At 44.2% G+C, this 65,972-nt stretch overlaps 2 protein-coding genes across 2 annotated transcripts; both read right to left on the minus strand.

Moving 5' to 3' along the window:
* Nucleotides 1–40,030: 40,030 nt before the first annotated feature.
* braf (B-Raf proto-oncogene, serine/threonine kinase) lies at nucleotides 40,031–55,172 on the minus strand (the record flags this gene model as incomplete). Its single annotated transcript, XM_080851372.1, has 20 exons — nucleotides 54,996–55,172; nucleotides 52,453–52,554; nucleotides 51,899–52,168; nucleotides 51,111–51,214; nucleotides 50,383–50,485; nucleotides 49,795–49,943; nucleotides 49,278–49,397; nucleotides 47,707–47,866; nucleotides 47,352–47,391; nucleotides 45,893–46,012; nucleotides 45,009–45,145; nucleotides 44,449–44,566; nucleotides 44,172–44,256; nucleotides 43,339–43,515; nucleotides 42,583–42,629; nucleotides 42,116–42,234; nucleotides 41,836–41,967; nucleotides 41,025–41,159; nucleotides 40,364–40,517; nucleotides 40,031–40,053 (listed from the first exon to the last, which is right to left on the minus strand). Exons 1-20 carry the CDS (start codon nucleotides 55,155–55,157, stop codon nucleotides 40,031–40,033), a joined length of 2,457 nt encoding a protein of 818 aa, XP_080707498.1. The 5' UTR covers nucleotides 55,158–55,172.
* A 3,529-nt stretch (nucleotides 55,173–58,701) lies between these two features.
* mrps33 (mitochondrial ribosomal protein S33) lies at nucleotides 58,702–60,025 on the minus strand. The gene is made up of 3 exons (XM_080851191.1): nucleotides 59,848–60,025; nucleotides 59,250–59,466; nucleotides 58,702–59,142 (listed from the first exon to the last, which is right to left on the minus strand). The coding sequence occupies exons 2-3, from the start codon at nucleotides 59,462–59,464 to the stop codon at nucleotides 59,037–59,039; spliced, it is 321 nt and encodes a 106-aa protein (XP_080707317.1). The 5' UTR covers nucleotides 59,465–59,466; nucleotides 59,848–60,025; the 3' UTR covers nucleotides 58,702–59,036.
* Nucleotides 60,026–65,972: the final 5,947 nt, after the last annotated feature.

Consider the following 65,972-nt stretch of genomic DNA (forward strand, 5'->3'; position numbering starts at 1 on the left):
GAGCCTTCAGTTGGTGTCATCTCTGACAGTGCTTCACCAGCTAAAGGATTTAGAGCAGAGCAGAGAGAAACGGGGGAGAGAGAGAGAAAGAGAGAGAGAGAGGAAGGGGGGCAAGAGTGAGGGCAGACTGTATAAGAGTGTTAGAGGCAGGAGAAAAAGAAAAGACCCAAAAGAGATTTTAAGAAGCCCGCTTATTTCTCTGTTCTTATGCAGTCTGCTGGAGACATCAGATGACTTCAGGCTGAGAGCGGAGAGCTTTCTTTCAGTGCCTCACTGACCTCTCATAAACCACAAACATCTGCAGAGATGCTACGCTAATCACTGAAGCAAGACGAATATCATTTCTTTTTGGCCATTACAGCAGCACTCAGACCCCCCCACCCCCCCTCTCCCTGTTTACAGCCTGGTTGCCTGGGTAGGAAATCACCAAGCAGAGAGCAGATGGCAGCTTGATTGGGGGGATTAACGTCAATTAGTGGGCGTCTTTTACCTGCGAATGCATCAAACGACGCTCGAAATCAGAGGCAAAAGCCTGGCAAAAAAAAACATATACGCGGTGTACACAGCTGCATCGGTGATGGGGGAGAGATGACACAATAAAGGGGCTTTAAAGAGAGCCTCCACCAAAGCCAACTTATCGTGTAACCCCCATCCTCTCTCTCGATGCATATTTAATAACATCTATTACATTTCTTTGCTATTGCCTCTCAGAGAGTGAGAGAGATAGAAAGAGAGAGTGAGAGAGAGAAAGAGAGAGAGACAGAGAGAAAGAGAGAGAGAGAGAGAGACATGCACTGTGGGTGTAAATGGAGGGCCCACGAGATAAAATACGGGGTGCATTATCTCGTGCCTCTCAGCTTGGTGGTGACTGACATGTTATAGATCAAGGGGATGTATGAGTCACCTTTATAAAGGCAGGGCTGGCGTAGGGAGTGTAATGGTGCATGGTCAGACACAGCCTGCCCCCCCCCCCCCCCCCAGCTTCATCATAACGAGTGGGTGCTACGTCACGCCTGCGGAATGCAACTAAGAGAATGCTGCGGAGTTCTATTCAGCGGGACGACATGGATCACGGAGCGAGACCCGGAAAAAAGAGCGAAGACTCTCGCATTTCTCAATGTCCTCCCACAACTCTTTATTTTTTTTTTCTTCTTTTCCTCTTCCTCTTTTCATTTCCACCTCTTCTCCTCATCTGCCTCCGAGTCCGTGGCCTGTAGAAAGACTGATGCAAATCACCGTTGTCTGCTTAAGTGTGTGGATGACAGTGGGTCCAGGAGGGGAGAGGAGAGGAGAGGAGGGCTCGATGTTTCACCCGTTGGTGATGCACCACTGAACACGCATCCTGGAGCTGGTAATGCCCACTGAAGGCGTAACGAGACTCGCAGATAGTGGTACCTGCAGGCCTGTCTCTCCTCCCTGGATCGGCACGCCTGGCACCAAAAGCAGATGGATAATTATTATTCAAATACACATGGGCAGTTTTGCTGGCCTTTTCAAATAGCTTCACTGAGCCATGCCATCAAAAAAGGCACCGCGGTTCAGAGTCTGTCATTCTCTTCACTGCCTTCACCTTCTCCTTCCCTTTCCATCAAACGATACAGCCCCTCAGCTGTCAGAGTGAAGGGGGGGGGTTGGATAAGACAGGGAGGTATGAAGTGTCCATCCCACTTCACGGAGTCTAACTGATTTAGAGGCCTGAACCACTGTCAAGCTCCCAAGCCATTCATATTGGATTTATTCCCCCATGCAAGGGCTCGTCAGTGTGGGGGGGGGGGGGGGGAGTCATAAATACACAGTTATATATGTTCCAAACTCCATTTTTCTTCGTCTTCTTCTCCCCAAGTTGGGGGACGGGTAGAAATTAAAATGGAATCAGTCTGTTTTGAACTGAAGTGGGCCTTGGAGAGCCAGGTGGGAGGGAGGGAGGGGGTGGTGGTGGTAGAGTATTCCTCCCTGATGTTTAGAGGGAAAGGATCGACGCGTCCTTATCACAGACGCAGAAAGAGCCACCTGCCCTGTGTGTGGGTGTGTGTGTGTGTGTGTGTGTGTGTGTGTGTGTGTTAAAATGACAAATATTGAGGCAGACAGGGCTTTCATTTCATTTTTCCGCCGCTGCTTCTGCCTAGGGATGGGGTTGATTAATGGGTTTATGTATGGGTGCACACCTCTCGTGGGGGTTATCAGGATGCATGCAGTTTGGATGGATAGGGTATGCGCTGATGAAAACCTATTTATACACACACTCACACACACATACCCACACTCTCACACACATACACACACACGTTCATACACGCGTGCACACTCACAAATACACATACACATTCCCAGACAGACGCACACAAAACTCACAAGTACCCAACCGTGTGCATCCACTGCCATTCCGTGTGAATTGGGGTCGTAGAAATTCTCTTTGTTTATCAGCCGGGATCTAAAATTGCCTGTCGCAACCTGGAGTGCTTTTATTTGTTCAGGGCGATTCGGGCGAGCAGCCGACACGGCATAAGCGGAAGCAGTGGAATGCATGGGTTTATGAGACAGATCAACAGAGGAGTGAGAGAGAGAGAGAGAGAGAGAGAGAGAGAGAGAGAGAGAGAGAGAAAGAGAGAGAGAGAGAGAGAGAGACAAGGGTGGTACGGCCCACCACAGCAATAGTCTGGGGAGGCGCAGATATCTCAACCACGGTGCGAGTCAATTGCAAATTACTGGGAGCTTAGATGCGATAATGGAATAAGAAACCTCCAGTCCTCCAATCAATATGTTTGTTTTGGAGGTGGGAGAGAGAGAGGAGGGGGGTCGTAATGGTCAAGCAGGGCTTCACTTCTTCCCACAGTGGATGCCCGTGTTCTCATCAGCATAATTGGCTCGGGGTGTAACCTGTGTCTTCACATCGTTAGCATGCTGAGAGGACTGCGAGCTATCTGAGAGTTTCAGGGACGACTCCTGACCTGGCCTCAGATCAATAATAAAAATATGCATAGTCTCTCAGTCTGTTTCTCTCTCACACTGACACACACAAACTTATGCCCTCTTTTTTTCCATCTCTGTCCGTCGACTATATGTCTCTCTCTCTCTCTCTCTCTCTCTCTCTCTGAGAGCTGCTTATTAAATTTTGTCCTCTCCTGGTGAGAGGTTTTGGATGACATCAGCTCTCGGTAAATTCGACCATGCTAAGCTCAGCTGCCATGATCCTGACTAAGAAGCCTAATAACTTGCCTGGTTCTTAAAAATCATTCCCAAAACTTTTACGGTCATGAACTTGAATTCAACCGACGGCCTAGTCAATACTCTCCGTACCACTCCTGCCAAAAGTATTTCAGAAAAAAACGATTTGGTTTTCTGCACTGGATTTAGCTCAGGCCCTGATTATGATATAATGTGCTTTGTTAAAATAAAGATGGCTGTCTAAAGTATGATGCATCGGTTACATTTTCTGCAGTAGAGATGTGATATTTCATACAATTTTCTGTTCCATTCATTTTTGCATAATCATGCTTTATTTTGCCTTGTAATTTATGCACTCTCAGTTCGCAAAGAGACGGTCTCTTCAGTTTGTTTGATTTTAATTATTTTAATCATTCATTTATTGGCACCATCGAGCCAATCCAGCCTCCTGCCAACACTGAAGGATCTCTCTATCTCTCTGGAAAACAGAACTCCTCTAATGTCAGATAAAAGGCCGTTTGTTGACTGGTTGCTCTTAAACTACGTTGACGGCATAATTGCCTCCTTCTGTTTCCACGTTTAAAAGCTTCTCTGCTGAGAATTTCAAAGACCAAAAGTTTATTAAGCCTGATAAGCAACATTACAGCACTTTCTGGTGGTGGTCGGAGAAGGAGCGCTCTCGACACGTTGGTTTATTGACAGATTTCGAAGTGCAGAGGGAGATTATCGATAGAAATGCAATCAAGGAGGCATGGCACAGAGTAGGGTTGAGAGCGGGTTGTTTCAATAAGATATTCTTTTCAAAGGGGCCCGGAGTAAAAAAAAAAAAAAAAAAAAAATCCCTCTGAATTGATTCAGGCTCTTTCTGACATGAGTCAATAAATGCATCTGTGTTGAACCCAAAGAGCCAAACCACAAAACAGGACATATATAATAACCACGTTATGGTTTCGCAGAAAAATGGACGGATGGATGGTTTCCCTCCCAGGTGACATTAACAAGTGTATCGACTTTCTCAAGTGCTCAAGTGTATTTCTTCATATGCACTGTATCACACACACACACACACACACACACACACACACACACACACACACACACACACACACACACACACGTACATACATACAACACGATGCAAGAGAAATGGATGAAGACACAAGCACTGTTTAATATACGTGTCAGGTTATTTCAAATCATTCAGAAGATGTTCCCAGTTTCACAGCTCTCATGTCGAGTTGACATCCCGGTTCTCCATTCTGTGCTCTTCCTTCCGTCTTGCATATGGCTAAGCTCCGACACCACCACCATCACCTCCACCCCTCATCCTACCCTTCCCTTCCCCACCTGCCTCAGCTGCTCTCCTGTATTTGCCGTGGTCTTCCTCCTCACCTCCAACCTAGGTGGTGTTAAAACCCCAGCGCCCAGTCAAGGAGCAGCAGCACTGGGGTGTGCTGGAAGCTGCTTAGTGCCCCCCTGGCTCCAGACGAATCCACAGAAGAGCTTCAAAGGGCGTCTGGCTGATGCGGGGCTCTTTGAGGATTACCGCTGCTCCTGACAGCACACCCGGAGAAAAGGGTAGAAGGCCCTGGTGTGGATGGAAAGGGCAAACTGAGAGTGCTGTGGAGGTGGGGGACAGCTGGAGAGTGTTCCCGGAAAAAGCGGGAAATGAAGGAAAAGTGGAAAACGCTCCAACTAGCGCGTGAAGTAGCACACAACTAGCACGTGAAGTAGCACACAACTAGCGCGTGAAGTAGCACACAACTAGCACGTGAAGTAGCACACAACTAGCGCTTGAAGTAGCACACAACTAGCGCGTGAAGCAGCACACAACTAGCACGTGAAGTAGCACACAACTAGTACGTGAAGTAGCACACAACCACAGGCATCCATAATCTTTTTTTTTTTTTACTTTTTTTTGGGGGGATTTTCCAACAATGATACACAAAAAATAAGAAAACAAACCATTCAAATCAAGTCAAAACACTCACACAAAAAACAAGGACCAAAACAAAACAAAAAAACACACAAAGCTTATAGGTCCTTCCATTCAGTCACAGGGCATCCATAATCTATCCACAGAGACCTGTATGTTCATAGAGTCCGTGATGAGAGATCATCGAGCTTGATGGATAAACGTTATTTAGGCTCTCTCTAGTTATGCTTTGGAGCCTGGCTTTTAGCAGCAATCAAGTGGCCGTCTACACGATGCCTGATGTTTCCCACTAGCCTGAGATGTGCCTTCAGGACATATCCCCTTTTAAACTCCTCAGTGGGATGCTTCAGCCAATGGATCCAAGGACACATGTACAGACCTGTACCATAGCGCTGCTAGGAACTTATTTAACCTTTGTGCTGTCTCTGAAGGCAGCTTCTGATAGTATCTTTAAACTTTGGTGAGGTGTCCAAATATCCTGGATCAACATAAATATGAAGGAGAAAGCAGAAATATGGATGGTACCAAAGAGGGCTGGGAGAAGATAATATGCCTCTCCAGATGTTCAACTTTATAAGAGAGAAAAATGTACATTTATCACATATGGGCCCCTATTCCCACTTGATTGACTGAAGACAGGTGTAAAGAATTAATACTGTTGACTAGTCATTTAAAAGAGGACCTTTCTTGCTTTGGCTGCTGCTAACTCTTCCATTACCTTGGAGTAATCCAATTTGCGGCAGATTTCGTGTAGATCAATAACCTCCGTTCTCGTCAGCCTTCTTTCCAGTCCCCCTACTCTTTATGTTCCAAAGAACTAGCAGCTAGGCTAAGGTTGTTGAGCAGTATCGGGTGCTTTCCGGGAAAAGGCTTGATCATTTTGGACAGCTTTCCAAGCTTTTCCACGTTGCCTGTGCGCGCCTGCTATATTCAGCACTACTAAGCTCTGAATGTCTCGTGGTGATGACCGTTACCATGGCTCAGAGTATGAAAATGTTCATAAAATTCCCTGCTCTCGGCAAAGACCTCAATTTTGTCTGAACCATGACTGAGCTGTTTGTGAGTTTCAGACTCCTGCAATGTGTGTGTGTGTGTGTGTGTGTGTGTGTGTGTGTGTGTGTGTGTGTGTGTGTGTGTGTGTGTGTGTGTGTGTGTGTGTGTGTGAGAGTGTGTGAGTGTGTGTGTGTGTGTGTGTGTGTGTGTGTGTGTATCGTGTATGTATGTGTGTGTGTGTGTGTGTGTGTGTGTGTGTGTGTGTGTGTGTGTGTGTGTGTGTGTGTGTGTGTGTGTTTCCGATTGGTTTATTCAGTGTGGTGTTTCATCTCCTCCGTGTGCGGGAATGGATGGCGGCCTGTTTCATTAAGCCAGTGTATCAAACGCTGTCACATGTCTGCCTCGTCACCCCTCCCTCGCTCTCAGGATGTGTGGAGGAGCGCATCTGAATGTGATCGAATGTAGACATGAAAGCGACATATCAATCTCGAAATTCATTTCAAAGAGCAATTTCCAATCATACCTATGGAAGCCAAGTCCATTATAGCCTCCAACCTCTCCAGACTGAAGAAGAAAGGGGTGGGGGGGGGGGACAATGAAATTTAATTTAGCCTTTTTTTCCCCCAATCCCAGTGAAAATATTAAGCCACTGAAGCGTGAATGGAGGTGTATTAAGAGGATTAAATGACGAGATAGTGTTAATGCGTCTCTGGGAGCTAAGTGAATTGTTGATGCAGTTTGAGTGTGTTCTACGCTGTTAGTATGCTCGTCTATGTACTTAATCCACACACTTATCCCAGCCTGCGGGGTTCATTATTCATTTATTTTCAGTGTGGCCATTTTTATTGTGAATGAAATGGTGTATTTATATGGCAGTGTCCTTTGGTGTATTTATTCTGCATTTTCTGAAGGATCTCTCTATCTCTCTGGAAAACTGAACTCCTCTAATGTCAGATAAAAGGCCGTTTGTTGACTGGTTGCTCTTAAACTACGCTGACGGCATAATTGCCTCCTTCTGTTTCCACGTTTTTCCAATCATACCTATGGAAGCCAGTGTGGCCATTTTTATTGTGAATGAAATGGTGTATAAATATTGCAGTGTCCTTTGGTGTATTTATTCTGCATTATCTTGGCGAATTACAGTAGAATGTGTAACAGCATAGACAAAGTAGTACAGAAGTAGAATAAAGAAAGACACAAAATGTCATTACCTACACAAACAGCCTCGTATTTAACCTCCATGCATGTGGGTATGTAAATTATTGTTTAACCAAGCAAGACTAAACCTGGAGGTGTCTTGCTTAAAAGTCTCTGTTTGTGTTCCATGTACTTAATCCATAAATGTTCGTAAGGGACATGGTGCTGAGGTGAGATCTTTACTGCTATTACCAACTCAAACAGGCCCAATTCCCAAAAGATCTATCTCAGCCAGCGTAGGTGGGACAGTTCATTCTTGGAAGTCCCTATTTGTACACCCATGGTAGAGTTACTTCAAAAATGAAATTCCTGTCTGCATTTTACTTCAACTTTTAAAAGTTTCATCTCAGCAGTACATTGTGTTATTCCTAAAGGAGCATGTTTAATAAAGTAGGCGTATACTATCCTCGAATAGGCTGCCACTTAGTAGGTATTGTAGCATATCCGGCACAGATAAAATGGTCTGTAAATTACAGTGATTGCAAACATCTGTAGCAATCAAATGTTAGCAATATGTCTTGAAAACAAATTGGCATCTGTGTGACTTACCACGCAGATCTTAGCAACGTTTAAAATCCTGCAGAAGGATTTCATACACATAACGAAGAGACATGAAGACAATGGCATCAACAGTCATAGACTGCAACTTCAGGACATTGTACGCATAGAAGACATACAAGACTTTCTGAGTGATATAGTAAATCCTTTTAAAATGGTTTACGTTGAATCCTTTAAGGAGTGATAGCTCACTTCATCATCATGTAAACATATAGCACACCGGCAGCCTAATGCCACTCAGTGCTTAATTCAATGCCAGTGGTGGACGGAGTGATTAGATTACCCACCTTTAATAAGGCCATTACAATATCATGTCTGCTGGCTAATTTGACAGTGACTGCTGATCCAATCCAACACTAATATTGTTGTGAGCGATTGCTTGTCTCAATTAGTCCAGGGCCTATTTCATGTTACCTTCAGTAATGAAAGCTTCATCACACATTTGTTTTCCCTTCCACTTAGGACCTATTTCCACCCTCCCATCCTGATCATTATTTTCTATTCGACGAGCGGTGAGTGGATGTTTCCAAAAGCAATACTATTCTTGTTAGGCGTATAAGACTCGAAGGGGCAATACCATTGGACCGTAAAAAAGACCTGCTTGGGCAGCTCCAGCTCCAGTGGGCAGGAAAAGGCCACGCCCGGTTTTTATTATTTTGTGGTTAAATCTCAACACTTCATCTCACCTCGTCCCCGTTTAAAACGGAATGTTTCCCACTAGTGTCGTATCCACTCGGCTGTGAGAGCCCCTGTCTGGGACTGCCAGGGGTTTTTGCGGCTGCTGGCCGGGGCCACAGATGCGGTGGCACGTTGCACACAAACCCCACCAGACGTTGCAATAACATTGATATAGCACCGCTACCCAGCTCGCCGCGTGCAGCGAACCTTGAAATGTGCAGCACGCCTTGCCTTCCGCTAGCAGAGGCACACAAACAAAATGTCAGCTTGCGTTCCTTTGCTGCTCTCGTTCGAGAATATGTGTCATAACCGTGAAAGCAAAGCCTGAACAGAGTTCACAATATCTTTCACATGCGATGAGATCGTTTCTTATTAACTGTGGACGGTGCCAGTTGCTTGTGCATAGTGAAGCGTCTGATGCCCCCCCCCCTGCCTACATCAAAGCTCTCTCTCTCTCATGTGAAGGCAAAAGTAGGGGCATAACCCTCTTCTCTCATCTAGCCAGTTAGTCATGATAGTCTCCACTGACTAAAACGCGTCATGCCATGCCGGCTGCCAGTTTCGGACATTATGGAGGCCTTCATCATCCTGTCAGTGGGGAGAGTGCACAGAGAGAGTGTGACAGTGTGTGTGTGCGGTGCAACTGGAGGTCAGGTGACGAGGGAGGTTTTTTTTCTAATTTAAACTGGGTTACTACAGATGAGCTGCTGAGCGGAGGTGGTACGCTCCAAAGAATCACACCAAACGCACCCGAAATGTATTTCCACACAATCAAGTGTGAAAACAGCCAGCCTCAGCTGAAGGTGGCTTTCGCACGCTAAGCAAATTGTTTACGGACGTAATGCGACGTAATGTTGCGAATACACACACACACACACACACACACACACACACACACACACACACACAGTCAAATTAATTCCCCTTTTTTTTTTTTTGAACTTATTGTTTATTGATCCAAGACAGTCATCACAAGACAATCAAAAGAGAAGAGTTACTGTTACATTAACATCCATTTCATACACAGCAAATGGAAAACTCCTCAGAAAATATATCCTAACATATAACACAAAAGAAAAACACATATGACACAAAAGAAAAAGAAAGACAAAACATTTGTTTCTTTAAAATAAATACAAATTCAGTGGGAAAACAAGAGGGGGGGGGGGGGGGGGGGACACTTGCTCTCTCTCAAAACATTATGAACATGGCAGGGCTCCATCTCTTCAAAAATGTATCTCTCTGGAGCCTCAAGTTAAATGTTATTTCCTCCATTCTATAGAGTTGCCATACACGCTTTATCCAAGACTGACATGTTGGGACGGTAGGCTTCAGCCAATTGACAGTGATTTCTTTAGTTGCTGCTGCCAGGAGGATTTGCAAAAGGTAGATAATGTCTCTGCGTTCAAAACCCTCAGGGATAACACCCAGTAAAGCAGTTAATGGATCCTGTGGTATACGTACTTTAAAAATATCGTGCAGAGCTAGGTAGATATCATCCCAATATTTCTTCAGTTTCTTACAGGACCAGAAGGTGTGTATGAAATTTGAGTCTGTTTCCCCACAATTCCTCCAACAGCCACTGGTGGCTGATGTTCCACTTCTCCCTGTTATGTGTGGTGTCCTAAAGAATCTAACTACCATTTTCCATTTAAATTCTCTCCAACTGTTGGAGGAAGAAACCCTATGCGCCTCAGAACAAATTTCCTCCCATGTTTCTTGTGGGATATCCTGTTGAAGCTCACTTTCCCATTTCGTTTTGATATATAGTGTGTTATGTGCGTCCATAGTAATCAGATTATTGTAAAGACAAGAAATAGTTTTTTCACACAAAATACCGCGTTGTACTCTAATAAAATACTGTTCTATTGGAGATGGTGATCTAATTTTATTAATTTCCCCATGCTGAACAAAGAAATGCCTAATTTGGAGAAACCTGAAAAAATCAGTATTTGGAAGTCCAAATTCTTCTTTAATCTGGGTGAATGACTTAATGTTATTAGAATGGACTAGCTGGTGAGTATAAATAAGACCATATCTAGCCCAGTTTTTAAAGCCAGCATCTAGATGCAGCGGTGTAAAATTGGGAATGGAATTGATTGTAGTTAGGGTTGATAAGGGGTTAGGTAGTTTGTGCCTTTTCTGTATTTCTTTCCAAATATTAGCTGTACTTTTTGTCCATATGCTTGCCTCACATGATTTCAGAGATATGTTTGAGAATGGTAACTGTTCAAGAATATGTTCACATTGTGTTTTTTCTATATCTAACCATCTAGTTGAGGTATCATTAGTGATCCAGGCAACCATAGGCTTAAGTTGTGAAGCCCAGAAGTATAGTTTGAGGTTCGGTAAAGCAAGCCCACCATCAGATTTAGGGAGCTGTAGAGTTTTGAGTCGTATTCTGGGCCTCCTACCTTGCCAAATAAACCGGGATATCAAGCGATCCAGCATACAAAATATTTCTTTTGGTATGGGAATAGGGAGCATCTGAAATGGGTACAGTAGTCTAGGAAGAACATTCATACGGATAGATTCTATTCGACCTAACAGGGACAAGGGAAGGGAGGACCAACGGGCCAGATCCTGTGTGATTTTATTAATTAATTTGTCATAATTTGCACTAAACAATTTATCCAACACTGGTGTTATAAAAATACCAAGGTATTTAATGCCCTCCGACGGCCAGCGAAATTCACTTTGATCTTTTATTTGTTTTGAAATAAGACTGTTAATATCCAGTGCCTCTGTTTTATTAATATTTATTTTATAGCCTGAGTAGTACCCAAATTGTTTTACGCTTGTTTTTAACGCTGGTATGGAACCTGAAGGATTTGACAAGTACAAGAGTACATCATCTGCATACAATGAAATTTTGTGTTCATTTTCTCCTATTGTCACTCCAGCTATGTTCAAATTATCTCTGATCATTTGGGCGAGTGGCTCAATGCAAATGGCAAAAAGCGCTGGTGATAAGGGGCAGCCCTGGCGCGTACCCCTTTCAAGATTAAAAGGTGCAGATAAGTGACCGTTGACTCTTATTGCAGCCCTGGGCTCTGAGTATAGAATACGGATCCATGAAATGAAATTATCACCCAGTCCAAATCGTGCCAAGGCTTGGAATAAATATTTCCATGACACACGGTCAAAAGCTTTTTCAGCGTCTAATGACAGCAGCATAGCTTCTGAGCCCTGGGAGGCTGCATAGCTCATGACATTCAGAAGTCTGCGGATGTTGTTACCTGAATAGCGGCCTGGGATGAACCCTGTTTGGTCTGGATGTATTATGTCTGGGAGATATTTATTTAATCTGCGAGAGAGAATAGATGTGAGTATACGTAAATCCCCATTAAGGAGGGAGATGGGCCTATATCCACCACAATCAGTGGGGTCTCTGCCCTCTTTGGGTATTACAACGATAGTAGCGTCTCTCCATGATGGGGCAAGCTTCCTTGTTTCTAGCATACAGTTATAAGCTTGTAATAGTAGAGGGGATAATACATCACTAAATGTTTTATAAAACTCATTAATATAGCCATCTGGTCCTGGGCTGGAATTATTTTTAAGGTTTGAAATTACTTCCTGAAGTTCAGTGGGTGCTATAGGCAGATCCAAATTTCCTTTTGCATCATCAGATAGTTGTTTTAAATTGATTTGGTCTAAAGATTTTTTTATCTCATCGTCACATGTGGACACCCCCACGTTGGTGTAAAGCGTCTTGTAAAAATCTGCAAAGGCTTTTGAAATTTGTTCTGGATCTGTCACAAATTTTCTTGGATCATCAGTTTTAACTTTCATGACCACTCGAGAGGACTGCTGTTTCCTTAGCTGAAATGCAAGTAACCGGCTCGCCCTCGCTCCGTGTTCATAATATCTTTGGCTGGTATATCGCAAACATCCCTCTGCTTTTTCTGAAAGTAAGGTGTCTAGTGTCCTACGCTTCTTTATCAGGGAACTCAGTGTGTCTTGACAGTGTGTAATTTTGTGTTGTTGTTCAAGAGCCTTTATTTTGATTTCTAGCTCTTTACGTTCAGCTTCTTTTTCCTTCCTTTTAGCACTAGAGAAAGCTATAATGCGGCCCCTCAAGTAAGCCTTAGCACAGTCCCAGAGTATTAATGGTGATGTTTCTGGATTGGTGTTGAATTCCAGATAGTAATTTAGTTCCGTTCTTACAAACTGAACAAAAGTGGGGTCATTGAGGAGAGATGTATTCAGTCTCCAGCTTTTAAAGGATTTTTTTTGGCCTAAATCCCATTCAACCAACACCGGGGAGTGGTCTGAGAGGGTGATTGGAAGTATTTTACAGTCTATTATCCTGTGTGTTTCTTCTCTCTGTGTAAACAAGAGGTCAATCCGTGAATATGATGAGTGCCTATTGGAGTAAAATGTATAATCCTGTGTGTTTGGGTATTTGTATCGCCAAATATCAACTAATCCCATTTCTTGACAGTTATGGTTTAATGCTCTGCTCATTTTGACACCTGATGCAGATTTAGGTGTTGGGGCTTTATCTTTTAGCTGCGACATTACACAGTTCATGTCACCCCCCGCAATGAGAACCCCAGTACATCTGTCTAAGATAGAGCTAAACACTTTTCTGATAAAAAGTGGGTCATCATCATTGGGAGCATATATGTTACACAGAGAAATATGAATACCATCAATTACACCATTTAGCAATATATATCTTCCCTCTGAATCTTTATAGTGGGAGATATGTGTAAAATTTAAAATCCTATGTATTAATATTGCTACACCTCTTTTTTTCCCAGATGTGTGGGATGAGAAATAAACTTTGTCAGCCCAAGTTCTACCAAGTTTATCATGCTCGGCATCTGAAAGATGGGTTTCCTGCAAAAAAGCAATGCCACAGCCAAGCTGTTTTAATTGGCAGAGAATTTTCTTTTTCTTTACTGGGCTATGAAGGCCATTTACGTTATAACTGATTAACTTAACCCCCATCAAAATGCATGAAAATCTGGGTGAAACTCATTGAGATATTAGATTTAGGCAAACCTCTATAGGCATGGTTGGAGAGCAAGTGAAAACATAAAAGGGAGGGGGATAAAAACAAAATGTCTGACTGTACGATTAGATATTTCGATTGTTTAAATCCAATGACAAAACACACAAATACCTCAAAGAACAATGAGGTAGCAATAATAACAAAAAAAACGAATATCATCTCAAAAGAGATGAAAGGAGTTTCCAGGTAGCCTAAGCACTACCTGGGCCTTCAGCGTTAGGTGTCGTTCGCTGGACGGGTAGATATCCCGCGTTTGCCACTAGCGTGAGGTGCAAATGACCCCTGTCCCATATCCACATCCACCAGAAAACAATATGAATACACATACACGTCCCTGAGCTACGCAAAGTAGGTTATTAAACATACAAGAACGAATTGTGTTAACTCATGAGTAGGCTTATACTTAAATCTACTGTTGATAAGGTCTCACCAAGTTCATTACGAAATTCAAATCGAACACAAATACAAATACGAGTCCCCGAACTACATAAAGTAGGTTATCAAACATACAAAAACAATTGGTGTTAACTCATGACTAGGCTAGCCTTATACTTGACTCTACTGTTGAAACGGTCTCACCAAGTTCATTAAAGAATACAACTACAATACAATTCATATACAAGTCCCCGAACAACGTAAAGTAGGTTATTAAAACATACAAAAACGAATCGCGTTAACTCATGTGTAGGCTCGCCTTATACTTAGTCTGCTGTTGAAACGGTCTCACCAAGTTCATTAAGAAATCCCTTCATGACGCCAAACAAGTTACGATTCACCTCCGCACGTCTGTTGACCTTCCCGTTGGCTGATGTCCACCCCACGCGATGTAGATCTCTCTCAAGGCGCTCCTGCTCGGAAAGCACCGCGTCGATGCCCAGGTCTCGTAGGCCGTCGGCTGCTTCCCATGCGGAGTGGAAGAGACGAGTTTCTCCGCGGACAAAAACTTTCAGCTTCGCAGGATAGGGACTCTGGAATTTGATCTGCTTGGCCATCAGCTGCTTCTTAATGCCGGCATACTCCCTTCTCCTCCTCTGCAGCGTTGGTGAGTAATCGTGGTTCAGTGTGATTCTCTCTCCATTGTAGGTTATGTTCTTGTCCTGCCATGCCTTTTGCAATATAAACTGCTTGGTCTTGAAACTGTGGAACTTTATAACAAACGATCTCGGACTTGCAGATGGGTCAGTGGGTTTCTGTTGAAGGGATCTGTGCGCGCGTTCAAGCCTTAACTCAAAATCGGTGGGCAGGTTTAAAATTCTACGGAGAAACTGTTCCATCCATTTAACTGTATCTCCACTTTCTGTGTGTTCTTTAATCCCGTATATTCTCAGGTTCTCTCTTCTTTGGGCATTTTCCAATGCCTCGCACCTAGACTCCACTTGTCGATCGCGGTGTAGTAGATACGAGAGAAGCTGTGTATTCTGGTTGTGCCCATCCTCTAGTGAGCTCACACGACCCTCTGCTTCTGATATTCTGCCCACTAGTCCACGAACAGTCAAGTCTATGCTGGTCACTTTTTCAGAGAGTTTGTCGAGTGATTCATTTACCTCTTGACGAAACTTCCTTAATTCGGTGATGATGGTAAGGGTCACATCAGGTGTAGGCTCAGCTAAGGCGCTGGCATTAGCATCCGCCGTGGCTAGCCCCCTCATGGCACTGGATTCTTCTTCAAAATACTTGGATTTTTCTCCACCGTCTGTTGTTTTTGTTGTTCTCACTTTGCGTTGAGTATGAGACATGATGGTAATATCGTCGAGTTAAGCGAAAAGAAGGGGACTGAATGTTAATTTTATGTGGATATAGATTTGGGACACGGGAGCTCCTCTTTTAAGCGGCCATTAGGTTTGTGACGTCACCAGTCTCTTAATTCCCCTTTTGATGAAGAAACTGTAACCATTTAAAAAAATGAGTGTATCCTTATATTTAAAACACCCAGCGAGGATGAGACAAGAAGTGCAGCTGTGACCTGAGCATCACACAAAACACTCACACACACACACACACACACACACACACACACACACACACACACACACACACACCTGACACACACACACACACACACACACACTCACACACACACACACACACACACACACACACCTGACACACACACACACACTCACACACACACACACACACACACACACACACACACACACACACACACACACTCACACAAGTGTGAAGACTGAAGTGTATTTAAGTGTATTTATGGCACAGAAACACAAAACAGCCACACTCAGCCAGGCCGAAGTTTCACGGCCGTATTTCAACACTCCCCTGATCTGAGCTGATCATATATTCCACGTTGCCCGTCAAATAAGATAGGTGCAAAAAATATCGAGCCTCTGGAGGGATGAAGCACTTTATGGTCACTATGTCATGTGGCATCAGTATTGCACCTCAGGGTTGAAATAGTACCTTCCAAAAGAGAGTTAAATGAATCAAGGGGGGTCAGCAACATAAAACATACGAGGCCAGAGGCTCCTAGGAGCTTAGAGAGGCACATGCTGTTTTGTGGCATTGTAAATCAGTCTCAAACTGTCATTCTGTTTTTAGCTGGTGTGATGGAAACCCTTGCAAAGAGTCTTTCTCCCTCTCTCTTCCTCACACTGTGTATGTGTTCGGTAGCGTCCTCAAGAAGGGAAACCCTGAAAGAGTATCTCCCTCTCTCTTCCTCACACTGTATATGTGTTCCGTGGTATCCTCAAGAAGTGAAGCCCTGAAAGATGGAGCCCAGAGATGGATAAAGGCCCTGGGGATTACCCAGGTTATTTCGAGAGACTGTCCTTTATCCGAGTAAGCGGATGTTGGTCAACCCAGGATTTCTGTCCTTGCAGCCTGGTGTGTGTGCATAAGAGTGTTTGTGTTAACAGAAATGAATGTGTATCTTTCTACATGTATGTCTGTGTTTATGTGGGTGATGTACTCTTGTGTTACACTAGCTCGTCTCTATGGTTGATTAAGCCCAACATCTCTGTGACCGCATGACAAAGACCCCATCAGCACCATTTGTGGCTTAACAATACCACAATTATCAGCAATTATCGAGAAACGCACTAGGGCTAGACTAGTCAGTCATGGGTCGTTGATTTCAGTTTGTTTTTGCCCAAGGTTGCTGTGGCAACAGCTATGAAAACTGTTCAGAAATATACACACACATATTATATATATATATATATATATATATATATATATATATATATATATTTGTGTCTTTCTTAACATACCTTAACAATCAAATTTAAACTGAATCTAAATCAATTCAGTGATATAGGCTATGTTAGCTAGTGTCTACAGTATCTTTAGTACGATAATTACTACCCTGCTTTGATTTGTATGGGCAAGCTGCTAAGCAGAGCATAAACAAAGGGCGTTTACAGAGTCCCAAGAGGACCCATCTCTACGACACATAGCCAGCACTGGGGAGACGTGACTGGGTCAGGGTCAGTTTCACTCGCTGCTGGTGAGGGAAACGTCCAGCCATATCATCGCTGTATTCCCAACTGCTCTCTTTTTAGGGAGATCGCATTGTCAGTTTGACAGCGTAAAGGTTGGCGCCTGAAGCTCCGCGAGTGTGCGGCGCTGTGCAGAAGCCGCGGTGCGATGTGTCTGTGAGTTCTGCCCACACTCTCCAAACATTGACTTTACTCGCTGGAACATGACGGACGCCCATAGCTATGCAACAGTCATGACCCTCCCCAAGGGACAAGTACAAAAGTACACTGCTGCCAGAGCACAAGAATCCCAACCAAAAATAAACAGCCACTGTCCTTGCATTCCCCTGGAGGAGTATACTCTGGGTAGGGCTCATTTGTGAATTAATACAGAACTTGAACTAAATCCTTTTGAAAACATGAAATGTATGTTGATTGTTTATACCATTCAAGTGCCTTTTAATAGGAAATACATTAACATGTATTAACAACACATATATGAAAGTAGCCCCAGTCTAAACAATGTTCACAAACATATGTTCAAGTTGATATTCCTGCAAACTCATTACATTTTGGTGATGTCACTGCAGGCTTACGGCCTAACATGTTTGTTTGATAAAGGCTACTCTCCCCCCCACCCCGACCCCCAGCCCTTAACCCCTTTAAAAATGTAATTTGAATCATCCTTAAATCTCTATTAAGTGATGTAAATTTATACATGAGACCCTTACATCTACTTCCCTTTGTGTGTTGGTCGTGTTGAAGCTGCTTATGCCCTTCCTCTGTGACAATCTATGCCAAGGGTGTGCCGGGCAACATGACATCTGTGGCTGGAGACAGCTTGGCACTGAACATACCCAGCTGGCTCACGCTAGTGTGCTGAGCAGTACAGGAAACATGGCCATCTCTGATGGCGCTTTAAAACGAGGGCCCAGGTCCCTCTGTGGCGAGGGAATGTGTGTTTGAGTGTGTCAAGGTTGCAAGAACAACAGCCGCGACACTCTTTTGCTTTGCTCCGAGGACGAGGAGGACGTCGACAAAGAGGAAGGTGACGCGGTGCGTCTCTCCGGCTCTCATGTTTGGCTTGGGGACGGGTCAGAAAAAGATGAGTCATCGCTCTCTCTCGGTCTCCCAGGAGAGCTGACTGTTACTTCACTGGGACAATGCAGGGCTGTTTGCAGTACATTTGCTGTGTCCAGTCCTCAGCATAGCGCTCTGTTTGCTGACGTGGTTCTTCGCAAAGTGAAGAAAAACGTCTTCGTTTTACTTTCTCTTCCAAGCGCAGTTGTTACACCGTTGAATTTGGGCAGAGTTCCGAATCCCTCTGGACGCCTGTGATATTTGATTACTCTGCTGTACTTTCGATGACACTCAATTATTTATTTAGAGACACAAAAAGTGGCCTTTGTAGAAAAAGGTAAAAAAGGACGTTCTAAGAATGTTTTTTGAATGGTCCTGACCAAATATCCCCCCCAGGCTTTTTACACTCCCAGTCTTTCACTTTTGATTGTTTTCATGGCCAGTCAAACAGATTCCGACAATCAGTACCAATTTTATGAGACTTGGGGGGCATCCAGTTCCCGCGTTTATCAGGAATGCTTCTAGTCAGTTGGCCACAGTGGTTCTGAGAGGGGGCTACTGACCTACTCATCTTCATTCTACTTTCACTTTCACTTTCCCTTTTCATAAGGGGACGGGGCCACTGTGGGAGCCCACGAAAGGGGCTCCATTAGGACGTTTAAATAAGAGAGTGAGTCGGAGTTTGTGACTGGTGACCAGTGATGCCAGGAGTTAGTCTTCTGCAGAGTGGTTTGCCCTTTACACGCAATTTAACCAATGCTGTGGGTCACGGTTAAATGTTGGGAGATGGAATTGTGACGCATTTATTGGGGGGGGGTTTTCCTGACTGTGGAAGTGAACTGTTGTTTACTGGTACGTGAAATATGAATTCAATTATCGGGCTATTATAAATAAGGCCTTGTGTGTTTTTAAATGTCGCAAATATTCCGAAGGAACTATGCATTAAGCACAGTAGTACATTTTCTGTGTACTTCTCACATTTCCCCGATTTTCTGTTATGTCCTGACAAAATAAAAAGCTGCATTCATTTCATGCAATTTTCTCCTCAAGCATAATGTAGCATGCCAGAGTGTTGTTGTGTTTCCGTAAGTGCACCTGATGTAATGGAGTTCCAATGATTTTGTGTGTTCCATGTCAATTTAGAATGTGCCTGTGTCGTGCGTAACTCTGTTGCCATTTAGTCTGTGTTTTCTGTCATTCCCTGGTATAGTGGTTCTTGTGTATTAGCGTCTTTGTCTACCCTAGCTCTGTTTTCGTATAAAATCCCTGCCATCCTGCCCATTCTTTGTCAATCCTGAAGGCAGCGTGTGGCAAGCGTGGCAAGACAAGCCCTCGAGTTGCTCCGTCATTACAATATGCTAGTGACTTTGGACGCGTGGTGAACACAGTGACTTCCGGAAGCGAGCGGTATGTTTTTATTCATCTGTCGCTATTCATAGTAGGGGGTTACCATGTTTCTCGTTCTGAAACAGGATGTGTCTCACCAGGCCTTCGCAGGGTACACTCGGATAGAGCCTGAAGCACCCCAGCAGGGAAAAGGAGATTGCTCCAGCAGGAACAGGCTGACGGAACACACAGGAAGAAGAAAAGAGGGAGGGAGGGAGGGATGGAGGGAGGAAATTTATGGGCCATCCTATCCCAGGGTGCACCACTGCCTGCTGGGGACCGGATCAATCTTAATTAAGAGTTCATTCCTGTGGGACAGATTTCCACTGTAGCCTGCCCATCTCCCACACAGGCACTGTGAGGTCCCTCATATATCTCCCAGGAGTCTTTCACCACTATGTCCCAGTATCCATGGGAAGGATAAGGAGGAGGAAAAACCTGCAGTGGCTCTTTGATAAAAAAAAAAGGAAGGCCCCTCTAATATCAAAGCGATTACGGTGAGATATTGTTCCATGGCCCCCTGTAGGAAAAGACCCTCCGTCATTGTCGAAGGCCTGTATTTGATTGATCCACTCTGTCCACATGCGGATTGCTAACATGGCAGCTTTTTTTAAAGCAGCAGCACTCCACTCCGTGTCCTAAAAGATGCCCGGCTGCCCGGCGCAGTAAATTCGCGCCAGCCCCCCCCCCCCCCCCCCCCTTTGCTGTTTTTCTCCAGGCGGCCATGGCCTTCCTCTGTTCCATTACCGCTGAATCGTAATGCACCGCGAAGTGACTCACATCATACAGTGCCCACCATCGCTGTTTTTCCCACTCTCTCTCTCTCTCTCTTGCTCTCTCTACTGTAAATCTCACCGGAGAGGCGATAAAGAGCGACGCACACTCCAGTCATCTCCAGACCTGCGCCATAAACCTTGCGATCCCTGCGGCTATCAAGTTCTCCGTCGCATTCATGCTGGCATGACCTCCATCCACATCTCACACACCTTATTCTGTACACCCCTTATGTGTGTATTGTCAGGCGTTTCCACCGAACCCAGGGGCTCATGTCCCCCTGCACAGACCTTTAGTCTTTCATCCGCCTCTGCCCACCAGTGTTGAGTGAGTCTCTCTCCAACAGATCCCCCTTCAACATTTACACAGACACACACACACACACACACACACACACACACACACACACACACACACACACACACACACAAACACACACACACACACACACACACACACACACACACACACACACACTCACACACACACACACACACACACACACACACACACACACACACACACACACACACACACACACACACACACACACACGTGTGTCCCCAGTGCCTCTCCTCTCGCCCCCTGAGACCAGCTGGGATTGAATCACAGTGGGAGGCCCGGGAGAAGCTCATGCACTTTGCTTTAGGGGGATTCATGTGTTCCATGTCACAGCGTTTCATATGTTCCGCTCCATGTGATGTAACCGTATCAGAGCAGACGTGCAGAGCATTGAGGATGTCCCCAGTGGAATAGGTTGACACTGCAGGGTATATGGGGAGCATATGAGGCTCATACACGTCTGATGTGAAGCACTGCAATGTCCCCAATGTTTTACCATCATCTTACCAGCTTATAGTGCATGTGGCGGGGCGACAGTGGTACAGGAGGTAGAGAAGTCGTTTAGTAATCAGAAGGTTGCTAGTTCGATTTAGTCGAAGCGTCCTTGAGTAAGACACTGAACCCCTAATAGCTCCTGATGTGCAATGTGCCATCAGTGTAAATGTAAAATGTGTATATACATCCTTGTAAGTCGCTTTGGATAAAAGCGTCTGCTAAATGTAAATGTATGTGACACTATAGCTGCTCTTTGGGTAGGTAATGAGAAAACCTGACTAAGTACAGGCCGCCAGTGGGAGAAGAGTCAAAAAGATCTTCATGATCTTTAAACCAACAAAGAATAAGCATCGGAAGTAAACATGGCAATCCAGGTTCATCAATGAATCTAATTTCAACTAATTGAAATATCCCAAATCATTAATGCTCTGTGAAAACAATGGCCATGAGTGAGTGGGTTAGGGTTTCTGCAGGAGGGGGGTGAATAATGTGACCGGTGTCTCTCTATGAAGCTCGTTGGGATCAGATGACAACAACATTAACTTACAAAACCTGACTGATGTTTTGATTGAAAGAAAAGTTCCAAGTCTCACCGGAGACTCAACATGCATTGTCAAAAGATGTTCATAACTCCAACTTGGTTTGGTCTCTTGGTTTCTGATTCGCTTTCAGAATAAGAAGAAGATAAATAAACAAAGGGCAGAGAAAGAAAGAAAGGAAACATGGAAAACAGACAGAGATGTATACATACACTGTGTACAGATGAAACCATCTCTGATCCCGTCACGTCTCCCTGGCAGTGGGTATACGCAGTAGAGACAGTCTCGTGGGGCTTTGTGTACACTGAAGCTAGTGCTGATAAGCAGCTCACCCATACAAATGAGAAGCCTACATACATATCTATGAGAATAGATGCCCAAGGTTGTTTTTTTTTCTTGTTGGCAGGGAGCTTTGCATGCCTCTGTCAGAATGGTGTTGCTCTTACTGCACCTTCACCAAATGCTCACAAGATTGAAAATTATGAATGATCTATAAAGTGTTTACAACTTAATTAATAACCTAATTATAAACCATTTATAAACCTTTATCTGTCTGTCCCCTTTCCAGCAGTCTGCTATGCTAAGATGCTTCACATGCACCAAGACCCATTTCTCCTCAGTGTCTCACAATCAATCATGTTAGCCCTTGGATTAGCTGCTTGTCTGAAACCCCCACCCCTTATCCCCAGGTAGAAGATTAGTCTGGGGTCAAACTTGCCCTCATCTGGCCCTCATCTTGCCCTCATCTGGCCCTCATCTGGCCCTCATCTGTCCCACGATCATTTGTTATTAGCGCTGTGCCGCATGCTCAGCATGGCTTTTACATTTGACAATGAAGTATTGAACAAGACAGTTCCTGGAATGGGATTTTTTTCTTCCCTCAAACACACTCCCATGTCTCCAGCTACTCCACAATGGGAGAGCCTCAGTGTGATGTCAGTTCAATGCAGGCTTCTCCGGCTGACGGCCTGCTAAGAGCCTGATCTATGGGTCTGTAATGGAGCATTGAAGCCCAGAGCCTGATGCTATAGATCAGCTTTGAGAGTGATGCCACTTTGACCTGACTGAGAGACTGGACTGTCAATAGGAGGGTGATTTCACTCCAACTGCTCTGTTCTCTATTTCTCTCTCTCTCTCTCTCTCTCTCTTTTTTCTCCTTTCCTCGTTCCCAGTCTTTCACACCCCTCTTTCCTCGCTTCGACTCCGTGCCTGCATATCTTTGAAGAAGCGAGACCTAAAGCACAATCATTCGAGATGGGCTCAGGGTGGATGTGATTAATATGCAGGGGAGGAATTTTCATCTCTGTCTTATCAGGGAAAGGAGATTAATCTAGATGCCGTGAAGGGAGGGGGGATACTTCTGTAGCCTAAACATGTCAAGGTCTTCTCTGACTCCTCGACTTCTTTGAGCTTTTAAAAGAAATTGTTTAATAAAAGTCTCCCCTGACAGATCTTTAATCTTAAAATTTGCTGACTTGACTTGAACATGGGACCGCAGAAAGGTTTTCCTGTTCCCACACATGAATAATTCCTGCCAGTTAAGCGACCTGCCTTGTTTACGCGTTCAATTAGTTTATATGCTGATTCTTTGCTGTTAAGCTCCAGCTGTGGCGAGTCAAAGTCATTAGCGTCACTTTTTCTCCCCGCCTTTTCAAAGAAAGATTGAACGGCACGAGTGGATCATTCTATCATGTTTCTTTGTTTGCTTGATTTAAACCTGCCTTGCCATCTTGATTTGACGTTATCAATGATTGTAAATGACTTTCTTTCCTTCAATGAATACTGAATAACAGCAGACTTCAGGTTGAGGTTCTGACCAATGTGATGTGAACAGTGTGGCCCTGCTAGGGCCAGATTTCACCCACCAGCACCCAGGTAAACCCTGTGTCAAATTTCAAGATCTAATTTTGCCCACTTAATTGCATTTAAACCTGATATCTCCTGCCCTTTCGGCAGCCCTTCCTGGTTGTCTTAAAGAGGCGGAGGATTGATTGCTGGAGTGAGCCTGCAGACCGAAAGTGTCTTTTGTCTGACAAACTGTATTCTGCCTCAGCTCTATTAATAGACCTCATTGACTTGTGCATGGCGAAAATTGTCCTGATCTGAACAGCGACGCACACACGCACACACACAGAGATAGACACACACACACACACACACACACACACAGGACTGAACAAAGCATATTAATGAGCTTTTATCTGAGATAGAGGTTGCATCACTCGCATCCAAAAGTACTTTGTATCAGTGCTGTGTTCATCTGTATTATAAATTACTGGTGTTTAATTAGAGACTCTATTGAAATTAATGGGCATATTTTGGTGCCTGGATAATTTAATGGGTATAAATGACACGCAGCTCTCATTCTCACCTCTGATGCGTAGTCACCCCTGTTTCGGAGCAGCGTAATTAGGGGCCCGGTCAGCTCTGGTTTTGGCCATGTAATTAGAGGCTTTTATCTTGCTTTTCTCTGTCGTGATTACACAAAATCATTTGCTGTGGATAACACCATTCATTTCAATTCAGGAGGCTTCCATGTTTGATTGGGGAATTGGTTGGACACTAGCAGAGGGTAAAGGCACCTTGGTTTCCTCCCCCTTGCTAGAAGAGGCGTATCTCCCCCCCCCCCGTGATCATGGGGGGTTTGGAGGTCATGTTGCCCAGGAGAATGTGACACTGGTTTATTTCAGACTTTCTGAGTCGTAATGTTTTGTCTGTTTGGAGACTTGGAGGAGGCTCCTCGGTACTCAGCTCATCAATCTCCTTCACTACCTTCACCAAAGCTGGCAGCGTACCAGAAAACCCCCATCTTCCATCTCGGAATTTTTTCCCATCCCTTAATCCACCCACTTCCCGTGTCCCCTTACCTACTGCATAGCTGTCCTCTGTCCCTCTCTGTCATAGTCCGCTTAAGGATGAGTTTTTAAGACCTTTTATTAATAGCCCAACGTGTTGGGGTTTATTTAGGCCATACTGTCTACTGCTTGTTCTTTGTCAGATGTGTCCTCTGGTTGTTGTCTCACAGAATTCATTTTTCCACACAGGGGCTACATTCTGCTGTGACAGGGAGTTAATTTGTTAGATATTTGCGCTGCAGCTTGCCATACAAAACAGCACCGGGAGCCATGAAATCAGACTCAATGTCAAAGCGAGCGCAGGACTCTCACCGTGACGCGTCCTAAAGGGAATATTAACCAAATTCCATTATTGCTGTTTACGGTCCCGCCGCTCCAGTTGTTGTGTCGCTCGTCTCATCAGCGGCACAGATTGGTCTCACGATACACCATCCTCCACGCCACGGTTCCTCCGGAGTCACCCGTTATGAAGCTCGCGCGGAGATAATCTTCACATCGACTTCACCCTAACCCGTAAACAGCTGGTCGCCTTTCGGGGTTGAGGATGCCCTTGACATGGAGAGATTTCGCCCGGGAGAGAGACAGAATGCGGATGAGATTGAAACTTGTGATTCGACTGCTGAAATCTTTTGGAGCTCGTTGGGCAAATTGCCTGATGAAGTTCAGAGCTCCATCTGTTTCCCAGCAAATGAGAATACATGCAGAGTTTAACCATGTGGCACGCCGAGGCACCCTTACACAAAGCTCAGAAGAAATTATTTTCACAATCAAACCTGTGCGAATCCATCCATGGCTGCCGAAACCCCTAGCAGGCGAATAATTTACTTCATAATGCACAATCATTTTTTTTATTGTTCTCTAACTAGAGTCTGCTTCCTGGTTACTGTCTCCTTGGCAGCGTAGGAAGGAACGGCCCCCTCTGACTGACGCATTTTTTTCAAGTCTTGGAGATATTGCAGACGAACCAGGAGCCAGGCTGGAGGTGGGTTCTGATACCCTGGTGGGGGCAGCAGATGGTGCACAGTGGGCCGTGAAAGACAACGTGCTGCCTCCAATCCAATAAGGGGGGGGGGGGCGGGGGGGTTGTTTGTGTGGAGTTGGAGAGCGAGGTGATTTTCTCGCCCAGACAACACAACACACACAACACAATGCAAGGCTTTTCTCCTCACCGGAGACAATATCCTGGAAAACTCATTTGATGGGAACGTCTAAGCCCCCTCGCACATGGGGAGTGATACCGCAGAGACAGGCCTGATCTCAAGGTGAGCAGCAGAAAGGAGGAGAGGGAGAGACAGTGAGAGAGAGAGAGAGAGAGAGACAGAGAGAGAGAGAGAGAGAAAAAGAGAGAGAGAGAGAGAGGCGATTGAACAAAGGACACCAGGAAGAAAACAGCAATGGTCTGCCTCACTGACCTGCCCTCCAGCACACCCACTCATTCTGAACAGCTGTTTCCAGATCCTTCCGTGCCCTCCTCATGTGCTTGGTGTGTTTTCCGAGTGACAGCAGAAAAATGGCTACCTGATGGCCCCCTACTCCTCCCCAGCTGTTAGTGCTGTCCTTCTTGGCTGCCATAGCTTGGGCACATTGCCCCCGCGTGTAGCGTTCGCCCAAGCACACAAGCCAAGGGGATGAAACGGAGAGAGACTCGAGAGTCTCCGAGACTCGTTTGTTATGTTAATGACCGCTCCTCCCCTTCCTCGTAATGGCTCCTCATATCTCTCTCTTATCTTTCCCCTGCAGCTGTGGGGCGTCCATGAACATTAACACCTTTTTGATGGAGCTGAAAAGAGACTCACAGTGCCAGACCTCATCTCACCACGAATGGTGCCATTTTGTGCTTACTACATTTCTCCCCGATGGGTTATTTTTCATGCTGTACTCAGTACGAATATTCAAGGCATAAATCTGCTAAATTAATTCCACAATGACGGTTAAGAGATAAGAATGTATGTGACCCACGGGTTCTGAAGTGTATATGATGGTTGTGTTCAGCGCAAGCCAATGTCATACTGCACAAAATAACCATGTCTCCCTTTGTCTGGAAAGTGATGGCAGATGGTGATGGTAGACTCCATAGGTACACCTACAGTGTATAACTAATATCGCACAATTGACATGGGTGTTAACACTCTAAGGTCCAAGGCCTTTTAGACTTTTCTAAGTTGTCTGACATGCATTGATGTTTTTGTACATTTTGCTTAACTAAAAACATTGAGGCACAAATGGAATATATGATTCTATTCTAGAAGACCTCAGCAATAATATTAGAAAAGGGTTCAATGTTTCCGTGGTTGTTCTTTTTATGTCTCTAAGACGAAAAAAAATAAAAAATATCCCGGACGAGGGATATAGACCTTTTAGTGTTAATCAGTCTCCGCCTGTCTCTCACTTCAGCATGTGTGCGTTTGTGTGTGTGGTGTCAGGTCACTTTCCCTTCACACGTCGGTCAAGAGCTGCAGGGAATCTTCATAATGAGGCACATTATTAATCGGGCACGTCAGTAGACAGACTATTTGTGTGGTATTTGACACATGAGGCCTTCTACAGTACTGGCACTCTGCTGTGAGGCACATTTGCTGAGGAAGACACTGACTGGAGATCAGTTGGAACAGTCTACATTTCTTAGCAATAAACCAAAACAGGAGCATGATACCTTTTCCTGGATCAGCAGCAAATATTTTCACAACGTAGTTAGCGAAGAATGTACTTCCGATGGATGTTAACCTATCAATTAACCTGTTAATGTGCTATTGTGGATTAGCTTCATTTATCCTAACTGATGGAGTAACATACGCCTGGTGTCTTTCCTACCACAGTAGATGAAACCTTGAGATTCTCTATGTGAAGAGTGAACTAATTAGGTCTGATGGGAATTTTGCTGGACTTTTACTTCCATCAGGAGGTTCCATGCCACTGTGGTAGACTTAGCCTCGGCGGGCCCCCCACATCAAAGACGCGCTAGCAGCGCCTTTCATGAGAAGTTCCTGCTGATAATAATCTTTGCGAGGGTAGTAATTACTGTTTAGTGTACACTAATGTGAAGTTTTTAATTAAGCTTTGATTGACTTTGGACTTCATAGTCTAGTTTAAACACGAAATGGGAGCACACTTTGTGTAGGCAGGCTCACTGATGTTACTGTGACAACCTTGATATCTGACACCTTCGAGGCCTTAATTGACAGGTCATCACTGTCTGGGCAACTCTACTTGGCATTAGCTTAGCATAAATTTTCTCCTCATTGACGTTTTCAGGGACAGCAACATCTTGCGCCCAATTCATTATGTAGTCATCATCCAGTCGGTAGTGTGAGAGAGCAGGGTGCCGTTCGTATGAGCTGAGTCTCCTGCAGTGTCATATCTGTAATTACCTTCAGCAGCTCTGCCAGGAGAGGTGTGAGGATTGCTTCATTTCAGCAGTTAGCAGTGGCTCTCTCTTGGGCGCATAGGTATATAGGAAGCACTGAGAAGACGAAAAAGCAGGGCACAGAGCAATAGACAATGGCAAAACATTCTGATGGAACATTCATTAGAGGAGCACAACTATGTATGTATGTATGCAATGACGGCTTAAATGAGGAAGTAATAGTGTTAGCGCTTATTGTGCAATTGGTTGGACGAGATGAAGGGCTCTGACTCGAAATGAAATGAAAGAAAAGGGTCTTCATGTTATTGCATCAAATCTCCAATGATTATTCTGACCTTAGAGCAGGCTGTCTGGCTAGGGGAGCCTGTAACCATGCAATATTTTCAGTGATAATTGGACCCAACCTTTTGACCAATTCTCCATTATCTGGTAGCTGTACTTCACTTTCTCCTACTCATGTCATGTAGTGGTTAATACTGTCTCTCTCATTTTCAACATGTGAGTTTAACCAGTACACCTGACTCTATGTGGAACGAGTAGTTGTTTTTTATATCTGAATTTTTTATTTTTTATTTGTATTGTACAACTTCTTCTTAACAATATGTTGTTATGATCATTTTATATTATTAGTTAAACATATTCTTCTAATTTTGTCATAGATCATACTAGTCACACACCCGCTTTCCCTATGGCACTGGTTTCACTAAAACTTGCAGGATGAAATAATTTCGCAACAGCGGGTATGCATTCACACAGCTCTCTGTTGTGCATCAATGCTGGAGGAGATGCAGGCTACATCTTAGCCCTGTGTTGCTATGGGCATCCATCTATTTTTCAAATGTGTGAAAATTAAATGCAATTAGCTACTTAATTGCATTTGAGACGTATAGGCATAGTTTGCTTTGCAAGATAGTTGGCTACTACAAGCTAAAGTTAGTAGCCATCCTTCAGTCCGATTGTTTAGCCTTCTGGCTCGCTAGGTAGTCGTGCCTTGTGATAGCATAGCATCCTATTAAATGTCTCATCCTATATCTCATTTGAAAATATGTAATCTTTATACCAGCCAGGCCTGGTATCATCTATCGATGTTAAATGTCTCCACACTGAAACGACTGACCAAGGTAACACTAAAAATGTCTAAAAGTTTTAAAGCTAAAGATAGATGAAATATTAATTTCCTCAAGAGAATGATTTAACATCCTTCCACTTGCCCATTGAGAGCATGGGTGTACAAAGGTTAAAAGATAAAAGATAAAATATATTGAATGTATAAAAATGAAAAGATTAAATATTTCAAATGATTTGAAAGAGTGGTTTGGTTTAGAGTGACTGCAGTGTAGCTGAACTGAGTTGATATTCTGAGCTTGTCGCGGATTGAAAAGAGGAAGTGTTAGTTAATGCTCTCCTGCTTGCTCTGAAGGACAGCTATCTTATTAACAGACATAAACTTCCAATAGTTGTAAAATAGAGTAATTAGCTGAAGGAATACTCTGTGAGTATTGATACGCGGCTTCGTGGTTTTACAAATGCTCTGAGAAATCAAAACCTGTTCAAGAAGGAATGGTGCCTTTTCATCTGGACTTCAGGCTCCACTGCATATAATAGCTGCAGGTCTAGACTTCAGTCTCCACTGCATGTTATAGCTGCAGGTCTAGACTTCAGGCTCCACTGCATGTTGAAGCTGCAGGTCTGGACTTCAGGCTCCACTGTATGTTATAGCTGCAGGTCTAGACTTCAGGCTCCACTGCATGTTATAGCTGCAGGTCTGGACTTCAGACTGCACTGCATGTTATAGCTGCAGGTCTAGACTTCAGGCTCCACTGTATGTTATAGCTGCAGGTCTGGACTTCAGGCTCCACTGTATGTTATAGCTGCAGGTCTAGACTTCAGGCTCCACTGCATGTTATAGCTGCAGGTCTGGACTTCAGACTGCACTGCATGTTGAAGCTGCAGGTCTGGACTTCAGACTGCACTGCATGTTGAAGCTGCAGGTCTGGATGTTAGGAAGGAGCCTTTTCATCTGGACTTCAGACTCCACTGCATGTCGAAGCTGCAAGTCTAGACTTCAGACTCCACTGCATGTTAAAGCTGCAGGTCTGGAATTCAGGCTCCACTGCATGTTGAAGCTGCAGGTCTGGACTTCAGGCTCAACTGCGTGTTGAAGCTGCAGGTCTGGACTTCAGGCTCAACTGCATGTCGAAGCTGCAGGTCTGGACTTCAGGCTCCACTGCATGTTATAGCTGCAGGTCTGGACTTCAGGCTCCACTGCATGTTAAAGCTGCAGGTCTGGACTTCAGGCTCCACTGCATGTTATAGCTGCAGGTCTGGACTTCAGGCTCCACTGCATGTTAAAGCTGCAGGTCTGGACTTCAGGCTCCACTGCATGTTATAGCTGCAGGTCTGGACTTCAGGCTCCACTGCATGTTATAGCTGCAGGTCTGGACTTCAGACTCCACTGCATGTTGAAGATGCAGGTCTGGACTTCAGACTCAACTGCATGTTGAAGCTGCAAGTCGGGTGACGCAGAAGGAAATACATTAGGATGACGTTTGAAAAAATTTCAACAGAACCATCCATCACACCGCACCCTGACCCCTTACCCCTGCCCCTCAAACTATTTATCATTTATCCCTCATCTTTAATGAAAGAACCTCAGCAAAAAGCATGGTTTTTAATTAATGAAACATCATAGCCAGCGTTAATTGTTCTCTTTCAAGGCTTGTCCTCCCTCTCCTCTTCCTCAACACATTCATGCCTATTTAAGTCTCTGACACCCCTGGTCACCTACAATCGGATTGCCTCCCGGTCTTTTCCAAGTGATCACTCATACGGTAAGATTACCTTCCTTACTCACAGACACAATCAACATATTTGTTGCTGTCTTGTTCGCCTCGAAGCTAATCCTGACAACCTGCAGCACAAAAAAACACGCCCAGCGAACCCACCAATGGAAATTGATTATCCCGTTTATTTTAGGTTCTAATTTCTTATTATCGTCGGCACGTCGGGGGGTCCGAGGTTGCCAGTTGCACCAGAATGCTTAATGCCCCTCACTGGGGTAGTATTGCCCCGCTGAAAGCACAGCAAGGATGCAGGGGGCTCTCTTCATCATCTCTCCCTAAGTTTTTTAATTAAACCAACACTGGTGTGTATTGACACGAGTGTAGAGTTAACGGCCCCACATAAAAGTTTTGTCTTCGCATTGATTACTCCATTAATCTTTGGCTCTCATAACCACACCATATTTTCCCCTTGCATGCTCAGCTCCAGGGGTTCTCCACTCTGATCAAGTGCTTAGGGGTTTAATGATACGTTGTTGCCGTTTTTTTGTCAGACCTCATTTAAATTGCATTGGTCTGAAGGTTTGGAAGAATGAGGTTAAAGACAACATAATGAACCCTGAATATTCTTCTGTTTGCAGGTTAGCCGGCCTTTATGCATGAGAAGCACAGCAGATAATGAGGACGATGGATGGGTCTATAGGGTAAAGTGTTTGTCCAGCGCTGTATAAACCCTTCATTTGTTAGTAATGCAATGGGCCTTAAGAATAAGTGGGGTTAGGCAGTAAATAATACTGATTAAGGTCTGTAGAAAAAAAAAATTGGTAATAAAATAAACAAATAAAATAAAGAATATAATCAAATGAGCCTAATTAAATATTCCAAATACAAGTAGGACATAGGTGGGTAATATTGTACACCTGATAAATAGGGCCTACAGTTTTGTCCAACACAGCAAAGCCCATCTCCCTCTCCCACTCTGCATCAATCCCCCCCCCCCCCTCTCTCTCTCTCTCTCAGTCTCTATGGAGGCGCTCACAGCTTCCTGGACAACTGTGATTCTGGGGGCTGGAGCCTATCTCTCCAGCTGCCAGGTGACGCTTATTGATGATGCAGTGGGCTAGTGTGAGCTCGCCTCTCTCCCCTGCGCTTAAAGAACGCTGTAAAGAACAGAGCCACTCCATTAGAGCCCGCCAGACAGCCACTGCTTACAAAGGGAGACATTCAATTAAGGGCCTTGTGTCTTAGTGTGACAGGCCAGAAAGCGTTGTGCTGAGTAAGGCACACAGAAGAGAGAAGGGAGAGAGAGAGAGAGGGAGAGAGAGAGAGAGAGAGAGGGAGGAGCAGGAAAAGAGCAACGGGCGAGGGAGGGAAGGAGAGACATTGAGAGAGGGAGGGAAGGAGAGAGAGAGGGTGGGGGGGGGGGGGGGGAGACAGGCCACAGATTAAAGTGGAGTCTAAAAGAGTTTGGGCGTGAGGTAAACCTGGGGGCTTCCTTTCCTCCGCATGTCACTTTCAGCACGGGATGGAGCGGTAACACAGTGAAAGCACTGAAGCCAATGCATCACAGGGAAATGGGATGAGATTCCCAAGGGCAACTGACCCCAGGTGATTTATGGACCCTCCGAGCGGATATCATTCAATAAATGGCTCGTGGTGATTCAGGCCACATGTGCTGCTATCTCTCTTTTTTTTTTTTACCCCTACCAAGATGGAGTTTTGACTGATTTACTGCTACAAGGCTTGATGCCAGAGAGCATGGTAAAAAAAAAAGAAAAAAAAATAGCGCTGTGAAGCAGTCAAAAATGTAATGGCGGATATTGTTGCTCTGAGAAAAGACACATAGGAGGTAATAAAACCTAATGTGAGGTCATAACTCTGGATTTTATGAAGTGGGTTTAGAAGATGTTTTAAGACCTCACGCTACTGTCATTCCTGCCATCCAAAGGCGTCCGTTCCCCTCTCAGAGCAGGAGACCTCATTACTCTGATCCATCAGGGAGTAGTCATCCCCCTATATGCAATTCCAGGAAAAGGGGCCTCTCCCTACCTAAATCTGACCTTTGCCACCATGGTAACCGTGACACTGAAGTCACCTAGGCAGAGGCAAGCACACATTTAGTTTGAAATATCTGCATTATCACAAGAGGTGGTTAAGTGGCTTGAAATAGCACTGTGTCTGTATTCAGAAGTGCAGTTGGGAGCTCTTTTAACAGTTCTTGAACAATACCTTATATGTGATCTACACTGATCTGTCCCTGATTATTGATGAAATTATATTATTATTATTAATAATAATAATAATAATGATGATGATGATGATGTGCCTGACGAGAAACGACACTGTCAGTTTTCAAAAGTTTAATAGGCAGTTCTTCGAACAGTTTAACAGTGGTACCATCTTTATGATGTACACAGACACAGGTCTGGCCCTGATCTAGTGTCAGTGGTAAACCTCCTTATAGAAGAGCCCTATGGCTTGACTCTCCTGGCAAAACAAAGCTATATGGCTCTTTTATGTATGAGTCTGTGAACAGTCATGTTTTTATTTTATTGAAGGTTGAAACATCATATCTGATGTGACTGCATGCTGGTGAAAAAAAAATGTCTTTTAGAAATTTTTCTGACTTTAAATTGAGCCAATCTAAATGAACACTTTTGTCACAAAGATAGACTTTCTCTATGGCTTAGAAAAAACAAATAGTCAGCCGTCAAATATATAATATCATCCGTTGCACAAAGGATTTAGTTCTTCACTACACAGAAAATAAATTACTCAACCAACCGCATCCAACCACTCAGCTCCATTTACCCTGGAAGAAAATGTTTGTCTTTTGGAAAATCCAGCAAGAGTGATAAAATTGCAGGGACAGTAAACAGTGTTAATCAAAACTAAATGAAAACAACTGACAATGTCCTCACTGTTGTATATTTACAGTGAGTTACTGCAGTCTCTGTAAAACCTTTGTCTAGAATATTCTATGAGCAAAACTAAGTCTAGCCAAACGATACAGACCAGTCAAAAATATCTTAGTGAAGCTGCCCCCTGGGCCTTTCTGTGCAGAAGAAAAATATGACGGAATCCAGAACATCTGCTGCCCAAAGGCCAACACTTGACATGGGCAGTGGAGATGGCCTAGAGACGTTCCAGCCTTATGCGGTGTGGACGTGAATGTCTCTTTCTCATAGTTAAAGCGTAAAAAACAATAACGTGACCCGTCATTTAACAGACAACATGCAAGCACAGATTTTCCACTGCAACTGAAACTACAGAATCTGCAGAAACAACAGTCAACACCCGGAAAGCTGGGTTCAACGCCAGGTGGGGTGACTGGCTTCCATCGGTTAGTAAAAAAAGAGATCTTACGTCCTTTCCTAACCGATTTTTCTTTGACCTTGACGGAAACGTCATGAGGTCAAGGAAGAATGTGAAGGAGCACAACCGCTGTGCTAAAGGAATCAGACTGCATTACAGTAGGTGGTGGTAATTATGCGACAGTGGATATTATTGACGTGGGTCTTTAAATGTTGCTGCTGCAATGAATTTTGGGACGTTTTATCTCCATTCCTTTTGTATAGGATGTTCAAGTGTACCCTATGCTAAAGGAGATAAGAAAGGAAGAATGTAGTACCTTCCCTTCAGCATTTAGAGAATTCGACCAGCTCTTTATCATGGCCACCACTTAGAGACTTCCGGGTCATTCTACTCAGTTAGGAACCTTCTTAAGCAAAAAGAACTATCCTATCATAGCCTGTCATAGCTTGTTGAGCAACCACAGGGGGAACCATGGCAACCATGGAGTGTTGATGTATCATTCAACAATGAAGTTCTTCAATCCCAAGTCAGAATAGGTTTTGTGTTGACATGACATACTAAAAATTCACCCACATCACTCAAATACATTTCTATTTCTAAGACAGAGAAATAATGACATATGCTTCTATAACCTAACCTACATGTCGTACTAATTGAACAGCTCCTGTAGGGAAAAGAGTGACTTCCAGTAGGTCAGAATACCCTGATCTCATAATTATGAGATAGTAAGTCATAATTGTCTATTATTTGAAGTGTCTATTTTTTTATGCCATAAGCTTGTGTAAGAAACAAAGCAATCTGTTTCTGTTTCTGACCTTCTTTAGCCGTTCCTCTGCCACCTCTCATTGACAATGCGATAAGGGTGTGGAGTTCAGCAGATTAGCATGTGGCAGCTTTACCATCTCTCTCCCTCTCCTCTTCCATGTCCTCAACATGAGCACGAATGCCCCCTTTTGCTGATAGGCTAGAACAGTGTTGTGTGGTGCGATCACAGCCACTTTGTTTCCCATTTACAGAGCCAGGGCTGTGTACAAAGACCAGGTATATTTTTTCGCACACACACAGAACAGACAGCTAGCAGGCGGTGGGGAGATATTAGCTACATTTGTCAAAAAAGTGATTTGGATTATAATCGGTTACTGCACCTTTAATGGAAACTGTGGCTTGTTATTTCAAAACATGAAATGAACAGGGACCAGGAGAATTTCATTTCACACCACATCAAGTCAAATGTATTGGCCCACACTTTAATGAAATAAACAATATTACTGATTGCAGGTAATAACAAAAAAAAAACAAGTCAGTCACTTTATATGGAAAAACCTGGCCTAATTATGCTTGCCAACACAAGCTCCAACAGTACTCAAATTTTTTGAATCAATTTTAAATTGGAATAGTCTACTGTTCTTGAGTAATAGACTGCATGTAGAACATACCAGTCTATGGAATGTGAATAGTACTACAGCATATTGCAATACTCATTGGGGATCAAACTTGCAAATAATTCTCTTCTGCAGTACACCAATACGAATGTTTGTCTACGATGTTATGAATTATGATGTGAGCATCTGGATGTGTGGTGAACACAAACATCCAAAACTTAAAGAGTGAAGAGACTACCTATCGAAGCCTTTTGGAGGGAGGTGCTGCCCCCTCCTGTCTACCTGAACTGGGTGCCGTCCTATTTATGTCCCTCAGGGTTCAATGTAAGTCTCATCTCATATTAACAATAGACACAAACAAACATTCAGTCTTTTGAGTGGTCATCAAAATGAGTCGTTACCTAAAACTGTGCTTTGAGGCACAATAAGGGATCACATCTGTGAAATGTGATCAGTGCTTATCCCAACGACATAAAGCCAGATAGCCTGCATTTTATTCTAATCCAAAGAGATGATCAACAAATAAAATCAATCATAGATACAATTTTGACAGTTTTCATGCACTTCTTTAATATATCAGTTTTTCATATTCACAACAAATACATTAAGCTCTTTTTCCTTTTATAATATACAGTCTTAAATATTTTTACACAGAAATATTTTCTCAGAATTTCCTATATCAAAATGTCTGGATATTTTTGTGTCATCCTTTATGTCTTCATTTCGAAATATTTTATAGGTCATTTCATTTCGTTTAGTCTCCATGCCTCTTAGCAAACAGACAGTGTTTTTTTTTTTCTTTCCTTTGTACAGCTATTTACAGGTGAAAACAATCTCCCCAAAAAAGATGTGGGGATAGTGCTCAGCTGAATGGGATTATGGGACAAAGAGATTTAAGGTGCAGGCAAGGAAGCAGGAATAGAAGAGAAAAAATGAAAATGGGGGAGAAATTGTTAAGAGCAAGAGTCTCAGACACGAAGAACATTCTGGAACCTAAAACAGGAAACGGGGAGAGGGAGGGGAAGGTTCTAGAAGAAATATATAAAAGACACCTCAGTCAAGTCCCATAGTCTCCCATCTCATAGCCAAGATGAAACATCTGGAAATATCCACACCTCAACCCCCACCCAACCCCCCCAACAACATTCTTATATAAAATAAGAACATCTTAAAAATAAATACCACACTCATTAAAAACACACTCCCATTTATTCCCGTAGCTTTCCTGTTCCTGGTTTGTAAAAGTTGCACAGAAACTAGTGGTGGCTGTGCCAGTGGGCCAGGACATCAGAAATAATATACAATTTATGACCGTAACCAATACACATCTCCCAACACCTCCTCTTCAGGCTGTGACGGCACTCCATCCGCACCAAAAACCAAACAACTTGCTCTTCGCTTTTGCGATTCCTCATGAGGAAACATCTGTTCTGCAACTCCCCTGAATCAGAAGAGACTCAAATCAGGGGGCATGGATCCTTGCTTGTGTCTAACCATATGCGCATGTGTCGAGTAGCGCCCGCGGGTATTCTGTACAATAGCAAGCATGACATGGAGTTATTAGGTAGAAACAAAAGCCAGGCAGCATGCAAGCGCTGTGTAGCCTCAAGAGAAAAGAGGTAGAGCGAGAGAGTGAACGCGTGATGGATGCTCATCTTAAAAGGAGGAGGAGTGGGAGGCAGGCTTGTGAAAGTGGATGGACGTGATCTCTGCCAGCCACAACGAAAATACGCACTTGCAAAGTCTGGCGAAGGGATGATTAACACGCACAATTTAGGGAATAACAATTATCGTAATAATAATAATAAAAATGATCTAAAGTACTATATGAACTTGCAGAAATGGGGTTCTTTGGAGGGATAACAAAAATACTGAGGAATGTCATCTGTCAAAAAGGCTAAACAAAAACAAAATATCATACTGATGTAGGAATTGTCAAACGAGGGAGGGAGGGCTGGAGATGGAAACACCACCCTTAGTATCACCGGGGATGGAAACACCACCCTCAGCACCACTGGGGATGGAAACACCACCCTTAGTATTACCAGGGATGGAAACACCACCCTTACTATTACCAGGGATGGAAACACCACCCTTACTATCACCAGGGATGGAAACACCACCCTTACTATCAGCAGGGATGGAAACCCCACCCTTAGTATCACTGGGGATGGAAACACCATCCTCAGCATCACTGCTCGCTCTGGGTCCTCTCTGCTCCTGAACACACAGCTGCTTTACAATGCTTCATTAACTGGTGCCATTAAGCTTATGACAATATTTATTAGTCCATAAAAAGGCAAAATTGCTTGTTTGCTTCAACCAATTTCCACAAAGTGCAAGTACAAGCATCTCAGGATCCACAATAAAAAGTTAAACAAATACAGTTACAGCTAAAAAATAGAGTACTCTAGGAAAAAACTAACAAAAAAGTGAGTCAATCAATTTAAGTCATAAATAAAGTCTAACTGTGCAGGCCTGCCTGTCTACAAGAAAAAAAGGCAAAACAATAGAAACAATGAAATAATTAAAACAAAAACATTGACCCCCTTCAGACAGACACTGGAATGCAAAATTTGAGAAGTATTTCTACAAAAAAAAAAAAAAAAAAGAGCTGGCAAGTTTGAGATTCCAAGAGACTCAAAGCCTTATGCAGTTGTTTATGTGGTTTCTGCGCACAAAAGATGGCAGCCATCTTGTAACATTTCCCAGGCCAAACTTTTTGGTGTTTAAAGCCAGACAGACAAAACACATTTGAAATACCACAAGCATTCTTTTGAATGCCAATTTTTTTTTTTGCAATACACCAAATTCATTTGAACAGACTTTGACCTGCAAATTATAAAGTATAGAATTGCGTTTCCATGGTGTTAACGTCAACAACTGTGACCAGTTTACACTGACCTTCTCTGGACACGTATGTTCATCAATTTGGCAATAAATAATAATAAAAAAAATTCTACATATAAATGTGTCGCCACAAAATCTGTGAGAATGTAGCCATGTGAATACATCCGCATCATCACATTCTGGCCTGGCTTTTTTGTGAAACTGCCATTAGCCAACGTGTCCTGAAGCTTGTTTTTGAAAGAAAGAAGGCATAGCTCTACGGCAACCATAACCTTTCACAGAATATATTTTACAGTGATATTGATATCGGACACTGTAACACGGGTAAGCTGGTTAAAAGCTGGTCTGCCTTTTACAGCATGCTGTGGCACTGACACAGCCAGTGAAAGGTACTGTCTGTTTGGCTCTATGCAGATCACACCTCATATTTGAATGTAGCTTATCGGCTCAAGGCCGGTGTGCCCTGGCAAAACCAAAAGAACCTTCTTAAGTCTCTGCGGAATTGTGCCGTGTCTTTCACAGCTGGGGTTAAAGCATGTTTCCGTAGCTGCTTTCCTAGAAAAAAAAAGATAACTTAAGGAGCACCAAAATGACGATTAGTCGGCCATTTTGCACATGGTATAGATTTTTGAAGCTCAACTACATTTGACTCGTTGGACAATTTGCCCTCTTCTTGACATTGGGCCTTGTACAACAGAGCAGACGATCACTGCCATGGAATGTGAGTGGGTTGTGAGGTTGCTGAAGGCGTGGGTCGGCGGTGCTGTAGGAGTGAGCCACGTCTCTTCTGTACAGGCATGACACTAAACAACAACATGGGGGAAGGAATGTACAGGACTTGCTTTCTACATAGCCAAGAAGAAGAGAACGAGAACATCCATCCTCTTCCGCTGTGACAAGCTCAACATGGGAAGAAAAAAAAAAAAAAGCTTTTACACCAGCACCTCCCGTCATACCCTAAAACATATATTAAAAAATGTCATTCAAGTCATCTTCCAAACATGGTTGGCCCTATGACCTCAAACACCTCACTGGGATTGGATCTGACCTGTCTCCTGTCGGCCCACACCAGCCAATGAGCAACCGTCGTAGGGGGGAGGAGGGGGTGGGTATGGTCATTCCGTCCACAGTCCTCAAGTGCCAATGGTCGATAAAGAGTATCCTGTGCCCCCGACTGGCCATGACGAAAACCACACCACCACCACCACCACCACCACCACCACCACCACCACCACCACCACCACCTCCTCCCCAACCCCACTGCTCATCCGCTCTCTTCGGAGAGCGAGCGAGAGCTGTGGCCTGATCTCCCAGAACAACTCCATCCACTTTTGCCCTTAAATGTCTTCACACTCTTCCTTCCAACACTCCTGTTCATCCTCTTGCCTGTCATGGGGAGGGGAGGGGGGAGGGGGCATGCCTCTTCTCCTCTCTCCAGTGGACTTGCTTCTTTGCTTCTCACCACAGTCTCTTTTGGATTACATTGTCGAACCCCCTTACTCTTCTTTTTCCTCTTGGTTGTTTTGTGTTCAAGTGTTGCTGTTGTTGTTGTGGTTGTGGTTGTGGTTGTTGTTGTTGTTGTTGTTGTGGCTGGAGTGGAGGGGGGAGGGTTCAAGCCTGGTTGTTGGTATTACATATTGTGAACCAGAGATGTCCTGTTGCAGAGACTTTCCTGTTGTTTTTCTTTTCTTTTTTTGTTTGTTTGTTTGCAACTCCATTTGAGGCTGTTGCTCTTCGGGTTCAGAGGAAAGAGAAACAGCACATTCTTTGAGACTAAGTTTTTTTTTTTTTTTTTTTTCAGCTTTATGCATGAACCCACTGAAGGAACACAAGACTTAGCAAAAGGTGATGGAGGGATGGACTAGTGATGTCTCTGCAGCACTACTTGAAGTAGGAAAACTCTCCTGTTAGGACAGAGAAGGAGTGAGCATGCGTTAGTCATGTAGTGCAGCTTCACACAACTTCACTAGCTTCACACACTATAGCTGAGCAGGTTCTGTATATAGGGCAACAACATCTGTTGAAAATAAATACAACAAATATATTAAATAGTTATTTTTGCTGGGGCACTCCTTTGTATTTAACTGTATAAATTAACAACCAGTTCTTGGTGGTGTGTCTGTGTTTGTTTGTTTGTGTGTCTGTGTGTGTCTGTGCGTTTGTGAGTGTGTGTGTGTGTGTGCCTGTGTGTATGACTGTGTGTGTTGCCCGTACCATAGCCGCCAGCCTGGATGGGGGTCTTTGGGGAGGCGCAGGCGTACAGGCTGAAGTCTTCCGTCTGGAAGCCGGCGCGGTTGAGCGAGGGCTCGGAGGCGCTGCGGTGGATCTTGGGTAGTGAGCGCGCCAGCAGCTCTATGGAGGCCAGGATCTGTGATGGGGGGGGGGGGGGGGGGGGCGGTCACACGGACAGATTAAACTGATTTAATGGTCACAAGAAGTGATTCAGTATCACCCCATCCCATTCAATGTTGCTGTTCATTTCCCCTTGGTTGTTCTTGTTGACAACCTCAGCTGGTCATCCTTATGTTATGGTAACTAATTAATTTGGCCGGCTGACAGAAAATAATTTTAAAATGTCTAAGATCAGTTGATCATTTCAGATACACACAAACCATTTCACTGTCTTTCCTTTGCTAACAGTGCTCCTCCCCCCACGTTCTCCAACTGCTGTGCTTTAGTGACACTGAGGCCATCTAGTGGTCAACTGGGCAGCCTACCGTCACACCACAGCAATCAGCAACACAGGACTTACCACTGAAGTTAACTTACCACCAAACTTAAAAGCATTACTGCTTTTCCAAATTAATTTGAGAGTGTGTGTGTGTGTGTGTGTGTGTGTGTGTGTGTGTGTGTGTGTGTGTGCGCGCGTGTATACCTGTGGGAAGAGAGGCCTCTCCTCCCGCTTCTTCTTCAGGCAGTCGGCCATCAGCCTCTTCATGGCCTTGGGGCAGTTACTGCGCACTTTACTTAGGTCTGGAGCCAGGTAGCCCCGGCCCACCATAAAGATGATCTGCAGGGGAGGGAGAGAGAGAAAGAGAGAGGTTAGATGCTTCAGGTTTAAGGCACCATCAGGGAAAATCATCAGGGAGTTCATCAGGTCATCTCTACATTTAATGTTCATACTTTCAGGAAGTGCTACTATTCATGCTGTGTGTGCTGTATTTTTCCAGAAATATATATGCTGCCTTTTGGTCATTCATAAGCATAATCTAAACTCTGAGCCATAGAAAGGAGCAAGGACAGTGAGGGTAAGGATGTAACACAGTATAGCATGCTCAGATCCTGTTCCATTCCAAGACTGTCCTGAACTGCCTCGGGATATTTCCTCATATCAGGATGACAATGATATCACTGGGAGTCCAGGAATTCAGAACTATAATCACATCACTGATGGCCATCTGGACATTTCTGATTTGCTCCAAATGCTCCAGAAATCGTGTGTAATACTCTCTGGATATATAGCTTGTGGGGCAATGACAAGATCAAGATACGATCAAAAAAATGTGAAGCATTGTCAACATAAGAGCGCCCTCCCCACGCGCACGCACGCACGCACGCACGCACGCACACAAGCACACATGCACCCCCCCCCCCCCCCCCCCCTTCTGCTCGCTCAGATACACGCACACGCACGCACAGATGTTACAGTGGTACGGTCGAGTGCAGAACAGGGGTCAAGGCCGTACCTGGTCTCTGTTGTTGATGTTCGAGTAGGGCAGTACTCCAGACATCAGCTCGTATAGCACGACGCCGAATGCGTACACATCCGACTGGAAACTGTACGGATTCTTGTCCTGAAGCCGGATCACCTCAGGGGCCTGGCACGCGCACACACACACACACACACACACGCACACACAAACACACACACACACACACACAGACTTAGATGCTCTACATTTAAAAGGAATTATTGCGTTAAAGCCAGCAATGTAAGGTTGTACAGAACACAGCAGAAGAACTTACCATCCACAGGATGGACCCAGAGAGTTGCTCAAACTGGTGCGAGCCGCTCCAGCGAGACTTCACCGTGGCCAGGCCAAAGTCACCGATCTTCACCGTCAAGTCCTCATGCAGGAAGATGTCTGAGGGCTGGTTAAGGCTGACTGACGTCTGACTGGGAGATGGTTACACTAAAGGATGTCAAATCTTTTGCCTGTTTTTTTGTGTGATTGTTGTTAAAAGCAAGAGGGAAAGTTATCACAACTCCCACTCTTCATCGGTTTCATCTGGAAATTAAGAAAAATGATACAGTAATATGATTGATTTATGATCAAATAATTTACGATAAAAGACCAAATCCCTCCTTTGCCCAGGTCTAATAGCACTGCATAACTGCATGTGTATGCACAGCATATGGATCATGAAGGAAAGAGAGTCCAGTCATGAGCAATCGAATGAGACTGGCAGTTCTCTGCCTCAAGAAAGGATACTGTTGCTCTTCAGGTCTCTATGGATGATCGATTTGGCATGCAGGTAGCTGTGGAAGGTCAAAAGGTCAAGAGTCAGAGGGCATGCCCACAGTCTCACACACACACACACACACACACACAACCACTCAAATCACGACCAACCCAAAGCCCTCAGCTGCCTGGTTAGTGCCAGGCTGGGAGCCAAAGCCCTTGTGCTTCCTTTCATAAGCTTGACAGAAGTGTTGTTCTCAGACGGGAGAAATTGGCAGCCATTTGTAGAGGCAAGGAACTCTAACTGAACTGAGCTGTATGACAGCGGGCCTAACCGCAGCTCGTTCATCTCCCTCCGTCATCGAGACAGCTCCGCAGCTCAGCCTGCCTCGCTGGATGCTGAAACCTTCTTTGAAAACTAAAAGAAAAAAAAAAACGATTCTTCAGGAGAACTCAGGCTGTACAGGTTTACAAGCCGGCTGCGTAGAACTCTGTTTGGATATCGGATCAATAGTGGTTCTCCGGCAACTGAGAGTTTAAGGAGGGATCTTCGGAGGACCTTTGAGGGGTTTTCCTCTGTGAAGAGCAGGCCACACAGCCTTGGGCATACAAGTTATCCTGCTCTGCTCTGCTCTGACAAAGAAATCTGGCGCTTCTGAGTAAATGTATAAGCCACAGATAGTACTGCAAGTTCAAAGTCCCATTCAGTTTTCTAGGAAGAAAACACACACACACACACACACACACACACACACACACTAAACTGGGCTCAGTGCTGTGACTTACTCCATGCCCTGCGCTGTCTGACGGGCGATGTCGATGAGCTTGATCATCTCAAACTTGGTCTCAATGATGTGCAGGTGGTGGTAGAGGCTGGAGCCCTCGCACCACTGCGTGACTATGGCCAGCTGGGGCTTGGTGGTGTAGCCCATGAACAGCAGGATGTTCACGTGACGGGTTTTCCTGATGATGGAGGGAAAGATGGGACAGTGAGTGAGTGAGTGGGAAAGAAAGGGAGAGAGTGAGTGAGTGAGTGAGTGGGAAAGAAAGGGAGAGAGTGAGTGAGTGAGTGAGTGGGAAAGAAAGGGAGAGAGTGAGTGAGTGAGTGGGAAAGAAAGGGAGAGAGTGAGTGAGTGAGTGAGTGGGAAAGAAAGGGAGAGAGTGAGTGAGTGAGTGAGTGGGAAAGAAAGGGAGAGAGTGAGTGAGTGAATGGGAAAGAAAGGGAGAGCGTGAGTGAGAGAGTGGGAAAGAAAGGGAGAGAGTGAGTGAGTGAATGGGAAAGAAAGGGAGAGCGTGAGTGAGAGAGTGGGAAAGAAAGGGAGAGAGTGAGTGAGTGAATGGGAAAGAAAGGGAGAGCGTGAGTGAGAGAAAGATGGGACAGTGAGTGAGTGAGTGAGTGAGTGAGTGAGTGACAGAGTGACAAAGAAAGATGTATAAAACATTATAATGATAATAGTATACACAATTAACAGATTTATAAAAAAGTCAACAGTATAATGTTAATTAGTATACACAATTAACTTCCCAGAAAGTACTTTTAATCCAGGTTAAGCAGACATCAGAGCTGATTCTAGCCTTGGAATGCGCACTTAAGTAGCTGCCTCTGACTGTGAGCCTACCTGAGGACGCCCACTTCGTTCTTGAAAGCCTGCAGCTGTTGAGGAGTGGGCGCGGTGACGTTCAACATCTTCACAGCCACGTCACCTGTGGGATGATAGTCAGACGCTCCTCAGAACACACATTATTTTTAAACAATCTTTAATCAATCTTTATCAATAAGCTGTGGTGTTGCTGGATTAGAATAAAAAAAAAAAGAAGGTAAATGCTTGTCAGGGCGAGTTAAGTCATACAAAGCAAACCCAAAAGTATAAAATCTCTGTTGAATTCTTGGCGTACCATGCCACTTCCCCTTGTAGACGGTTCCAAAGGACCCAGATCCTATCCGCTGGCCCAGGGTGATCTGTCCCTCGGAGATCTCCCAGTCATCGCTCGAGTCCCGACGGCCCAGGGTTTTCTAGAAAGGAAGAAGAAGAACAAGAGAACCGCATGAAGCCATTGTCAGGACACAGACTTGAGTGGGTGGTCATCAGGATTATATTCATGAGCTGAATATATGAAAAGGTCTTATTAAACAGTCTTCAGAGAGCTCCATAGGCTAGGTGCACGAAATACTTAGTGTGGGCTGTTTGTTTCCTGTTTAGCCAGGGGTGTTTGAACCTGCCACTATTCTGAATGTAATTAGTGTCTACACGTCCTTCTTTATCGTAACGCTGATTCACTAGGTGCAACACCTAACCAGGTCCGTGTAGACGCTACATTCAGAATAGCGGCAGGTTCAAATACACCTGGCTAAACAGGAAACAAACTGCCCACACTGAGTATTTCGTGCACCTAACCTATTGAGCCAGACGGAGGCCCTGTCGTGAGACCGGGGGAGAGATTCACCACTGACTCACCATTTTATTGCGGTCCTCAGACGAAGACGACGACTTGCGCTCCCGCTGTTGGCATGGCGACTTCTGAGGCACCTTCACACTAGACAAGGAGCCTGGCAGCGAGGCAGGGGGCGTGGCTGACAGTCCTGCCGTTGTTCCTGTGTTTTTTTTTAATGGTTGTGGGAATGTTTTGGGAATGTTGGAGAAATGAGTGTAGATGGAGTAAGAGAAGAGACAAAGACAAACTGAGATGATGCTGGTAGGCAAACAACTTTCAAAGGAGAAGGTCAAAGAGGGGGAGAGGGCGAGGGAGATAGAACAAAAGGGAAAGGAACTGTGTGCTCATAAAGTTTGACATTTTTGTGGTGGAGGGGGGGGGGGGGGGGGGGGGGGGGGGGGGGGGGGGTCACATCATCCAGCACGTGCAGTGTGAAGTGAAACCTGTGAGCAAGGGTTTCTGGGAGGTGTAGTCTTAATGTACAGGGTTCCACTGAGGTGAAGGAAATCTTAACTATAGGCCAACTAAAATAGGCTAAAGAACCTTAAAAAGCACAGGAAAATGCCAGCGCATTTAATTTCAGTTTCATCCAGTATGGCCACCAGCAACTATTGTTACTACTGTTGGTACAATGCATGTTGATAGCATGTTATGCGCGTGTGTGTGTGTGTGTGTGTGTGGGATTGACAAAAAGCATGTGAAAAGCTTTCAGAAAGACAGGGTGAAACACTCACGAAGAGACAGGTGCACAGAAAAACGGACGGACTGACAAGACAGAGAAGCACACAGGCACGCACAGACTACCGGACGAATTGAGCAGGAGGGAGGGATAGTAGGCGGGAGAGCGGAAGGGGGGGGAGGGGGGAAGGTAGGGGACGAACACAACGACACACAAAGGCCTAGCTACCTCGGAACACAGGCTCTGTGTCAAAATCAAAGACAGTGTCATTGGGGTAGGAGTATAGGAGGGGGCTTGAGGTCCGCGTGCGCTGTTTCCTCAAGCAGCGAGCTGGGTGGGTCGGGGGGGCTGCAAAAAGGGGCGAGAAAGACAGACACAGGGTCACGCCCCGCACCCCTGCCCCTCACCCCAAAAACCACTCAGGGACGGGGGAAGAGGGGCGAGGAGACGGAGGGCGAGGGTGGGGTTGGGTAAGGGTGGGTAGGGGTGGTGGGGGTTGAGGGAAGAGGGAGGACAGCACGGTGTGGGAGTGAAAGGACCATCTGTGGTCTTGTGAGGAGGGTCCATGACATGACTTTTTCACACTAATGTTCATACTCCTCTTAATTTCAAGCAACACTATCACTATGCAACAATTTGCCACTTGCATGTCTATATAGGCAACTAGTAGTGGCATCATCATCAAATTCATTTTCATTGTACATGATCACGTGGAGAACAGATTAACACACCAGTCATTCCCACTAGCCATCCAGGATATGCTCTTGTGTAGTTCAGTGTTCCGGGACGGAACAATGTGAAAAAGCACAGCGTTGCCAACTTTAACGGCAAGAGACACCAGTTAGCATGTTAGCAATGCTTTTAGCAGTGACACTTTTTGGTGGTGTTTGTACGGTTTTTGCCTGACTTCTAAGTAGTAAGCTTGCTATTTTAAGACCAAAAATGTCTTACTCCTGCTTTAATTAGTGGCTGCTACAAATGCCAAACACTACCTTTAAGGTAGTGGAATCAGAAATCACAGGTGTTGGGTCTCTCAACCTGACTGCATGAAATAAATATTTGAATTTATATGCTATGACAACAGCCTTGGACGGCCAATGCTGTGCCTTAAATGTGCTGGTGCATCAAATTGTTTGCGTGCTAGGAAAGTTGTTACAGTTTTAAAAAATCATATAAAACATTAAGATATACCTGATCATTATTTTACAGCGTATTAAGAGACATCTTAAGAGTGTAGAGTTTTTAAATTGTTTACAGTAAAAAGAAAAAGGCTGACAGCTATGGGATGTTTAGCAGGTTTAAACGACTTCCAATACATTAGTGTTGGAGGCTATATGGGGGTGCCTGGGCTTCTGGCCCCACAGACACCCGCTCTTTCTCTGTGCGCAGGTCTCACAGGCCAAAACACACACAAACAGCATGGACACATGGGATGAAGGGAAGCCACTTAACGAGTGTGTGTGTGTGTGTGTGTGTGTGTGTGTGTGTAGTAGTGGATTATAACCTCTGAGAGCCTGTTAACATGCCTGTGTATGTTCACTCTGACAGTTGACCTGTGTAAGTGTGGATAGGTGCCAGAGAGGCTGTGTGTGTGTGTGTGTGTGTGTGTGTGTGTGTGTGTGTGTGTGTGTGTGTGTGTTGTGTGATACAGTCTGTGCACTTTTGTGTGACAAAGGGGGATGCGTACCTCCATCAGACCTCTGTAAACCTTGATCACGAATCAAGTCCTGCATCAGAAAAGAATCAACTGCATTAGTAAAACAACTCATGTACTCCTATGAAACACTTATTTACTTAACTCATGTACACCTATGTATAACCTATGTTCTTCATGTTCCATTTATTCAATGCCATAGTAATATTTTCAACATTATGCCAGATGTATAACCTTTCTGGAGTGTCTTGTACTAAATGTATTTTGTTATTGGGAACATTCTGTATGAAACCCTAATGGCTTGTCATGGTTTTAATACATGTATGAGAATGTATGTGTGTGTGTGTGTGTGTGTGTGTGTGTGTGTTCGTGTTGTGAGGACACTCACGTCAATGTTGACCGGCTCGATGGTGTTGATATGGACGTTTGGGGCGGAGGAGGAGCGATCCCTCTGGCCAAACTGATTGCGGTGGTCCTCCTCCCCTGGGCGGAAATTCTGTGGGATGGGAATAGACTTGGACGGGGAGACGCTGGCGTGGCACAGGGACCTGAGAGAGAGAGAGAGAGAGCGAGAGAGAGAGAGAGAGAGAGATGGGGAGAGAGAGAGAGAGAGAGATAGAGAGATGGGGAGAGAGAGAGAGAGATGGGGAGAGAGAGAGAGAGATGGGGAGAGAGAGAGAGATGGGAGAGCGAGAGAGAGATGGGGAGAGAGAGAGAGATGGGGAGAGAGATGGGGAGAGAGAGAGAGAGATGGGGAGAGAGAGAGAGAGAGAGAGAGAGAGAGAGAGAGAGAGAGAGAGAGAGAGAGATGGGGGGAGAGAGATGGGGGAGAGAGAGAGAGAGATGGGGAGAGAGAGAGAGAGAGATGGGGAGAGAGAGAGAGAGAGAGATGGGGAGAGAGAGATGGGGAGAGAGAGAGAGAGATGGGGAGAGAAAGAGAGATGGGGAGAGAGAGAGAGATGGGGAGAGAGAGAGAGAGAGATGGGGAGAGAGAGAGAGAGAGAGATGGGGAGAGAGAGAGAGAGAGAGAGAGAGAGAGAGAGATGGGGAGAGAGAGAGAGAGAGATGGGGAGAGAGAGAGAGATGGGGGGGAGACAGAGAGAGAGAGATGGGAGAGCGAGAGAGAGAAAAAGAAAGAAAGAGAGAGAGGAGACACCTTCAGCTCAGTGGTTGGCAGACAACAGGGGTCCTAAATCCACACCAGACCCTGCCAGCCTACGTCTCGCAAGCTCAGTGTCTACAACAAAGTCTGGAACCTTAAGAAGTGAATTGAATGAAGGGCTTGACGGGGCCAGTGAGCAAGGCTTTGGGGAGTCTTTCAGGTGACGACAACATGAAAAGGCTGTGTGTGTGTGTGTGTGTGTGTGTGTGTGTGTGTGTGTGTGTGTGTGTGTGTGTGTGCTGGACAACCTACATGCACCATTCCTTCACTGTGGCACTACACATGACACTGAAAATAATGTCAGGAGAAAGCGTCTGATACATTTACCACGCAAATGTCACAAGATGGAAAGGGACAGGAGTGTAGTCCACCATGAATACTAATAGCAGGGGTTCTCTGAGTCAGTGAATATGAAGCACAAGTTTAGTGCTAAGAGCACAATTTGAAGGTGTGAGAAACGCTTGCTTTTGGGTTGGACCTTTGCCTACCATCTATCTAATGGAGCTCCCTGGGGAAGGTGAATGTTCGGATCCATGTCAAACACAGAACAGAGAACACAGAACAGAGAACAGAGAACACAGAACACAGCTCCAGTGCAGGGCGCCTACAATGCAGGTTTCTTTTCCTTTTGCTGCGTCGTATGAAGAGGCCCCTCATTAAAGGGAGTAGGCTTTGATCTTCAAAGCACATGACAAACAACTGGCTCCAATGACCTAAATACACGCTGGCTGCGTCTCGGCAAATGACTTCAAGCGAAGGCCATCTCCAAGCTCGGCAGAGTGACGGCTGCGTCTTACCCGGTTGAGTCGGAGGGCGGCAGGGACGGGCACGCCTCGGACACGGGGGTGGTCCCCTCGGACGACACCTCCTCCTGAGTGATGGGGTGGTGCTCGAAAAATTTGGAGACCAGCAGCAAACTGCAAAACACGCATATAGATACATTTTTAGCACAAGACGATAACAGAGGCATTGTATTTGAGTTAACAAACAATTTCAAGAGTTCCTTTTCAGAGTCTGTTTAACTGTGCACTTTGTATAAACCTTATGCTTAGGAAATACATAAATAAATACCACCATCATCATTCCAGGTTGAGCTTTATACCACAACAGCTTGTTTACAAACAATACTGGACTCTAATAGAGGTTGCTTTCAGTAACTTTGATTATTTAGCTTTTAGGAGCGAGACTGAACTACATATCCCATAAGTACTTACTCTAGTCTAGTTCTGATTATTTAGCTTTTAGTAGTGCTTCTGAACTACATATCCCATGAGTACTTACTCTAGTTGAACTACATATCCCATGAGTACTTACTCTAGTTGGTCATAGTTCACACACATGAGCGGGACCTCAGTGCTGCAGCGCTGGTGGAACTTGTAACCACATGTTTGACAGCGGAAGCCCTGGAACAGGAGCTTCCGGCAGAAATCACAGAAGGCCAGCGTGAAGAAAGTCTTCCTCACCTGCCATTCAATCAGAGAAAGAGATGTTGGAGGGTCTGTCAAACAGGCTTTTTTTTTGCTTTTCAATGGACTTAATTGTGAATGATATGTTGTGTGAAAGTGTCACTTTTGTCTTAATAACTAACATTATAAAAAGGCAGTTATTGTATTTATAAACATGCTTGTATCTTGTAAAAAATGTTTGGGCTTTTAGAGATTCTTTCAAAAACACCTTCCCGTAATGTACTGCAAATAAACTCCCTTTCCTCCCACCTCCCACACATTATTTACATGTCCTTGTAGTCCAAACTTTACAGCAGACTACTATGTACCAAAGCAATGCAAACAGAGTGACAATCTTGTCACAGTGGCCAGGGGTAGGTGACTATACGACCCCAGCCAGTGTCCTCCGAGTCAAATGAGTCCGCCAACAAGCTGCACATTCCGAGGTCAAACTCACAAAGTTATGGGTGGTCAACGGCACGTTTTCCAGAACCTCCACGTGAAGCTCCTCGCCAGTCAGCCAGGAGATATCTGTATCCCAGCCAATCGGCTTCTTTTCCCTAAAGCAGAAAACAGAAGGGGGTGATTGGGCTTCGTCCAATCAATCAAACTGAATATTCACATGCACTCACCTTGGAAAACATCTGGCCTCTGATTGGTTTATCACAATAAAAAAAAATGAACAATCTGCCCACAGAAACAAAATAAACAATTCCAGTAACTGTTTGCTCCCTCTCTCGCTGAAATATTTATCGGCTGCTAACGTGCACGACTGACCCTGAATCCCTTGTGGAATAGGATCCCTGGGGAGCTGGTTTATCAAAACACATGAGTCATGTTACTGTGTACTGACCTCATGTATTTACAGTAATGGCTCTAATGGTAACATTTTAATTGGTTAGGCGCATAAGAAAACATTTATTTCTGCACGATTTATGTAGATTAGCTTTCTGGTAATAGTGGAGAGGCTGGGGAGTAAGAGCAAGCTGACAGAGTTGTCTCCAAACATTACATAAGGGTGGGGGCGTTACATTTGTGTTAAGGTTTGAAACAACGTCACAACACAAAACAAACTGGGAAAGGTAGAATTCAGGAGTGAGCAGTGATGACTACTGGGCAAAAAGGCATTAGAGTTGGTCAAGGCGTGTGTGTGTGTGTGTGTGTGTGTGTTTGTTTGTGTCTTACCCATCCTGTATCCTGTAGACAGCACAGCACTCGGGAATCAGACCCCTCATCATCAGAGCCTTCTTCAGTGAATCCCTCACAGTCATTCCACAGCGAGCTGGGACCTGAGTGACATTGCGCACACACACACACACACACACACACACACACACACACACAGAGAGTAAGGCCAACCCACAGTCTCCAGTCTAAAACACCTGTACCGAAGTTAGGCGGTATCGCATCACCTGCACGCAGGCTCTCCTCTGTAGCTAAATCTGGACGTGGCAATTTAATTTCTTGGCTCCTCTGGACGTATCTAGGCTTTTCTGTGCTAACCCGACAGCCACACGCGGCGTGGCTAATCAAAGTAAAGGGGGTCACCTACATTCACTCATTTCCCATGGACTCACACAGCTCCACAATCTGCTGAAGGAAAATTCCTCCCACCCTGCTTGACTGATTGCCTGCCTGCCACCCTCCCCTCCGCAAACCCCAACCAAGGCCCACAGTATCTCTGAATCATCATTATCAGGACAAAGGCAGGCTCTTGTTTTCCCAAGGTACAGTTGGCGTCATGGCGATTTTAAGAAAAGGGGATGCACTAGGGTGTACTAAAGAGCTAAACAAGAGGATGCTACACAAGTGAAAAAGTGAAAAGGTGAATGCGCAAGACAGCAGGTTTAATCGCTGATCACCTCTGGATAACCTATTTAAATACACATATCTGCTTGCGCGCACACTCACACTCTCACACTCTCTCACTCTCTCACACACACACACACAATCATAGTCAAACTCTCTCGTACCACAGTCCTCTGTTTGTTGGGCAGGAACACCCTGACGATAGGCTTCTGCGGTGAGCGCGGGTTGCCGCGGGCGGCGTCGGTGGGGGTCTGCAGGACAGCCAGGGTGTTAGGGGCCGGGGGGAAGCCCTGCGCGCCCCCCAGCTTGACATCCAGGAGGGCGGCGGGGGGCGTGGGAGAGGAGCAGAACTCTGTGCTATTCCCAATGGCCTCCAGGAGCTGCTGCTCCCGTTGCTGCAGAGCATCTAGCTTACTGGTGTACTCCTCATAGGCCTGAGAGGAGGAGAGGAGGAGGGGAGGAGGAGGGAGAGGAGAGGAGAGGAGGGGAGGAGAGGAGAGGAGAGGAGAGGGGAGGAGGAGGAGAGGAGAGGAGAGGAGAGGAGAGGAGAGGGGGGGGAGGGGAGGAGAGGAGGAGGAGCAAGAGGGGAAGAGAAGACGAGGGGAAGAGGAAGAAAGAGATGGGTGGAAAGAACACAAATGAGAGGAGGAGAGGGGAGTTAATCCTTATGAGCGTAGAGTTTGTAGAGAAGAAAACAGGAACTGTTTTGTCATCTCACCTCCAGGTATATGGACGGTGGGTTGTGCTCTCCTCCAAACTTGTCCAGTAGTGCTTCTAAGTGCTCCTGTGTCAACTTAATCATCTGCTTAATGTTCCATATCTACAGCGGGGGGCAAAGAACAACAAGGTCCAAATGTCAACACACATCCACACTCAATCCGTTGCATGTATATATGGTGTGATACTTCTGCATGGGTCCATCTACTGACTGAGCTTCAAACTCCATTTAAATGTATAGGAGGGTGTCCCAGCGATATGCAATCGTTTGCTGCACGTGTTAGCTTTTCACCCTGGGTGCGTCGCATTCTGCTTTCAGGCTAGGCCCAAGGCAGGAAAAAAGAAAAATGCTGCGCTGCTACAAGTTCTGAAGTGTGAAAATGTTCGCGGTCGTGGTGAAAGCGAGAGCTCTGCGTTGGGGCTTCCCCAGCGGGACTGGGGACAGGGTGGTAAACACTCACAAAGGTCCCACACACTGCCTAACCAAAGCCCAAAACCAAGCCAGACACACTGATATGCATTTGACTAATCACATGATTTCTACCTCAGATGTGGCAGTCTAAGAATTCAACAACATGCACATGGGGGTAAAAAAAAAAAAAAAGTAACAATTTTTTGTGATTGTTTCCTTTTTAGTAAGGTGTGGCCTGAAATCAGTGTGGGGTTTAACAACTTGTCATGCTTTTCACAAAACGCAACAAGCACACATTGATCATCTCACTCCATGAAACAGAGCAGGAGACATTCATCAGAAGAGACATATGTTCCCTAACATCATCTTTAAAAAAAAAAAATCATTTCTGATCAAGAACCGGTCTGATTTGATTTTATCTCACATTCCTAAAAACTGTGCAGTCAAGTTTGTGCTCGGTGCAGAAAATAGTGAAGACAAGTTGAATCCTGTGCTAGCGTAAGTGTTGCGTTATTGCTATTGTCATTTAAATTTGGCACCTTTTTATGTGGTTGGTTTAGGGTGCTCTGCTCATCTTATGCTCTTAACACAGACCCAAGGGACTGAGCGATGGTTAAACATCTTGGGCAACTGACAGCTGAAGCAGGACTTTGTTTTTATTATTTGTTACAGAGTGTCTCATTTGTTTAGTCAATCGTGAAGCAATAGTCTCCATGTTCCTTAAATGGTCGCAAAACAGCTGATTTACCCGAATGGGGGAAGCTATGCAATCCTTGTGCCTGGCATTCGTCCCCCACCCCGCACCACTCACCCTCCAACCCCACCCCTTTAGGTTGGCTGTCACCTAAAAATGCGATCACAAAATCCAATCAGCTGGCACGAAACTGTAAGCTCTTGTTAAAACCTTTAATTGATCCACTTAAACAGGTAGCTGCTGAGGGTGTAAGCTTAAGTGATAGAAAATATGCGGCTGGGTATGAGGAACAAACTTAGTCTAACCCTAAAACAAACATTTCATGAACTCTTAATGATCACAGACAAGTCTGTCAGTATTTAAAGACCGGTACCAAAGTAAGAAGAGCTGCTGTTGTACAACGCACGACATACAAAAGTGCAACTTTAAGCATCATCTTTACAAAAAGTAATATTATAAGCCTGCTTTAGCGGTCATGACAGACAGATCTCATTTAGTATCTCCTTCATGCCAAGAAGGATAATCAGATGTCAACGTGTACCGCTGGTTCAAATCATGGGTTTGTGCAACGAAGTGTCGATAATGGCAATAGCCTGTGTAGCAAACATCGAAAGAAAGAACAATATTTTGATGAAGACATCTGATAGAGTAGGTAAACTGAAGGCGTAACAACTTGGCGTGCAGACAGTGGTGGAAGAGATTTCTCTTTGCACATGCCTGCTACATAGGCCTCCGATACCACACCAAAACACTGTAATAATTCTGCATTATTCCTCACAGACCATCCCATTAATAATTCAGAAAATAAAATAAATAATGCAAGTCTAAATCAACCAATACATGGCGGGGAGTTTGCACGACTACTTGTTTAACGTCAACGTTACATGTTATAGCCCTTGAGATTCGGAATGAAATGCATCAATTAACTGAGGCAGACAGAAAAGTCGGTGTGGTCGGTCGCTATATTAATGGCGTATTCAATTTGGTAAAACAATACATACGACCAATAGGCGTTAGCTTTTAAGCTTTAAGATGTATTAACCGATAGCTAGCTGTAGCTAACAATCTTCCTGCTATGCTAGTGAACTAGCCAGCGTAGTCTGTTGGCTACAGCTGCAGTGAGCTCAGGAAAAATAAAGCGAAAAGCGAATGAAATATAGGCAGGCCTGATAATAAACACTGCTCAGCGAACTGCACTGCATATGCGAAAGAACAGCTAGTGTCGTCATTGGGAAAGCCATTTTCAGAAAATATGTTTGCATGTAAGCCAGCGCACAATATCAAAGATAATCGTATACAATTTGTGCATCATCTTGCCCCCTGCAATGCATCCCCACGATCCATAATACAGCCGGTGTTTCCTGAAGATCTACATCCAGCAACCTCCGCTCGGCACCCGACTCCCCTGCCCCTCGGTACCCTGTCAGCCACTGCATACCTCCTCGGGAATGTCTTGCTGACATTCGGGAATCCCCCCGGTGCAAGTGGTGTCGAGCCCGGCGCCCAGTTCGTCCAGTCCCCGCTCCCGCTCCGGATCACGGTCCATGGTGTCTCCGTTGAAGACGGGCGGTGGGGACTCGGCGCTGCTCAACGCCGCCATTTTAAACTGCGAGAAGCTGAGTGGAAAATAATAGGGGAAAGAAACAGAGCATGAGACAGGAGGGGGAGACAGAGAGGTTCAAGACACGTAAGCTGCGAGGGGTAAATGGGGATAGTGGGAAAGTATACATACCAAAACTGGTTGCACTATGCTATACATTTGCACTTCAGGGTCAGTACAGCAAATTGATGACAATTGTATTCTACTGGGCTCATGTCCTTCCCCTCAGTATTTTCAGGGAATCAAATATGTTACTTCTACAAGATTGCCTATTAATTATTCCTCAGAATAAACACAAAGTCCACAATGGTTACCATTTCTACTTTCATTCAGTGTCATTTTGAATTGTTGTTATTTTCTCCATAGATCATCAGTAGTTTGATTCATCTCCTATACCAATAATTTATTAAGAACACACATTAATTCTCATGACTCTCATAGGCCATTGGTTGCATCACTGATGGAGAAGAAGGTGCATACAAAAGTCAAAGTAGCTTTATTGTGAATTACTTCACATGTCAAGACATACAAAGTAATCGATAGAACGTTTCCCACTCTCCCACGGTGTATTTCAGCCTCTTGTCAGACTGTTGGATATGGCTGGGGGGAGTGAATTTAGCTTCCTGACAGCTTGGTGTATGAAGCTGAGTCTGGTGGTGCTGCAATAGAGGGTCCTATACCTTCTTCCAGAGGGTAAGAGGCTGAACAGGTTGTGTGCGAGGTGGCTGGTGTCCCTCGCAATCGAGGTAGCTTTCCGGGCGAGCCGGGTGGTGTATGTGTCCTGCAAGGAAGGGAGTGGGGCACCAATGATCTTACCAGTTGTGTTCACTATGCGTTGCAGTGCTTTTCAGGAGTCCCGATACAGGACCTTGCACAGTTGTGTTGGCAAAACCACTTTCAGCTCAAACTCAATTCAGGCAGTGGAGGTGGTTGTGGATTCTCGCAGGGTGAAACATCCAATCTCACCAGTGGACATTTAGGAAGTGGATATTAAGGTTGTTCAGGCAAACCACCTTGGTGTTCACCTCATTGATCTGGCAACACAGCAGCACTGTACAAGCCAGGACAGAGTTCATCATCAATGATCATCATCATTGTTTATTCAGGGAGAATTGACTGAGCACAGGGCTCTTTTGCAGCAATGCCCTGACTGAGGCCACAGAATACAGAAGAACAATACATAAACAAACCATAACAAAACAAAACAGACAAAATAATAACAAAACACATTCAAAAAAACTCTTTCAAAATAAAATCAGAGAATCATTTAAAACAACAGCATTGAGGCACATCCTTAGCATCTAAAGTTCTAGAGTTGCGACTACGTGAAGAGGGCAGGACATTAAGGTTCTATGACTGATGGCATCACCCATCTACTATGCAGTGGTCTGCAGGTGCTTCTGAAATTGGAAGACTGGGCACAGCACACATTCGGGAAGGCTCTGTCCTGATCTGCTATCTGGAATCCGCAGGTCAGTGAGTGTGAGAAAAGAATGATGGCAAAACCACTGGCCAGTGGCCACCATTGATAACACTCCCAGCCCGAAGCTGAGTGGGCGGCTCCTTTCAATGACAGGCTGCTCCAGCCAAGGTGTGAGAAGGAGCGCTAGTGTCACTGCTGCTGGGAGACAAGACAGTTCAATCACCACTGTTCTAAGAAGGTCACTTCAACTCCTGGACTATGAATCAGATGTGATAATCATCTGTAATTCTGCACTAGTCTGTTTACTTACTCAAACATTATCCCGTGACTTCTTGAACTGCATTCGCAATTTTCAAGCATACTATCTGTATCCATTTCATATAACATTGTTCTGTGGCTCTGTTAGTACATAGCGCTATTCCAGTGCCCAGTCTGACTCTGTGTTGTTCTGTGCATCTGACAAGAAAAAAAGACTTGAACCTGAGCTTGAACTATGCACTTCACATGTTTATCCATCACGTATCTATCATTTGAATATTCCATAACCTTTTGGCCTCCAGGTGTAATATCTTGTTTCACAAGTTGGAGTTCCAAATTGGCCTCAAGTTTGCCAGCAGATAAGCAAGTTTGGCAATGTCTCTGGCTAGTGTCATGAAACTGGTTTAAAAGAATCATCTGTTCATACAGTCCCCCATACAGTCACAACTGAGAGAAAACACAGCCGGAAAAAAGAGGACGGGGTTAAAATCCTGCCATAAACACAATAGAAGAATAGTGGAAGAAAACAAGCTGGAAATAAATGAAGTCATGGGGTTAGATACAACAGGCACAGCAAATTAATCAATTTGTAGATATCCATCATCACCGGTCCACTCTTCAGGTGTCATATAGCCAAATGAATCAGGACCTGATCAGGCCCAGATGGGACTTTGCTCTGGAACAAATCTGTGTCAGACTCACACCAGCCCAGGGCCATTTCAGAGAAGGGTCTTACCTCAGCAAGTCACTTGTGCCACTCAGCTCTGGAAAAAAAAGTAGTTTTTAAAATACCTTGAGTGGCTAAATGTCACCATAACAAGTTTGTTTGTTACACATGACATTTGTGTGGTGTTAGAATCTCAAAAAACTGATTTTGAACATCCTGATTGGTAACCATGATTCAATATTAACATTGCTGCATATCTAACCCACAAAACAGGCTGCAACGTTTTAACCCCATGATCAAGAAGATCGTATTGTGTTCAAAATTCATTACATTATGAAGGTCACTATGAATAAACCTAAACTGTGTAAAGACTGCATGACAAAAGATATCACTCAATCAGTTCCTTAATAGTTTCTGTTTGAAACATTTACAGCTGGAAGAGACACTGGGTCCTTTTCAAATTTTTCGAAGAGAACACAGCTCCATGATGTACTAAAGTTCATATTAACGGGGCAGCAGCACTAGAATAACAGAAATTAAGTATTTCATAACTACTTATCCTCAATCTCATTCCCTAACACTTATTAGATCAAGCCAAATGAATGTCTTAATGAGTATACTTCTCTGCATTCTCTTTTTTTTCTTTCTATTTCATATGTAAAGTAGTATTTATTGTTACACCAGAGTTCTAATGCTCATCACTTTGGACAAAAGCGTTTGCTAAATGACTAAATGTTAATGCATCCCACTCAAATGACCCCTTGCAAATTCACTTTTTTTAAAGGACTAGATGACTAATAGAGTTGAGGCTTTTAACTCAGTTTTCAGAAAAGGTTTACCCAAAATTGCTAATGTGTGATAATTACATGAATATCAGTAAATGTGTACATGTGTCATATTTGGATAGAGCTTGTTTTTCGCTTCTTAATGAGCAATGAAACATTGCCAGCTTTTGAAGTCTCGTACAGGTTCCACATTCACACTGTAAAGTAAGTCACCAGAGGGAGATTGATTGAAAACTTCTTAAGAACGTGAGTAATCTCCTCTGTTGGTTACTATCTCTGTTATGTCACAGTTGTCTCAACTCACTCTATGCAAGTATGAAAACAATGAAAACCCACATATGAAAAGCATATATCCACAGAGCAGTTTTGTAATAGCAATTAAAAAGCAGGGACAACAACAATAAATGCACATAGTACTTTTATGAACACCAGTCATTTATAACACATTTAAAAGATACTGTGGAGATCTAGAGTATGGTGAGAGCTCACAGTCTCTATGGTCAGATGAAATGAAATTCACACACTTTGAAAACCAACAGGAAACTCCTACTAGGTGGAATACCCTAGTGGAGCAAGGCATCGTCACCTTTAAGATCGATCTGATACAATGACCAAAATGCACATGTCCTTAAGAAAAGGTCCTGCCTGGTAGTTTCTTGGACGATAACTTGTGCCATTTCATATGTATAGCATTTTCTCAGCCATTGCTTAGACAAACACAAGGAAGAGTGTAAATGATGTCCATGTTATTTCTTCTTTGTGGCCCTCTTGCCTTCTCCCTTTTTAGGTTTCCCTTTTCCTCTTAGCGCACGTAGTCGCCGCATCTCATCTTTGAAGTCCTCATGCTCATCCCTGAGGGAACAAAACAAATCAACCAAATTGGTATGACCTTGCCGTGATAGAAAAATGTGGTCATAAATACCTCTACATAGTAACCCACATGTAAAACACTGTCGTACCTGAACAGTCCCATGTATCTCAACTTCTGGGTCATAGCATAGTAGATTCTGTGTTGCGGATACCAGTCATATACCTCTTTTCTTTGGGCCATTGGCTGTTCCTTGAAAAGCTGCACTACCTTCATTGACTTGGTATCAGTTGGACGCACAACGTCTCCAAATATCCGCGCGCTGAGACGCGCCATGCGCACAGCGTAGTTTGAGAGACCAGCCATAACTGTGGATGAAGTAGATAACAGATAAGGCTTATACATTTTAATATATTTTATACAGTATGGCTTAATATAAGCACAGGTTACATTCATCCATTAATCCACGACAAGCTACATTTCGCATTATTCATCTCGAGCTATAACGTTACCCCAATTAAGCTAATGTCATTGTCCACCGTTCTGTATTACCCTAGCCACATGTTAATGTATTTCATTTGGGTCGGATTTTTTTAATGTTTGTATACTACTTTTACTATAGACATACAGTATACATGAGCATACTTGCTAAATATTTAACTTACTTAACGTTGCATGGAACCAATCATAAGCTCTCCGAAACAAAATGGCAAACTTATCCCAGGCTTGCAAGCTAGCATCGTCCTTACCTTATTCAAACATTAACAGCTCGCTGTACCCAGATATAGGCTGTATAACATGCAACATATATCACGAACAACACTTCATAGTGTGTTAATAAGAAGCCAAACTACGAAGCAACGAAAGGGTATCAATAAGAAACGATAAATGTAATGGACTATCTGACTACTTGACACTTCACCTTCTAATGACAAGGTACTCTGTTTTTTGCATTCCGGGCAGGGCATGGACCAAGCGGATTTAAGGTTCCGCTCGCTATACGGGTGTATTTTCCACACGTTTTCTGTCTGTTATTTGATTAATAGCAATTGAATGACGTTGTAAAAAAAACGAACACAATTGTTCTATATGTACTGGTGATAAAGGTTAATATTCGGTATTTCAAATATGGTCCTATGTCTTGTATAAGACAAAGGAAGCGCTGGTAAAACCAGAGGAAGTTGATAACGCAAGTGGGAATATATTGTAGTCGCACTCTAGGAGTTACAGACTGACTAAAAAACCGAGCAGAGCCAGGACAGCCTACATACAACATACAAGATGTTTTTAGTTTCCAGAAACTGTATAAAAGATACAATGCCACGAGCAGCATTAAGGTATGTAAGGAATTAAACCCGGGTGATTTAACTCAGAGTAAGTGGTAAACCTTCTAATAAAGGAGCCCTATGGCTTCATTCTCTTAGCAAAACAAAACCATAGGGCTCTTCTTTTAGGAGGTTTACCACTTACGCTGTTTCCAGGTTTGACACTAGCCCGTGTAATTGGAATACCCCTCTTGGCAAGCTAAATAACAGAGGGGTACACACATGACGTAACAGAAGGCATAGTCACTGCGGTTACAGCCACTGTCACCCCAAGTGGCAGAAAGACTTAACTTAGTAAGACAAACAATCCCAGCAAAACTCCTGTAGGAAAAGGAAGGAAAAAAGATTGATCTCTTCTGTAAAGAATCTTATAAGCTACATTTGTGGTCGTATAACGAGGGGGAAATCCAATGAGGCAATATATTCCACACAATTGTTTGTCTTATTCGGGAATTGTGGAGACTATCAGAGGATCTGCTCTCTCTACCTCTATTCATTCCCCTCCAATCGATTCCCATTCCCATTGAAATCAGGTACACATAGATGTCAGGAAAACCTGATTCCTGGCCACATGTCAGTGTCCATGCACCAATGGTTCTTTGGTAAGTTGTAAGGCTCACTGTTGAGTCCAATTGCCTTTATTTAAAACATAAAGTTGTTTGTTTTACTCCCGGTTTTGGAGTTTCCCCAGCCGTATTGCAGCATGTTTCGCTACTTAGCCCAACTGAGGGGCTGTAGTCTAACATGAAAGTGATGTCATTGCAAAACTCTATTAGTTTACAGGCCTTCGCCTATTTATTAGGCAGGGGATGATAACGTCATGACCTTAGGCAAACTGAAATACTACTCTACACCAGACGATGGAGACAAATCCACAGACATATCAAGCTTTTAGCCCACGGCGAATATGTTTTTCAAAGTAAAAACGACAGGGGCCAGGAGCAGTCTATCCACTTACGCAAGAGCTCGCCTTTTTGGCTATCGTCATTTGCAGAGATAAGTTGGCTAGGCTACAGGTGACTTACACCAGTGATGTACTGGAGATAACAGTAAAAAGGTAGCATAAATAATCCAATAACAGCCTATATAAAGCTGTCTGACTTGCTGTAGCCAGACTGATACAACTGTCAAAAGCTAATTGATAGACTACAACAGGTGTTATTAGGCAAACTGATATTAAGCCAACTTTTCCTATTGTGAAGATGACACATACAAGTAGCCTATAGGCTATAGGTCATAGGCCTATTTAGCCAGGCCTACCTACATCCTACATTTGTCATTTTTAAATGACAAAAAGTCTAAATTCACTCACAAGACTCAATAGCTATTCAGCCTGCCTGTAGAAATGCCATCCTAATGGATATTTTAACCTACTTTTGTGAGTCCTTTAACTGTGGCATCCCTTTGCAGTCTGGTTCTGCAACAACTGCCCATGATGCGAGTAGAATCAGTCTGCCTGTGTTCCTTAATAAAAAGTTTAAATATGTTTATATGCTGTAGACAAGGAAAACGTGTTGTTCATTTGCAAACATCTCACACAGTGACACTGTCAAAAGATGCTACTAAAGCTTAAGCAAAAAGACATTGACGTCATAATTATCAAGTCTGTGTACACCATACAAATGTCCACTAGGTGGTGAACTGTGCTTTAAAACAAAAGGTTTAATAAAGAAACAAGCAACTACGTAAGGAATCTCTATTATGATCACGTTCCTCCTCTTCTCAATTTTTTTTTTTTATCTATTGACACTTTTCCAGGGACAGAGGGGAGAAATGAAACAAGATAACACCTCCTCAAATAGAGTAAAACAAATTGCTACGGTGTACAAACTGTGTTTTGAGATTACATTGTATGGTGATGGCAAAAAAAAACAATGTTGCAAACCAAGTCAGGCTTTGAAACTGTAATTAAAATTCAGCTGTCAATCTGTCACTCACTCTGTCTGAAAGAAAATTACCAGAGCATTGTCAAAATTCTGTGCGGAGGAGAACTCCCAAGCGGTAAGAAGGCAGGCTACAGCTCCAGCACAGAAAGAAGACTTAATTGAATGAGGATGAAGGAAGAAAATAGTTTTTCTATTCATTTTTTCTCTTCCCTTTCTTTTGAATAGGATATCACAAAAATTGTGTACCAATTTTATGATACAGCTCGCAAGTAATTTCCCGGGGAGTGAATGGATGTGGAAGTCATTTGTTCAGAACATCATATCCTTTCACTCAATAGCATCAGAGGCCCAATTATTCTTCTTTCTGTCCCACAAATAGGAAAATAATAGGCATTTCATGTGTAGGTGGTCACAAGAGATGATTTCTGCTCTCATCACCTATGGAAGCGTGGGTAGTGAACGCATCTGACAGGGGTAAAAAGGTCAAATGTTCTTCATGGTCTTTTTAATAGGAGATGTCTTTAATAGGAGAGTATCTGGTCTTGTGTTCTCAGTGCTTCTTTTCTCTCACTTTCTGACACACACACACACACACACACACACACACACACACACACACACACACACACACACACACACACACACACACACACACACACACACACTCACATACACACACAGTTTCCATGGTCTCTGGGGCCCTCCTATAACCTCTACCACATGAAACTTCTTTGAAAACATGTCATTTCTACTGGCTTGGAGAAAACAATGACAGTACAGTCCACAACTACCAATACGCCTGTTTTTAAGATCTTTATGAAATTCATAATCCACAGCCTTAGCTGCAGCCTAAATTAGGCTAATGCGTTGCTGTCAGACCAGAATAAGCATATTCACTAAATATAGGTTAATATTTGCTGCTTGCGTGTCAAAGACAGTTGATTAAAAACAGTAGAAACCATGTTCAGTTTAGGGAATAACATTAGCAGCCAGAATGTTCATGTAAACACCTTACAAAACAGCCAGCAATATAGCACAGTGTTATAAAGTAAGACCCACTAGATAGCTAGATGTCGTTAGAATTGACAACTCATTCATCACCGTTGTTAGTCCTACTTCCGTAAGCATATGGTACGAGATTCTCACTAACTGTTTTTTTCTTCTTCTCCTGTTGCCTGTACAGACCACACACACACAGACACAGACACACACAGACACACACACACAGACACACACACACACACACACACACACACACACACACACACACACACACACACACACACACACACAGAGAGAGAGAGACACAGACACAGACACACACACACACACACACACACACACACACACACACACACACAGACACAGACACAGACACAGACACAGACACAGACACAGACACAGACACAGACACACACACACACACACACACACACACACACACACACACACACACACACACACACACACACACACACACACACAGACACAGACACAGACACAGACACAGACACACACACACACACACACACACACACACACACACACACACACACACACACAGACACACACACACACACACACACACACACAGTGACACACACTTTTTTCTTTAGAAAATTGCATTTGAATTTTCACCTTGCTTGCCAAAACACCCATTAATAGCAAATTCAACCTCTTGAATTGGCTAAATCAAAGCTTTCTGTAAGTGGGTGTGATAGTAAGGGATAAATGCAGTCAGGGTTCCCTTGAAAGTGGTCAGCATAATGAACAGAGATTCTTCGCTGTAAGATCAGTCCCCCTGAATCTTCCATCCATTTTCAGGAATATCTGGTCATTAAAAATGTTCAGAGGTCTGTTCACATTCTGTCTCATCTTTGCTCAATAAGTTGAGGGAAAATAATGTGACTCAATTCATGAATGCAGAAAAGAAATGGGTGTTGACATTTTTTTACTCAGAGACATTTCATAAGTTCTAGACAAGGCTATTGTGCAGTAGACTACATAAAAGGATGTTAATGATGCCATTTGTTGGCTCTATTATCAACACAGCTTGTTGCCTAAACTGTAAGCCATGTTGTTGAGATGTCACCCATCTGTATGGACTGTGGTTTTGGGGACAAAGGCCATAGTGATTAAAGACACATTAAAACCTAAAATGCTTTCACTGTGTGGAGCTGTCAACATGTTTGTGTGTGTGTGTGTGTGTGTGTGTGTGTGTGTGTGTGTGTGTGTGTGTGTTTGTGTGTGTGTGTGTGTGTGTGCGACAGAGAGAGGGAATGAGAGAGACAGAAGAACACATCTCCCTATATTTGAAAGCGCTTTACAGCACTGTTGCTTTAAGAAGGTGCTTTAATAAACCATGAATCTCACGTTGACAGCATGACATCACCGCTGTATCGCCTCGGAAAAATCTACAACGAGAGCCTCCGAAGTATGGCTTTCCAGGTGTAATATACCGTATACTACTTACCATAGTTTTATTTTCAGAAGGAACCCTCTACAAGACTATCTTTTGGAATAATGTCGGTCGTGTAGAATAGCCTGCATTATCAACAATGCTGATGAATATATAACCTATAGTCTAGTCTGAACTCGAGTAAGTTCCACGCACATTAAATGTTAAATGAGTAGTTCTGATCCGACTGACTGAATTATGATCACTGTGGCTTTTGTTTAAAATCCACTGAACGATCCTCTGCTTCCGAACGGTGAGTAGCGTAGCCTACTCTCTTATTTGTTTCCTAGTTCTGTGTAGTGGGCCTTGCCAATTTCGAGCAATTTGCTGTCAAAGCATCTGGATCCAAACTGATTCCGTGAAAGAGATTTGTCTAGACTAGGTTTTTAGGTAGCCTGACGTAGTGATAATTATAAAAACTTATATAGAGCAAACGATTCAGTTCAGGTAGCCAGTTTGCAGTTAAACATGATACTGTGGACTATTTTGATTGCACGGGGGGAAAAATCCATGTGCCCCGAGTCATTTCAGATCAGTCTATGCGATATACATTTGCACCGTAGGGAAATTTAAATTATTCAGGTATGCCCTGGCATGTAGGAATGTTTAGTGAGTCCATATCAAACTGATACTGCATGGAGAGCGCAGAGCCATGGACTGCCTTAAAAAACAAAAAAAAAGGGGTGGGGTGGGCTTAAACCGACAACAAAACATGACCTGTTTATTTGGCCAGAATCAGACAGGAACTGCTGTCACGCAAGGGCGCTGCGTTGAGAGCAATTTGGTCGAAGCAGTATTTCATTCACAACGTGTATGTTTTGTGATAATATTTGTCAGCAAACGCGTTTCAGGACAGATTGGGATGGATTGAAACGTAGTCCATTGGTTTGATGTTCTCTCTCTCTCTCTCTCTCTCTCTCTCTCTCTGAAAGGTCCGACATTAAAAGGCTCCCAGTGTTCTAACAGCTGCTTGGGAAGTGAACGCTCTTGTGTTGTCTCAGTCAGAAGGGCAACGGATGGACGCTGAGAGGGGAAAGAGATAAGCATCTTTTCTTTCGTTTGGCTGTTCACATGACTACTCGCGACTCAGAAATCAGCAACTCAACCGCTGTCACAAATCAAATGTATGCGTGAAAGCCCGGCTCCATTCGATAGCACGTTTTCTGCGCTTAGGATGGTTTCAGTGTTGTGCCTGAGAGGTGATG

This window comes from Sprattus sprattus, assembly GCF_963457725.1.
Source record: "Sprattus sprattus genome assembly, chromosome: 14".
In the NCBI taxonomy this organism is placed as follows: domain Eukaryota; kingdom Metazoa; phylum Chordata; class Actinopteri; order Clupeiformes; family Clupeidae; genus Sprattus; species Sprattus sprattus.

Coding starts and splice junctions, on each gene's coding strand:
- mrps33 (XM_080851191.1), bottom strand. CDS start 59,464: ATGGCTGGTCTCTCAAACTACGCTGTGCGCATGGCGCGTCTCAGCGCG. Junction 59,143..59,249: donor AGATACATGGGACTGTTCAG/GTACGACAGTGT, acceptor TTGTTCCCTCAG/GGATGAGCATGAGGACTTCA.